The following is a 72089-nucleotide window of genomic DNA, read 5'->3' as shown; positions in this document are numbered from 1 at the left end:
TTCCACAATGCCACGTCTTATAAGCGATGACATCTCGGTCGGCGAATGATTCCAATCCAGGTAGGGAGGCATTCTCACATCGGACGACAGCGAGGGTAAACCATCCACTTCTGGCCTTGGAGCAGAGGATAGGGATGAAGTGAGAGCATGATCCAGCTCCCTCATAGTAATGGCAGCATTGTAGCAAGATTATGAGAAGATAAGGGTATCACCTGAGCCTCCTCCACTCGTTTCCGATGAAGGAAGGCAGGATGATAGTGGGTGGAGCTCGAAATCTCCCCAAAAAATAGCGGCCCAAGGTGTGAGAGACAGCAATAGGGTACATTATGACGTCATCTGCAACGGTCAGGCCGGAAACTGGAGAATGGAACTTGGACCCAGAGAGCCGTTGAAGGTTAGCTCGCATGATGGGAGTGGAACCGTTAAAGGAACTAGTAAATAAAATCCAGCTAGTTTTCTTGCTAGAAGAACGCGACGACACTGTGAACGAAACTGTTTGTAACGAATAAATTTTGACATTGTAGGAATACTATTAAAAACGCGGAGAGCTCGTCTCCGAGCACTAATTGCATCGCGGCATGTCTGTCCACCGAGGGATCGGAATAGGTAAAGTGAAGATGAAGTGCGAGGAATGAAACGTTTTGCGGCGGTAAGAATAACGTTGGTAAGGTAGTCTACCTGGTCGCCACAATTGGGGATATGTTGTGGAAGTCGCGGAGTAAGAGTAAAACCTCCAGTCGGCCTTAGAAAGCTGCCATTTAGGTGTGCACATAGGCGGGGTAGGAGTCAGCAAACGGATAGCGCACATAAAATGGTGGCTTGAGAATGTGTCAGAGGGAATGGACCATTCGAGATGACGAGCAAGCTGGGCAGTGCGGAAGGATAGGTCCAAATGGGAATAGATGTGCGTGGAGTCTGAAAGGAATGTGAGTGCTCCCGTGTTAAGGCAGATGAGGTTAAGTTGACTGAGAAGGTCAGCCAAGAGAACACTTCTCGGACAGGTTTGAGGAGTATCCGTAAGGGGATGGTGTGCATTAAAGTCACTGAGCGGCAGAAAGGGGTGAAAGAGTTGGCCAATGAGCTGGAGGAAGTCTGCCCTGGTGACACCAAATGACGGAAGTATGTAAACGATAAAATGGGAAATGCTTGAAGCTGGGTACTCAGGGAGATGGTTTGACTGTGAACGTCATCCCTGATGAGTAGCATGACTCCCCATGAGATGGTATGCCAAGCACTGGGGGAAGGTCAACATGGAGTGGAAAGAAATGTGCGTGGTCAAAGCAGTCGTGAGGACGCAGTTTTCTTTCCTGAAGGCAGAGAACAAGTGGACGCTGTGATTTCAAGAGCAGCCGTAATTCCTCTTTTTGGATCTAAGGCTGCGAACGCTCCATTGGAAGAGAGCAACAACGAGAAAAGGGGAGGACGGAAATAAAATGAAGGGGTGTGACCTCGGCGCCTTTCGATGCCAGCCTTCGGAGACACATTGTTCTGGGGGCAGAGGCTTGAGGGTCCTGCTTCATTAGATTTATAAAAGCGTTGAAATTCTTCCTCTGTCGGTCTGTGGAGCCCAAGGCTGAGAAATGATTGGCGATGCACACCAGTGACATTAAGGTCAGCCAGGTGAGGGTATCACAGGGCGATAACGTTGAAGATGATCTCCGAGTCGTTGAAGGAGAAGACCGTTTTCCTCTGTTTGATTTCTTGTAGCCTTTGCGGGTGGCAGATGACGATTCAGATGTTTGTTGGCCGAAGTGACGTGAGAAGTCGTCGCGGGAGTATTCCTCCTGTCCTTTCCAGCCAGCCAGTGATGTAGCAGGAGACTTCACCCATGAGGCGAAAGCTTCGTGGCTTGTTGCACAGCTGAGGAAGGAGACGTGGATGCAATCGTGACAGTGGGCGAGTTTTTAACCACGTTGCTGAATTTGAGGTCGCATGTCTATGTGACCATGCCCTTCGTGGAGCGAGATGTAGCACGAACAGTGCTGTAAGTGCTGGATGGTAGAACACAGGGTTTCTGATTAGCCAACAGCTTACGAGTGACAGGGTAAGGCATTTTTTCCTTCACCTGTATCATCGAGATACACGAGAAAGTCTCGGAAGAAGGCTGCATGGTCGCCATTGCAATTGATAGACTGGGGAGAAGGAGGCGGACACTCACCCTCATGAGCATCCCTACCACGGGTTACACACTTGGCTGGGTGTCGACAGGACATTCGAATATGGTTGAAACAATGACAGTGGTAGCAGCACATCGGGTTCGGAATGTATGGTCGGACTGTGATACTTCATAGCCTGCTTTGATCATGGATGGAAGCACTACTCTGTCAAATGTCAGAAAAAGAGTATGTGTGGGCACTAAGGATGCATCTACCTTCCTCATCACACTATGGGCTGCAGTGACACCCTGATAAGAGAGGTACGTTTGAACTTCTGCCTCGGTCAGACCATCGAGCAGCCTAGTGTAAAAAACACCACACGAAGAATTCAGCGTGCGTTGGGCCTCGACCTGAACTGGATAGCTGTAGAGGAGCGCAGCTGCAAACAGTTGTTGTGCTTGAGAATCAGAAGTCGTCTCCAAACCAAAAGCAAAGCGCCATTGCGTAAACGAGAGCAGGATTTCACAGGGCCAGCAACTGCATCAACACCTTTCTGAATAATAAACGGTTTTACCATTGCAAAGGACTGACTGTCTTCAGTACGTGAAAGCATGAGGAACTGTGGTGCAGCTGTGAGGGTCTGTGAATTGTGAACTTCATTCCATTTACGTTTGGGGGACGTTGACTGCGAAGAAGATGACTGGATCATTGCGAGAAAATGTTGGTTCACACCTCAGGTCACACCTCTCGAACACCTGACAGAGAGACAAATCGGCAGGTAATCACCCCTCCCTGGGCGTGGCCAGTACCAGAGTGTATGTGCGAATCTTGCCTGTCGACCTGGGGCTGGGAATTACGCATTACCCTGTCACCTGTCACGCATCACACGCGTGTGTCGGCCTTCAGAAGGACACAGGGAGGAAGAAGAAAATAAGGAACCTCAAACCCCAAGCGGAGGAAGGATGGGAGAAGGTGAACGAAGAGAGAAAAAAGGAACGAAAAACAGTGGAATTGAAAATACAGGACACGTTCCCAAAAAACATACCAGACGTGTTCCCCAAGGGAGTGGAAAAAGACTTGCAGCACGGAAGGGAAAAGATGCTGCAGAGGCTGGGACCAGTGGTAGCCAAGCATGAACCTGGCAAAAAGTGGCGAGATCCCTGGGAGGGGGTGGGGGGGGGGGTGAACTAAGAACGCAGAAGAATCGCAGTCAACCAGATACATAGGAATAAAGATAGCCTCTGCAAATGTTTGCAAAAATTGACATATCTTCCTTGGAGATAAAAACAACAGTCACTGGTTTTAAAACAGATTTATTATCCGTTCTTGCTGCATTAATTTTTTAAAAGTATTGTAAAAATTAACAGTCAAGATGGATGATAAACCTGCTCTGTGAATATAGCTAGACAGATGTCTATTGATGCACATAAACGTGTATTACGTGTATTAAATAATGTATGATAGACGACGGTACTGGAAATTTGAAAAAAAAAGATATTAACTACAAATTTAGCAGAGGTATTGCATTGAAAATCTGAGACTGACACAGGGTGCTGTATCTAGTTTGAGAGGCAATGTATTGGAAATTGGAAGCGAACATGTCCAGTAGTGGACTGAAGTACTATTGATAATGCTGGTGCAATGTTTAGGCGTTTGACTAAAGAACAGTTTCTGTCCTTTTCTACAGTGTTGTCAGATCGCTTCAGGCTCATAGATGGATGGTTCTAAGAAGTAGCAGCGATCGATTACACATCTGTCCAATTATATTTGTGTTCAATATATATTTGGACAGACTATTAATCACAAAATTTCATTCTTTCTTTATTGAAGCAGTGAACTGATTATTATTAAGGTGTCTTTGGACTCTGTAGTTGGTAGCATTTTTGTATTCGTCAGGTTGACTCTCTGCTACCGCTCGCCACTGTTCATGTTCTTTCAAAAGTTTTCAGTTGATCGATGTACCTTGTGTGAACAAAGGCAAAAATGACGTATTCGATAGTACTGGAGAAGAATGTTAAAGCTATTGCTATTCTGTGTTTACAGATATGACCAAGCAGGTGCTTCTGGTAGCCCTTTGTTGGGACAAGCTTATTGCCTACAGAATAGATGCATCACACGAAGATGTTTGCAAGAAAATGACATGCTGTGGAATGACTCGCTTTTGGCTTTTATTGTAATAGTAAAAACTACGCATTGCGCTACAAATAAGAGGAAAGCGCACCACAGTGGATAAATAACCAGCGTTGGTAAGAAATACAAGTTATACCAAAATGTAAAGTGCTCTTGTCATAGCACAAAATGGCAGAGCTAGGGATGTAAAACAAAGAAACTAGTTTCTCGACAACTCTGGTAGCTTCAAAGACATTTAAATCAAAACATCTTGATATTTTCGCGCTTTTTTGCTTGTTGGCATTAGTGCCCATGTCATATAATATAATGCATCACGTCAAATTAACTTCATACATGGTATCATGTCATAATACGTGATATATTCTATCATGTCATGCAGCATAGCGGCTATACATGCACCCTCCTTCTTGGATATCTCCTACTGTAGATACATCCCACTCTCTAGAACAACGTAAATGTGTGTCTACTTGTTTTTACATTCCTCACCACACAAACAACAGGGGATGGGCTTGAGGGAGTTATGGTCCCCCTGGGGGAAAAAAATCAGCCCTCCCACCCAGAAATTAAAAAAAAAATGTGTTAGTGTCCCACCCAGAACAAATCTACAACCAGAAATTTTATCCCTCCAGAAAAACTTTCTTAGCTATTTCATCTATGTTATTCATCCATATGACATTATATATTGTTTACTATGGCTGCCGAATCTTATGGAACTTGGGTGCAACATCAGGGACTTAAGCATATAAACTGCAAGATGCAGGCGTGCCAACACCTTGCAGCTAAGAGAGCTCAGTCCGCTGGGGAAGAAGGGTTAACTCGCATAAAACTGCAGATGTGTCAAGATGTTTTGATTTGAATGTCTTTGAAGCTGCCAGTTAAGTCGAAAAACTAGTTCCTTTCTTACAGTCCCTCCTCTGCCCACACATTCTCGACTTTTTTGTTGCATTAATATGACCGTTTTTCATTCTGGTTTCCACATTTGTCTCTACCACAATTTAGGCATTAGACCGCCATAACTCGGCAACCAACGTACGTGTAGATTTTGGTTGACTCGTGCGACAACTGCTCTCGTATAGGCTTCTTTGTTGTCTTCCGAATCAGGGTGCTTGAGATGGGCATCGTTAGCCTGGCTCCTCTACGGTTACCTGCCTGGTATGGCTGAACTGAGCCTATCGTGGCCTCAGAGCACACCACCACATCAAGGTCACATACCCATGGAAGGTATTTGATTTACTTTTAAATTTTTTTGAATGTTTCGTATTTATTTATTTATATTATTTTGTTATTTTATTTTCTATATTAAAATTTTTGAATGTCTGTGTATTTCTTTTTTTTTTGAAAATTTTTTTTGTTTTATACTTGCAAACATTTTATTCCCATACGCACGTGACTGTATACGCAAACGTATGAAAAAAACGATAAATACTTATTACAGTGCATAAAATAACAGTAAACATAAATACGACACCGAATGAAATATCACATACAGTGTGAATGATGTTTGGAAATAGTTTATATTACGTAGAGAAATTTATGGTATGACCATATTACACAGATAAACTAACATAAAAGCTTATTACATCGCAAGCTGAATGATTCGTACAACAAACGAACTATCGAAAAGCATATGTCTCGTTATTATCTCGTATCTTAAAACTCTTATCATTGTTTATTTAAAGCATGTAATAGCAGTAACTGAAAATTTGGATACCGCCGCTAGAAAAACTTGTGTGAATAATTTTGGCACAAAATTGTAACAACCAACTCGAATTAACTATGATTACGAATGCCTGAAATAAGCAGAAGAACTGCGAAACAATGTATACACATCAAAATACTATCAACTTTTTAATCCTGTGCGGAAATCGATGAATTTTTCTTGTTTTATCAGAAAGTAAAGTTTCTACAAATTGAGATAGTAGTTGTTGAAGAAACCTCAGTAAAACATTTTCGATTGGTTAGAAATAAGATGTCATTTTTCTGACAGTGATTTTTGAAGCAATTTTTGGGTTATTTTCTGCGTGGTCATCGATAAAGCTTTGAATGCTCGGTCAAACAGTATATCATTTTGCACAAGGCTGCGCATAATTGTGGTTTTGTACGTGCATTGTTTTAGACGTTTCAGTGATTAAGCTACTGGTGAATGAAATCTTTAATGTATAAACAACGAAACGATAACCATCTGTAACAACAATTTTTTAAATGATATCCAAATGCAGTGTTTAAAATACATTTCTACAACCCACAGTTTTATGAGCAACGCATGATTTTTGCATGTGGAACTGAAACTATGAAAGATTTTTGGAAACGCTTCTTGTAATTACCACAAGAATATGTTTTTATTCTCATCTGCTTCACTTTAAACCGTATCAAGACTTTCTAGACGCGTAAAACCGGATTTTACGTGCATTTTCTGTGCAACTTTAGACCGCTATATTGTGACAACGGTTAGAGCTTCCACAAAACAACAGGACGACAAATAATTACATGTATTGATGAAATTTTACATCTTCTTACAATATTTAAAGTGATTTGCATAAATCTGAAGCATATGTGATGCGCATAAGAAAAATTTTTTTTACACGTAAAATCCAAACGAAACAAAATTTTTTTCAAACAGTTAAAACTTATCGTATACCAAGGTCGGATATATCGGTGGTCCAAATTTGAAGTATCAGTCTTACTCCAGTCCGGAGTTATTTAAGGGTGACTGCTTTTGTACGTGAAATCCGAAAGAAGGTGAAATTTTCCTCGTAAAATCCGAACGGTTCACATACAAATGCTTCCATTAGTTCAGCACTTATTTCAGGCTAATTAAAATCTTTTGCAAAAGGAGTTTGTCGATTCAGGCAATTTGCCTGGGCGCCAGCTTTGGTTTGTCGTTCAGATCTTGCTTAAATATACATTAATATTGCTACAGTAAGAGAGATGTTCGAATGGCTAAAGAAATGGCCGCTGGTTGCGGCTAAACCAAAAACTATTTACCCCATGTTCTTAGCTCAAAGAGGAATCGAGCACCGAGCACCAAGAACGTCCCTCCCTTCGTCTCCTCCACCCAAACAACGAATCTGTGCTTGGCCTTTCCATACATACGGGTAAACAACTGTAGCTTTGAAAGAAGGAATAGACACGTAAAGTTCAAGGTGAGGAAGCAAATGCTATTATGGGGTATATTAGATGATTTCTCATTTGCTAGTTTAATTATTGTAAAATAAATAAATAAAAGGTATAAGCGCGAGTAGCACTCGAACTCGTGCTCTGACGGTTCAGTACAAAATTATGTATATAGATAGCCTGTCTATAGTTTGAGTTTGAGAGTGTCAGTAAATGTGCATAAATCGCCGTATCTGTTGAGTGCGCTGACTTAGAGGCGAAAAATTTTACAGTGCCAAGGGACCGCCCACCTTAGCATTTGAAACCTGAGGGAAAGCGGTTTTTAGTAACAGACAGACAACAAAGTAATCTTATAAGAGTTGCATTTTGACTTCTTAGATTGATTTTCCTTGGTGTTGAGTTAGATTGACGGTAACGGGATGGTAAAGAATCTCTGAAACCGACTGATATACATACAGGGTGTAAGGTCTTCTTCTTCTTCTTCTTCTTCTTCTGTAGTGGTCAATCTAAGGATTGGTTTGCAACAGCTACAATGGCAGCTTGTCTCCATTCTGTGCGTCTTTCAGCTTTTCTCTTCATTTCTTTATAGGTGTTACATCCCACATCTTTCACTATTTGATCCATGTACCTCAGTCGTGGTCTTCCTCTTGGTCTTACTCCCTCGACATATCCCTGTATGATTGTGTTCAGGAGTCCTTTGTCTTAATAGATGGCCTGTAAATTGTACTCTTCTTTTAACAATGAAACTCCAGAAGCCTCTCTTCTCACCTGCTCTTTCCAGAACCACTTCGTTTGTGACCTTGTCGATCCATTTTATTTTGAGCATGCGTCTATAGCACCACATTTCAAAAGAATTTAGCTTCTGCTGTTCCTCTGTCCCGAGAGTCCATGTTTCACACCCATAGCATGCCACACTCCACACATATGATTTCAAAAATCTTTTCCTGGTTTCAAGGCTGATGCTCTTAGATATTAATATGTTTTTCTTCTTGTTAAAAGCAGTCTTTGCTTGAGCTATTCTACTTCTCACTTCTGCATTGCTCCTTCCATCCCTGGTAATATTACTGCCCAGATAAGTAAATTTATCAACTTGTTCAAGCAGTTCATTGCCTACATGAACTTGGACTTTCACTTGATCTTCTTTGTCGCATGCCATTACTTTTGTTTTTGCTTTATTAATTCTCATATTATATTCTTCACCCATAACTTCATCCATTCTATTCAGTAGGACTACAAGATCTTCTTCACTTTCAGCCAGGACAGGTATATCATCGGCATATCTTATCATATCTATTCGTTGGCCATGAATTACTACACCTGTCTGTGAATTTTCCCTTACTTTTTTCAGCGCCTCTTCAATGTATACGTTAAAGATAACAGGGGATAGTGCACAACCTTTCCGGACACCTTTCCGTATCTGCACCTCTTCTTGTTTTGTCCGTCCACGGATAACTGCTGTCTCGTTTTTGTACAGGTTCCATATCATTTTTCTATCTTTATGGTCTATTCCTACTTTTTTGAGTACCTCGAACATCTTATCCCATTTAACATTATCAAAGGCTTTCTCTACATCTACGAAAGCTATGTATGTTTTCAGGTTCTTATCTAGTCGTTTCTCTATTATTAGAGCAAATATTGCTTCTCTGGTTCCTCTATCTTTCCGGAATCCAAACTGGTCTTCGGAGAGTATAGCTTCGACTTTTTGTCCTATGCGTTTTAGGATAATTGAGGTTAATATTTTAGAGGCGTGAGTAACTAGGCTGAGTGCCCTATAATTTTCACATCTTGTAGCATTTGCCTTCTTTGGAATGGGGACCATAATGTTTTTCTCAAAGTCTGTAGGAATTTTACCCTGCTCGTACATGTTGAAACAAGATTATACAACTCCTGATTCAGTTTTGCTCCTCCAGATTTCAGAAGTTCGGCTGGGATATTGTCTATACCAGGCGATTTGTTGTTTTTCAATTTTTTCAGAGCTAGTTCAAACTCTACCTTTAATATAGGTTCACCTATGTTGTGTGCATCTACTTCTGTTTCTTCTTCCATGATGTTTTCAGACAGGTCTGGTCCGCTGTACAGTTTTCCTATATATTGTTTCCATCTTCTTGCAACTTCATCATCGTCATCCAACATATTGCCATTTTCATCCACCACAACCCCACATTTTTTTCTTCTGTCTCCAAAGCAATGTCTCACACATTTATGGGCCTTGTCGATATTTCCCTTGCTCATGTTGTCCTCAACTGAAATACAGAGATCATCAAGGTATTTTTCTCTTGCTTGTTTTGCCTCTCTGTTTATTCTGTTTTTCAGACTCTTGTATTTCTCTTGGTCTTCCTTCTTCACAGAATTTTTTAATTTCCTTCTTCCTTCCATCATATTTAGTAGGTCATTAGTGATCCATTCCTTCCTTTTCTCTGTCCTTTCTTTTCCTATTACTTCTTCTGCTGCTTCTAAAATACCAGTTTTTATTTTTCCCAGCTGCTTTGGATGTCATTGCAGCCCTGTGTATTTTTCTTGTCTGTTTCTAGTTGATAGTGCTTCAGTGTATTTTCGTTTTTCAGGTTTGTCAAATCCCATTTACATGTACTTCTTCTTTTAATGTTCTTGAATTTTAGTTCAGTTGTCATCATAACGAGTATGTGGTCACTTTCCACATCACAGCCTGGATATGATCTGCTGTCCTTAACTTGGTTTTTAAATCTTTGCTTCACTAATATGAAGTCAATTTGATATCTGTTAATGTCACCAGACATTTTCCAAGTATATCTTCTTCTTGTATGATGGTTAAAGAAGGTGTTTGGAATGCAAAGTTTATTTCTTTGGCAGAGTTCTACAAGTTTATCCCCTCTTTCATTTCTTAATCCTAATCCAAAATTCCCTGCCACATCCTCTTCTTTACCTTCCCCAACAACGGCATTCATATCTCCCATGATGACAAGGTTTTCAGCTCCTTTAATTATGCCAATTACTTCTTCAAGGTGGTCATACATCATGTCGATTTCATCATCCTCGTGCCTCGTAGTTGGCATGTATACTTGGATTATGATTGTGTCTCTTGGTTTAGTTTCCAATCGGACATAAATTATCCTCTCACTATGTTGAACAAATCCTTTTACTCTTAACCCCATCTCTTTATTGAGAATAATTCCCACTCCTGCAATCCCGGGACTGTCTTGTGCTGTTCCAGTGTGGATGATTCTGTAATCCCCTGACCAAAAGTCGCCAGCGTTTGGCCATCTCATTTCTGAGACTCCCAGTGCATCAATATCCATTTGTTTCATTTCCATTTTCAAGTTTTCCAGTTTACCATATTTAAGAAGTGAGTTGACGTTCCATGTTGCTATCCTTCTTACATTAATGCTTTTGGATTTTGGTATCTCTTTAGTTGTCCCCGCCCGGAGATCCGAATGGGGGACTATTTTATCTTCGGAGAATTTAACCAAAGAGCTTTCCATCATAAGCTGTTGATACTTGGGATACCCGCCCGGGTCTTTAATGGAGTGGTTTCCCGTTGCCTTCTCCATTCTATGCCGTTGGCCACCTTGTGGCTCCTCCGCCTTTAGGAGCAGTTTCCCACCCCAAGGGCAAGAGAGTGCCCTTCCTTCTAGTCGCTCATCCGCCCTCCTAGAAGGCCGTTTGCACTTGATAGAAGGTAATCTCCTTATCCCGGGAGATATTCGGCTCAGTAGAAGTATAGGTTGGAAATGGAAGACCCCTAGCCCTCGAAACCTAATAGCGTCGGGGTCGGAAAAGAACAAGAGATGGCCGAGGGTGGCCAGATAGGAAAGATAAAAGTGAGGAGCCTGACATAAGTGGAAGCAATGCCAGTACTCAGCTCGGGACCCCGTGGTCGCCAGCCACGTACTCACTAGGTGTGAGTCCCTGAGGGGAAAATAACACACCTTACATTGAATCCCTGAAACAATTCCGGTTAACTGAAGGAATTTTATTAATATGCTGATATAATACACAAGCCAGCAGTTCATGAATATAAACCACTAACCCTCACACTAGTTTAGCATTAAGAAAAGTCTTAATCGCGTTTTTTTATTTATTTAGTGCCGACCTGTTTCAACCCATCGCAGGGGCCATCTACAGGGCGAACATACCGCTGGCCGACTGCTGGTGGCGTCACGTCTACCAAAGTGTGGCAGGAGACTGGCCGGTCGGCACTAAATAAATAAAAAAACGTGGTGGCGACAGTTTTCTTAATATTAAGATGAATGAATGGGCGGATGGCATTGGTGGCCGGGAGACCCCTCTCGGGACGGTTCGGCCGCCGCTCCACAAGTTCTTTAATGCCACTACGGTGACTTGCGAGTGAATGAGGATGAAATGATGATGAAAGACACACAACACACAGTCATCTCGAGGCATAGAAAATCTCTGACCTCACCGGGAATCGAACCGGGGACCCCGTGCGCGGGAAGCGAGAACGTTACCGCAAGACCACGAGCTGCGGACAATATTAAGTTAGTTTATATCAATCACTGTTACTCTACAACCATGTTGTCCAAGCATCTGCTCACACTAGTAATTGCTCGCAAGTAATTTCCCTGACCTGAGCTACGAGATGGAGTTCTGAGGGAAATGAGAATTTTACGACAGTGTGCTGTCCCGCGTAGCTAAATGAACTCTCGCCACGGGATACATAGCAGACACAATGAGATGGCGCCAAGGCTGTGTAGGCCATCAGCAAAAGCCACCCCTTGTCCCTGCTTTTAACATCAACCCTTTCGAAAGCTTTTCTACAGGAGCACGGAAGGAGATGCCAGATAAAACATCTGGAGAAACCTCACTCAAAACGTTGGTGATTCATTGTACGAAAGAAAAACCTGTTTATCTCAGTATTACGTAGCAGAAGTTAAACTCTGCCCTACAAAAGAAACGACACCTGTGATAAGCTACAAAAACTCTAGTCCTAGTGGGTGAAGTTATAAGAAAGTATGAACGCTCTGATTGGCCAGAAAGAAAACGCATGGCCACCAGCTGTGATATAGGCAAATTGTGGACAGTGTAATTGGCTCTTCTCTGGCAGAAACCGTCGACTGTTTGAGCAAGGCGACTAGCGCCGCACTGAGACGATTGTGAGAGTCATTATGTGAACACTTGTCCACAGGCTCGTCTTAACGCGTAAGGAGTTAAACTGCGAAGTCTCCTGGTACGGAGAATCGCACTGAGCGCTGACAGTTAATGGCCGCGAGCGATTTGAGGGCAATGACGTACACGCTATTCCAGCCAAAGAGTATACCATGCCAATGTACTTAGCTATGGAATAACAAGGAATCTCGGCTTCACCGAAGACGTAGGAAATGTATCCGACTGGTGCTTAACAGTCGAGAGAGATTTAGAATAGTTTCTCAGGTTTGCAGCTCGCGCCAACAGCATAAACTGCTGCCGCCGTGGGCTTGGGCCATGGCAGCAATTGACTCAGAACTGAGCTTGTATCCGCCTCTCCTTTTTTTTCCTTTTTTTTTTTGCATTCAGCCATAACCTATAGTTAAAGATACTCATGATTGTCATGGCTAATTGAACCAGAAACGCGAGATGCCCAACCTCAAGAAAAGGATTCCTCTGCCGTTGTAGAGTTATGAATTGTTTTAATTGTGTACTTCTTTTTTATTGTTCTTTACCGACCCCCAGTCACTTTTGGGTATTTCCAATGTGCATTGTGTCGTAATTGACATCTCTGGCGCCAGGTCTATTTGATTTGTTTGTAGTTTCATCGACCCCCAGACATGGTCATCAACCATCTTACCATTAAAGAACCCTATAACAGTTAGGAATTTCGCTTCATAATGCGAAAACCCAGTATCAATATTTTACCATCCTGTACGTAATTTTGCTAACATTTTTATGTCATGAAGTCATACTTATAGGCAAAATAAACCTTAATAACGAAAATCTAACATTTTAATTTTTTTACTAACATATAGTCATGCCTGAACCCGTACACTAACTGCTGTTAGCGATAATGTTTCCTTTACAGGTAGTGTAGTGGCACCGACATTGCGATCCTTGTCACTGTCCATACTGATGCACTCTTCTGAATTCTGCATGTGTGAGATGGTATCTTCCTGCCTTGCAGGCCGTAGGTTCAGCAACAAATTCCTAAAACACTCACGGAGCAGCCTTGCGCAACTGAGGTGGGAAGATAGATCAGAAGCAGTCACACACATGTTAGAAAGAGTGGATAAAATATGGAAGCACATAAAACGCAATACATGACCTATGTGTACGAAACTAATTGGCATTCAAAACATCCCATAGTCGTCTTGGAATGGATAGGTACACGCCCTGTGTGGCATTCAAGGGAATCGTATACCAGTCTTCGTGCAAAATAGTAGCAAATTCAGGTTGATAGCGATCACGCATCCTTCTCTCCAAAGTAGAAGACTAAGGCTCAAAAATACTGAGATCTGATGACTATGATAGCCAGGGGAGGTGCGACAATTTGTCTTCGTTCTCATAAACCCAAACCACGACGATGCGAACTTTCTGAACAGGGTTCTGTTGTTTTGGAACACATCATCACCGGTGGGGACCAAACATTGTACCATGGGATGGATATGATCAGATGAAGTGGTCACATAATCCTTGGCAGTAATGCGACCTGGTGGGGTAACCATGGGACCTATGGAATATCACAATATGGCTGCTTGAATCATCACCGACCCGCCGCCATCTTTCACCCTTGGGACTCTAACTCAACCAGAAGTTAGAAAGAGATTGAAACAAGACTCATTCGCCCACATGACTTTCTTACGTTGCTCCATAGCGCAGGTTTTATGGCACTGACACCACGTTTAATGTAAATTTCCACCTCAGATGTTTGGTTCAAGAATATCAATTTTCCGGCCGCTTTGGCCGAGCGGTTCTAGGTGCTTCAGTCCGAAACCGCGCTGCTGCTACGGTCGCAGGTTCGAATCCTGCCTCGGGCATGGATGTGTGTGATGTCCTTAGGTCAGTCTACGGGACTGATGGCCTCAGATGTTAAGTCCCACAGTGCTTAGAGCCATTTGAACCAATTCCAACTTATGGAGCTACCTTCGTGAGTGTTTGGTGCTTACAGGATTGGCGAGCGCTACATTCACTTCTGCAGTAACGTTTACAGCTGGCGTCCTCTTCAATGACCATCTCTCACGATCACACAACACAACTTTCGTTCGCGCAGTGCCTTAGCGTATGATGTTTTTCTGGTTTCTCTGTACGCAGTATAATTCCTCCCCCACACGCCAGCTAACTTAATTATGGAAGCGCCTACCATACGAGATCCAACAGCATGACAACGTTAGGCTACGATAAAGTGCTCTCAAAAGTATGCAGAACACTGATCTGACCGCGACTGACACAACCTACTGAGGAAATTGCACAGGTGCCTTTCATAGTCAAATACAACAGTGCAACCTGTAGGCTTGGCTATCATCACCATTTATATTCAAGGATGTATTTCTCGCTTTGATTCAATTTTTTTATTCAACCGCTGTAATTGCTTCCTAGCTCTTGTAGTATTATCTCTGGATGTTCTGTGGTGAAATAATTATAAAAATCACGTTCTTCTCTAGGTTATTGAAGGAAAGTTGAATGAGGCAAGCCAGTATCCATATATGACTTACGTGTCTTGACGGAAGAAACAATAACTAGTCCAGATTAATTGTCTTTTACAGCTAGTTGTGGGTTATTCACCTTTTTCTAATGACAATTACTTGCTGACCCAGCTACTGAAGTTGACGTGGCAGGTATCCTGGAAAGGCAACACGAGAATAAATTGGGAACAAACTATCGACCAAATCAAAGCAATCGAAAGACTAATCTCTGTTTTTGACAAAAATGTATCATCGGCGTGATCTGAAATGTGTAAATCTACGTCATGAATGAGTGGATTACGTAACATTTCCTGTCACATTGTTAGATGCCTCGATGAGCTTAATTTTCTCCCCGTATCAAGATTAATGGGAAATTGCTGTATGAGTATCTTATGTAAGATGAGAAATGTACTGGTACTTTGCCCTTGAAGGTAAGAAGGTAGTATTTCGTTCCCACACAACGCCTGTGCTGCTTTTGCAATCATTTCCGGGATTCAGCTTCGAAAACTGTTTCTACTGTAACGTTCTACGAATTCTGACGGCAGAGTACTACGAGCTTTTAGTGGTAACTCCATAACGTCCCTATATTCTCCAGTGTATCAAAGGTTTTGTGAGAGGTACCTAATGTTCCGCAATCAGTGGGAACAAGGCATCAGCTCCGAAGAACAACTTTTAAAGAAAGTAGTTATGTCCTGATCGTTACCGTATGGTAAATGGTTGAATAAATTTAGACTGCTCAATAATTACGGTCGCCAGCTCAAAAACGAGCAAAAGTTAAATTTCGCTAATGGCTGACATAAGTTTGAAATGACGTAATAACTGCGAGTAAATAAGAATGCAGCAACTGAACGATATGCACTCATGTGAGCTTAGATGTTAAAGACGTGTGTAACATAAAATGTTAGTTTGAACACACGTTATTTATAACTATGAACACCAACAATACGTAATGACCAACATTTTATGGAAACTGTACTGAATACTTAACTCACTGTAATGCTGACTGTTTGGAAATGTGCAAAAACATGGCCGAAACTAATTACTGTTACCTAATGGTTACTTTTCAATTTAAGGGTGTAAATGGTTTCATTTCTAGCAACAAACATTCAGCAGTGTCAATGTTACGAGGATATACGCACATGATATTATTTGTAATAGAACATAAAATTACTTTGGCTGCAATAGTGTCATCATACTTTCATCGCTGACATATAAACCGCTTTGAAATAACTTTTGGTTTGACTCATTGTATGCAGTATTAGTGCAATAATGTATGAAGAACTATAATTACTACTACCACTGATTTCAGTAATTATTTGAATCATATTTAACTGTAAAATTATTATCTTCTTTTAATTATCACCTGTGACTTTATCGGAAAGAGAGGGCCCCACCGATAGTCAATGCCTTCGGACAATTAGCTTCATTCACTAAGTTTAAGATTTGAATAAACAACTTTAGAATGTTAAAAAAAGTTAACTACTACGCTGGCAAACCTTATACACCACTAAAAAATAGCTAGCTTGACCTTATTTTGCGACGAGTTGCTTGGGGTGCGACGTAATGCTTTTTATGGTATCAATTATTAGCAACAGATTCTTCTTGGTTAGCGAGCAGCTTTGACTTTTGGCCTAAAAGTAATCTTCCTTAATTACGAAATCTTATAACCATGTAATGTGCGCTTGTACTCTCTCTTACATATTCTGCCCTGCCACATATTACAAAACAACCATCAGAACAATTTCCATTTGGCATTGGCGCGTCTACATTTCACGTCCATGTTTCACCACAGATGATTCGCTACTGTTTTCTTTGCCTCCATTATTACGAATGCGCACGCTCATATCAACGACGTTATTGTTACATTGAAAGATATTCTTACGGCCCCAGTGTTCATTTTTCTGACATTGCCAGTACGTGTACTACAGAGCTTTGACATAATTATTTCTAACTTGTTCTTCCAGCATCGTATTAAATTTTCATAAAAACTAATTACTGGCAAAACCGGTAAGTATTTATAATTACAAAAATGATTTTAAAATCGTAGCATGAAATGACGGTAAAATACATGAAGCATTGTTTTGTAGTGTTACAACTTTGAGCTGACGGAAAAGGACAAATACGAGGACATGTAGCTTAAAGTCGGGTTTTCGTAGGAGCAGTAATTTTGCGCCGCTCAGCACGTAATGCGCTTGACATAGTTTCCCTTTCTCTCAACAGTGACAAAATGGTGAAGAAGTTTTCCGACTGTGCACAACGTGTGTCATGTCACGCGTGACTGGCCAACTGGTTGTAGACGAATCGTATAAGGTTTAAACAAGCAACTGCCGCAAGTCAGTTACAGTTCGTGTGCAGAATTGCTACAAAGTATGCTACATATATACAAGTGTGTTCCAGTGCCAAGATAAACTGTTAATATTGATGCAGTGTCAGAAATGTGTTGCTGACGTTTTCTGTTATTCGAGTACATCTGCACCAAATAATCCTGTCCTTCATCGTCCATTGTATGTTTAGCTGTCAGCAAACACAAAAGTTTCCTTTTCTTTTCCTGAGCACGGTCCATCAATACTGTACAGTATACTATCAGTTTGGTTGAAAATAACAACAATTTATTTGATAACTGTTTCCAGACAGGATGTGTGGACAGAATAGCCAAAGCGCATGTCGTTTCAGATTTTGAGAAAACACAAATGCGTAAAGTATTTACGTTTTGCGTCCATGCTGACACAGAATGCCGTGTCCCGTTCTCGCGGCCTAAAATTAATGCTCCTAGGAAAACATGGCTTAATCTTCATTTTACAAACCACATCCCGTCAATTTCACTTGCGCCACCAATATGTATGTATATACAAGTTTACAGTTTTGGGCATTTCTACGTCCTGTATCGCCCCCATTAGTGTTGCATGAGCTGCAACGGTCGTGTTGTTTAACTGATGGCGACTCGTTACTCTGATTTACGTGGTTTCGTGACACCTCTTAGCTGCCTCTGCTCGTTGTCGCTAAATATTTTTTTGTGTGGGCCCCAAGGGCTTCCTGTTGGGAATGACGGGTTTTTAACGATTTTCTGGATGACAAGAAAGGAAAGAAAGATTGTTACGGGTCTCACATGACAGCACACAGCCATTACGCCCCCAGAGTTTGTTACTCATTGCAGAGACAGGTGCGGACGATGACTTTAATCCTGTTTCTGTAGCTAGTTCGCAGACAACTTCCACACACCCACTTGATGACCAAGTGAAGTAGCAGTGTCTGTACGTTGTCTCTAGGGAACGTGAGATTACCCAGCCAGGCACTGGCTGTTGTTGAAGCGTGTCGGGAACATTTATTTGCTTACCGTTAACGTAAGCGTCATGTTAGAGCGTATTACTAAAGTCGACATCATTCACAGATTCTTGTTAGATTCTGATACTGCACAGAGAAATAAAATTTTATGCTCCTTTCAAGTTTATAATTTACTCCAGTACTATGTTGTGAACATTTTTTAATATTCAATTACTTCTCAGACACTGCAGTACTACGGTCCGACAGCTACCTTAAAATATATTTTAAAGAGTTGTTTGTGGATCTGAGAATTCACCATGGGAACATAAGCTGTCGGTAGTCTCGGGATACGCAAGAGCTAAGTTCTTAGTGCACTGTTTTTTCTCGCTGTGTATCTATGATATTTTATCTGCAAGACAGTCTTGTAACTGTCGCTTACATGCTGACAACACTCAGTTTACCGAAGCAACAGCTCTGAGAACACTGCTGTAGCCGTACCTGGTGTGAAGTATGACGATGGACACAAATCCTGGATCTTAAGCTACATCATAAGCAGTTCTAGGTCATCATCATATCACGCCACAATGTAATCAGCGAACGTATGTGTGAACCAATTCCTCCTAAAATCTCTGCTATCATCCAAATAGCGCATCACACAAACCTCTCCCTGTCTGGCCTACATTTCATCCAAAATTTTAAAGAAAATTATGCCACCGAAAACAAAACGTAGTTAGCCCAAACCTTAGTCCTGCCTAACTTTCTCAGCACGGTACAAATAGCGACAAGTCCAGACGATTACAGCTTGTCATGAACGCTGGCGGAAGATGTGTCTGTATTTTACAATTGTCTGGTCACGGTCTGGTAGGCGGCGTGCTTGTCACATGCTCTATTTCCTTCATCGGTTCCTTAGTCACTGTTGTGTTCAGTCCCTTTCCTTACATATCAAATAGGTATTGTTCGATTGCTGCAATCCAAGGTATGATACATACAATGTCTTTGTTGTTCATATGGATAGCACTAAATCTCTTTCCATTTTCTTCATTTCAGCAATTAGACTCTGGAACAAACTACCCAGTAACATAAGTCTTATCTACTACCATTCTGTATTCAGGAGGTGATTAAAGATTTATCTGTTATCCTCAACATAGCTTCCCTCTCGGCATACCCTAGGTGTTTTCTTTCAGTCCAACAGCGAATTTGTGCCTCTCGACATTTACTTCTATCTCATCTGCTAACCTTGTCACTTAATTTCCCATTCTTTTATGGCCATTCACCTACTTCTCATATGAATCCTGCCGTACTACCCCTGAACACTTCTGTTACTTATATCACGATTACCATTTGACAAACATGTAATGAGAAAATTACTTAACAAAGTGTAGATAGGCTTACAGCTCTGAAATCCATTGTATTCACTAACAAAACCTGTTATATATATATATATATATATATATATATATATATATATATATATATATGGTGAGTCACCTAAAGTTACCGCTGGATATATTTCGTAAACCACATCAAATACTGACGAACCGATTCCACAGACCGAACGTGAGGAGAGGGGGTAGTGTAATTGTTTAATACAAACCATACAAAAATGCACGGAAATATGTTTTTTAACACAAACCTACGTTTTTTTAAACGGAACCACGTTAGTTTTGTTAGCACATCTGAACATGTAAACAAATACGTAATCAGTGGCGTTTGTTGCATTGTAAAATGTTAATTACATCCGGATATATTGGAACCTAAAGTTGACGCTTGAAACCTCCGACGTTCAGTTTCGTGTTCTAACAAACACTGGCCACAGTCGGCGAGCAGCATCTGCAGGGACATGTTTACGATGACGACCGTGTTTACGAGTGTGGCTGTAGTGCACTGTTGTGGTTTGGTCTAGCTGTCGCAGTGTCCGCATGTAGCGCTGGCTGCTATTGTTATTCTGCATTCGTCTCCGCCCGCAGACCAACTGTAGTACACCGTGTTACCAGACGTCTGTGATACTGTAGTGTTGTAGGAACTGTGACCATGGTGTATTCGAACTCTGAAAAGGTGGAGATGATACTCATCTATGGCGAGTGTCGACGAAATGCAGTTGAAGCCTGCAGGTTGTATGCAGAACGGTACCCGGACAGAGAGCATCCAACGTGCCGCACATTGCAAAACATCTACCGCCAACTGTATGCAACAGGTATGGTCGTAGCACGCAAACAGGTCCGTAACAGGCCCGTCACAGGAGAAGCGGGTGTAGTTGGTGTGTTAGCTGCTGTTGCCATGAACCCACACATGAGTACATGTGACATTGCGAGAGCCGGTGGACTGAGTCAAAGTATTGTCATGCGCATACTGCATCGTCACCGCTTTCACCAGTTTCATGTGCCGCTACATCAGCAATTACATGGTGATGACTTTAATCATCGAGTGCAATTCTGTCAATGGGCATTAACAGAGAATGCTTTGCACTTCTACCTGTTTACCGATGAAGCGGGTTTCACAAACCACGGGGCAGTGAATCTACGGAACATGCATTATTGGTCCGTGGACAATCCTCGCTAGCTCAGACAGGTAGAGCGACAGCGACCGTGGACTGTAAATGTATGGTGCGGAATCATTGGCGACCACCTCATTGGTCCTCACTTCATTGCAGGGGCACAAACAGCTGAAACATACATCGCGTTTCTACAGAATGATCTGCCAACGTTGCTCGAAAATGTCCCACTGGAAACGCGTCGACGTATGTGGTATTAGCATAATGGTGCACCTGCACATTCCGCAATTAACACTAGGCTGACCCTTTACAGGATGTTCGACGGGCGTTTCATAAGACATGGAGGACGCATAAATTGGCCAGCCCGTTCTCCTGATCTTACACCTCTGGACTTCTTTCTGTGGGGTACGTTAAAGGAAAATGTGTACCGTGATGTGCCTACAACCCCAGAGGATATGAAACAACGTATTGTGGCAGCCTGCGGCGACATTACACCAGATATACTGCGGCGTGTACGACATTCATTACGCCAGAGATTGCAGTTGTATGCAGCAAATGATGGCCACCACATTGAACATCTATTGGCCTGACATGTCGGGACACACTCTATTCCACTCCGTAATTGATAACGGAAACCACGCGTGTACGTGTACCTCACCCCTCATGGTAATGTACGTGTGCGTCAGTGAAAAAGACCAATAAAAAGGTGTTAGCATGTGGACGTAATGTGCTGTTCCAGTCTCTTCTGTACCTAAGGTCCATCACCGTTCCCTTTGGATCCCTACGTAATTCGGTGCTCTCCGATACACACGATCGAACAGCGGAGGAGTGGTACTCAAGCGTCAACTTTAGGTTACAATATCTCCGGATGTAATTAACATTTTACAATGCAACAAACGGCACGGATTACGTATTTGTTTATATGTTCAGATGTGCTAACAAAACTAACGGGCTTCCATTTAAAAAAACGTAGGTTTGTGTTAAAAAACATACTTCCGTTCATTTTTGTGTGGTTTGTATTAACCAGTTACACTAGCCCCTCTCCTCACGTTCGGTCTGTGGAATCGATTCGTCAGTATGTGATGTTGTTTACGAAATATATCCAGCGGTAATGTTAGGTGACTCACCCTATATATATATGTTGGAGGGAGAAATATAGCTACAATAATTATAATGAATAATAATATTCTTCTTCTTCTTCTTGTTATTATTATTATTAAACACGTATGGGCCCAATAGGAACACGTGAGGTACAATCCACCAATGTCCATTTTGATGCTTGGCTTTCCTTTGTGTCCAAATTTGTTTCATCCTTTCAGAATGAAGTCGCTTTTTTTCATCAGAGCACGGTGTTCCAGTCCGTTGTCTAATTTCCCTCTGACCAACTTTCAAGCATACATCTTCTGCCTGAATTTTTTTCTATTTGTAACGTCTGCCTGAGCTATACCTGCTGCTTTAAGATCCACATTAATTGCAGCGATCCATTTAACTGGCTCAATTTTGGCATTACTTCTGTTTTCGTAGAATTTTCCTATTTGTTTTGTCAATCTAGTGGGTGCTACTCTTTTAATGTGGCCATAAAATTTAAGTCTTCGTTTTCTCACGTCACCATGTATGTCTGTATATTCTTCTATTTCCTTATTACTTCTCAGCCTACAAGTTTCTCCATCGGTAATTTCGGGGTCTAAAATTTTCCTAACAATATTTCTTTCTTTTGAATTTCTTCAATATCCCTCTTTCCATTTAAAATTAAAGTTTCTGCTCCATAAAGACATTCGGGTTTGATCACAGTGCTGTAATGCCTAAAGTTACTGAATTTAGAAAGTGATTTTTTATCATAAATATTTTGTGTTATCTGAACGCAGTTGCCATTTTTTGACAGTGATCTTCTTTTGCAACTTTCTCCAGACCGCTTTCTTCTATGATTTTCCCCAAGTATTTAAACTGAGAAACCCTTTTTATTTTTCCATATTTTGTGTTAAAAAACTTTGGCGTTGTTGCATGTCATATATCCCATTTTTTCGAGGGATATTTGTAGTCCTACTTTTTCCGCAACTTCTTTAAGAATTTTAATTTGTTTTTGAGCTGCGGTAATATCCCTAGTTAAAATTTTCAGATAATCTGGAAAGGCGAGGCAATCTTTGCCTAACTTGATTGATTGATTGATCTCTATTTTGACTCGACTTTTGCTCTCGCTATTCTGTAATCACCTTTTCCAAAATATGATTAAACAATAATGGAGAGAGTCCATCTTCCTGTCTTACGCTAGTCTTTATATCAAATGGTTCAGAAAGTTCTCCCATGAATTTAACTTTAGAGCTAGTATCAGTTAATGTTTGCTTAATCCGTGTTAGAGTTTTATTATCTAGCCCTTGCTTCCTTAAAATTTGGAAAAGAGGTTCACGTCTTCTCGGATGCTTGATTGTTTTTGAGTCTTTTAAGTTGTTTAATTATTTCGACTTTGTCAGGTTCTTTAGCGTTAGGGTTGGTGTTATTAGTTTACTGTGGTTGGAATTTATTAGCTGACTCTGGACAGTTTAATTGCTTTTCAAAATAATTGGCAAGTACGTTACAATTTTCCTGGTTGTTAAGAGCCAAACAATCATTTTCACTTTTAAAGAAAGACTTTGAGGTTGGTAACCCGTTAGTTTTGTTTTGAATGTTTCTTGTATTGATCTTTTGGAAGTTTTTTAGATTTCTAAAAGTTGGGCATTTTCGTACTTTCTTTTACACTGTCGGATTAATTTCGATATTTCTTTTCTTCCAATTAGAAAGGCATTGTACGTATTTTCAGTTTTGTTACTATTCCAATTTTTGAATGCCTCATACCTAGACTTGAATGCTGTTTCACAGTCCCCTTTCCACCGAGGGAGTTTTTGCTTCTTTCGAAGCAGAATTTAATTTTGTGCTGTTGCGATGAACTCTTCTTTTAGGCTTTGCCAACTGTTGGATTGTTTTTATATCTGCGCCTTTTTATTCTGAGAGAGGAGGCAGTGGCAGTGGGAAAGACACGGAAAAGTAATAAATACTGGAAGACAGCAGACGGTGGCTGTGTTGTAGAACGAGCGAAGCAGGCAGTGGCAGTGTCAGAGAAAGAGAGGAAAACAGTGGCAGTGTAGCATAGTTGACAGTGACTGAGTATCACTTGGAAAAAAGTGAAGGAAATAGTACCAGAGAGTGGGGCGGGAAGGGGGGGGGGGAGGGAAGAGGAATAGAGAAAGGGAAAGTGGAAGTGGGTGTGAGTCAGTGACACTGAGAGACGGAGTCCATGAGAATGACAAAAAGAAAGAGAGGAAGAGAGGGATAATGACAGTGGGAAGAGACAGCAGCAGTGGGAAGGAATGAATGAGGTGATAGCAATAATGGAGAGCAAGGGGGAACGGTGACAGTGAGACTGCAGTAGAGGGCAGAACAAGGGGGCTGTCGCTGTGAGACAGGAGATAGCGAGAGTTAGAGAGACTCGGAGAGATAATGCCTTCATCCGATGTCTGAACTGATGTACCCAGCCAGTTATTGGGCGACATACGGTTTAACTTGTAATCAGTACCACGGCGCAACTTGGGATTTTTAACATTAACAAACACTGAAAAAGGTGAAGGAAGAAGTCACAGATAAAAATCCAAGGAGTAAATAGGGATGGAGGCAAAGAGATCTGCATCTGTCCTCTGGAATTATGTAACTAATCAGCTAGCAAACTTATATAGACCTGAATACACTATTACTAACCATTATGCGTTACAAAAAGACGAAACTGAATAAATTTTCAGTGAACTTGTAGGAGCCACCCTTTTATTTAGGCACGTAAACCACACCTTCAGCTGCCTCTTTCTGATCCCATAAATAGCTCTAAATGAAATGGTTTGTGTCGCCAGTCTCATTACAAAATTTTCACCCCTTGAGACAAGGTTATTTTTTTTTTTTAATAGGGGAGAGGCCTACCTGATAATTTCGAAAACCCAATATCCGTTTGTACGATCGATGAAATGCAAGGATATCAACGCTCAAGATTGCCAACGCTTTTCATACAGGAAGATGATGGTGCACAATTAAGAAGAAACACCAAGACAAAATACCTCAAGACACTTAGACGTGGAAAGATGAACTCCACTGACGGAAAAAAATCGTAACTCCAAAAAATAATTAATGTAGAGGACCGAAATTTCGGGGATATATTTGTCTAGGTCATGTATTTAAGTCACTAACATTACAAGACCACAGGTTAATGAAAACGTGAGATGCGCCATTGCAAATGTGTAATGCTGTTAGATTAATAACCGGTGTAACCGCCAGAATGTTGAATGCAAGCATGCAAACGTGTATGCATTGTGCCGTACAGGTGCTGGAGGATGTCAGTTTGTAGGATGGAGTTCCATGCCTGTTGCACTTTGTCGGTCAATACAGTGGCGGTTGTGGATGACGCTGGAGGTGTGGCCCAATGACGTCCCATATGTGCTCGATTGGAGGCATAGTATGGTGATCGAGCATGCCAAGACAACATATCAACACAGTGTAGAGTATGTTGGGTTACAACAGCTGTATGTGGGCAAGCGTTATTCTGTTGAACCGTCCCCACCCCTCCCTTCATCCCCCCCCCCCCCCCTACTGGAATGCTGTTCATGAATGGCATATCGAATCACCATACTGACGTACAAAGCTGCAGTTGCGTGGAATAGTCACGAGATTGCTCCTGCTATCGTACGAAATCTCACCCAAGACCTTAACACCAGGTGTAGGTCCAATGTGTCTAGCACGCAAACTATTGGTTCCAGGCCCCAGATGGCCTCCTCCTAAGCAACACACGGCCATCGTTAGCGCTGAGGCAGAACTAGCTTTCATTAGCTTGCCCTCCAGTGAGCTCTCGCTTGACGCCACTGACGTCGCAAATGGTGGTGGTTTGGGGTTAGTGGAATGCACGCTACTGGGAGTCTGGCCTGGGAGTGTCCTTGAAGTAACTGATTTGTAACAGTTCTTTGTGTCACTGTGGTGCCAACTGCTGCTCGGATTGCTGCTGCAGATGCAGTACTATGCGCCAAATCATACGCTGAACACGATGGTCCTCCCTCTCGTTTGTGGCAGTTAGCCGTCCGAAGACCAGTCTTCTTCCGAGCGTACATTCCCATGATCACTACTGCTAGCAGTCACGTACAGTGACTACATTCGTGCTAAGTCTCTCTGCAATATCTCAAGAAGGAACATTCAACTTTTCGTAGCCCAGTTACACGACTCGTTCAGACTCAGGGAGGTGTTGATAATGGCGTCTTTCTCGCCTTAAAGGCATTCTTGACTGATAGCAATTCACCACGAAGGCAGCTGACGCTCACGATCGTTGTAGCATATGTTTAAAGCAAACCTGATTTTTCATTCTCATAGCGGCACTACTAACGCCACTTTACGCGACTGGTGCGAAATTTGAATAGATATCACCTTTTAGATGTAGAAACAGGCTTACCAACCCTGGCCTATTTCGCACAACTCCTTCTTAGTCTTACTATTTCTTTCCGTTAGCGTTAATTTACAATTTTTATTGTTTGTGAGAACTGCTGTGTTTTTTCGTCAGTGTATTAAAAAGAAACTTCTACGTAGTTTGAACCGGAAGGATTAACTGACCCTCAGTAACAGCTATGCACATTCCGATCCCCTCCTGATATCTAGTTCTATTGGACCCGGGTCAGGACTCTGTGTAGCCCAGTACATTACAGGGATCTTATTGTCATGTAACGACTCCGCCACAGGCCGTACATTATGAACAGGTGCTCGATCGTGTCGAAATACGCAATCGCCATCCCTGAACTGCTCTTCAACAGTGGGAAGCAAGGAGGTGCTTGAAACATCAATGTAGGCCTATGCTGTGATAGTACCACACAAAACAACAAGGGGTGTAGGCCCCCTCCATGAAAAACACGACCACACCATAACACTACGGCCTCCGAATTTTACTGTTGGCACTACACACGCTGGGAGACGACGTTCACTGGGCATGCGCCATACCCACACCCTGCCATTGGATCGCCACATTGTGTACCGCTATTCGTCACTCCACACAACGTTTTTCCACTGTTCAATCGTCCAATGTTTACGCTCCTTACACCAAACGAGGCGTCGTTTGCAATTTACCGGCGTGATGCGTGGCTTATGAGTAGCCGCTCGACTATGAAATTCAAGTTTTTTCAGCTCCCGCATAACCGTCATAGTACTTGCAGTGGATCCTGATGCAATTTGGAATTCCTATGTGATGGTCTGGATAGATGTCTGCCTATTACACATTACGACCCTCTTCAACTGTCGGCGGTCTCTGTCACTCAACAGACGAGGTGAGCTTTTGTCCTGCACGTGTCCCTTCACGTTTCCACTTCACTTTCACATCGGAAACAGTGGACCTAGGGGTGTTTAGGAGTGTGGAAATCTCTAGTGGAGACGTATGACACGAGTGACACCCGATCATCTGACCACGTTCGAAGTCCCTGAGTTCTGCGGAGCGCCCCATTCTACTCTCTCACGATATCTAATGATTACTGAGGTCGCTGATATGGAGTAGCTGGCAGTAGGTGACAGCACAATGCACATAATATGAAAAAAGTGTGTTTTTGGGGGGTGTCCGGATACTTTTGATCACGTAGTGTATGTTGTCCACGACAAAAGAGAGAAGTATGCTGACATAAGTAAATATTGTTCATCGGTGAGGTGCAGAACACACTAAGCTCCGCCAGTTCTTTCGCAAACAGGAAGGGGCTAGGCAATAAATATCGGGACGGCAGTGATATCTGGAAAACAGAGCGCGGGCGCTCAGACAGGAGCTGCCTTTGTTCGGCATTTATTACTCTGTGATCGCGACGCACCAGTCGAAAGTCTGCTAGCTTTAAAAAAGAAAGTTCCAAGAAAGAAATCGGATCAGACGGCTGCCAAGGGCTGCGGCCGGAAGGAGCTCGCGAGCCCTGCTGACCCGGAAGCTGCGGCGGCCCAGCAGCCTCGCTTAGAGCTCCCCGCTCCGCCACCCCCCCCCCCCCCCCCGCCCCCCTGCCAACCCAGACCCCCTCCACCCACCGCCCATTTGATGGATTCCGAGTTCTTTATTCGGGCGCCGTTCCACCGCCGCTGCCACCTCTGTGTCTGTGCCCCACCATATATTTTGTCCATCATAAAAATCGTGCGTCGCACCGAGAGAGACGGGCTCCGCGGAAGGCGCATCCGTCTGGAGGCGAGGCGCGTGGTGTGCGCGGGTGGACGACCTGGACACGTGCTGGACTTCCTGGAAGGCGGCCGCCTCTTCCCACCCCGGCGTTATCTCGACAAGCCACAAATGACCGCCGCTCTCTGTGTGGGTTTTTTGCCCGTGACGGGATCAGCGGGAGCTCGGCCTGTGCGGTGTGGTACAGCGCCGCCCAGTAGGGGCACGTGGGGGCGCGCAGGCGGGGGCGCGGCGCTCCGCAGACAGATAGACAGCTGCCGCCGCACGCCACTTAACCTCCAGACACATTTTATTATGCAGCTTGACAGCTGACTATCACCTCACCTCTTATTCCCGCTGGAACGCCTCACTTTGACGTGCAAAACACGAGAAATGAAGCACTTCCGACTTCCCACCGCCTATCTTCGCCCTTTTACTGTTTTGTGCTCTCTTACGTCGTGAAAACGTATGTGGACGAGGAACTGGTGACGCCACAGCGTGGAATTTTACATTTCATTACAGTGTGAAGCGTCAAATGAAAAAAAAAAAAGTGACATGTAAGATTTTTGGCTCGTGCAGAGGAACGTGGCCAATGAGATGTGGCATCGGTTTTACGTCATCAGAATATAGGAGACGACGTATTGTACGGAACTCTGTGTTTGGTGCATTTTTTCTTATAGCTCCATTCTATGAATATAAGCTGCTTCGTCGTACTAGTACATCGAAGTTCTCGCGAAACGTGTCATTGTCAGCACGATGTCTTATAATGAAATGGCAGGACACTGAATATCGCTAGATGAAGTCTTCCCATATTTAATACTTTTTTGTTATAACTTGTCTGCTATGGACGTATGTCGTTCCAATGGTACAGCGCAAAGATCTATTAAATGCGAGTCATTTTTTGGTACAGTTTGCCGTGTTTAAATATCAAATGATGATATTTGTAGGTACAGTCTATACACAGCGTGTACCACATAATTGACTCGCACCTGCTATGACGAAGTTGCAGCGTAGTTGATACGGCCGCAAACTACGAAGAGAAAGGTACCAACGTCCTATCTAGCAGCTTCCAGTTTCTTTCTCCACCTTTCTTTTATAAAAGATCCTGAGTCTTTCTTATTAATTTAACAGAAGTATTATCTGCAATATTCGATGTTATTTCAAAAATTGTTCAAATGGTTCTAAGCACTGTGGGACTTGACGTCTGAGGTCATCAGTCCCCTAGACTTAGAACCATTTAAACCTAACTAACCTAAGGCCATCACACACATCCATGCCCGAGGCAGAATTCGAACCTGCGACCGTAGCAGCCGCGCGGCGCTGGACTGAAGCGCCTAGAACCGCGCGACGACAGCGGCCGGCGATGTAATTTAATCTAAATAATGTGTTTGTCTCCCCCTCCATGAACTATGGACCTTGCCGTCGGTGGGGTGGTTTACGTGCCTGAGCGATACAGATACCCATACTGAAATGTTTCCTTTTAGGTGTAAATAAATTTAAGCCTCAAAAATTAAAATAATTTATGTAAAACTACGTAAGAAACGCTGTATTTTTGTATTAATTCTGCGTATTGTCTTTAAGTTGTCTTATAATGTAAAATTGTTATTAATTTTCTTTAACTATGACAGAGCATACAGATGTTGAAACTAGCAAAAGAGAGCAATTGTATTTTTTAATTGACAAATAGTGCATCAGACGCAGCCCAAGGGGCGACAACAATCAAACTTTATGCGGTCAGCCACACCGGAAAGCCGGTCGCGGTGGTCTAGCGGTTCTAGGCGCTCAGTCCGGAGCCGCGCGGCTGCTACGGTCGCAGGTTCGAATCCTGCGTCGGGCATGGATATGTGTGATATCCTTAGGTTAGTTAGGTTTAAGTAGTTCTTAGTTCTAGGAAACTGATGACCATAGATGTTAAGTCCCATAGTGCTCAGAGCCATTTGAACCACACCGGAAAGAAGCGCATCGATGTCTCTCGAACATTTTTCCATGAATGAGGCTTCCTGAACGGTAATAGACTGAGGACAGATGACAGTAAAGTTGTATTCAGTTGTCTGCTTGTATATAAACACGAACAGTGTCTGACTCGTTCTCTCGAAGTCTCTCCTCTCTGCGCTCTCCTGAGGCCCGCTCTCTATTGATGTGTCCGCTCTTGTTGCCCTGTAACAGGCAGTTGAACTTGAACTATATTTTCAAGGTGTGTAAAGTATTCATCTACGTAAAAGAATCGCCAGTATATGAATAATTATTATTGTTTATCAATGTTTCAATAATGTCAACTTTGCCTGCCAACCTTTCTGTGTTTCATCTAGGAGAACTGCAACACTACCGACATATCGTCTGCTGCCCGCTGCCGAACATCATTGATGTCTGAACTTGTAGCAGCCACTCGTGCGTATCTGAGATGTGCTAAGCCGATCTGTAAATGCAGTTTCTGGGCAGCACTTCTGTGCATAAAGCGTAATATTAATGATCGGCATACCGCCAACAAACGATGTGCGCTCTTAGTCCACTCCAGCGGTGCCAAAGCAAGTTAAACAAAATCTGAATTATTAATTTTCTCTCTCTTAGTGGTAAATTTATCTGAGTCGTGTGGTAATTTAAAAAAAATGGTTCAAATGGCTCTGAGCACTATGGGACTTAACATCTGTGGTCATCAGTCCCCTAGAACTTATAACTACTTAAACCTAACTAACCTAAGGACATCACACACATCCATGCCCGAGGCAGGATTCGAACCTGCAACCGTAGCAGTCCCGCGGTTCCGGACTGAGCGCCTAGAGGTAATTTAAACTTATCATCATTTTTTTACTTGGCTTCTTCTTTTAATTAACTGCACTCCAGTTTATTTCCTCTTAACATTTATTTTTCAGTTGCCACTAAAGAGCTCCATACAAAATAGAGAGAAAAATTTCCTTTTTCGAAGAAAATAATAATCGTTTCCTAATGTCCTCTCTGAAACTCTCTCAACCTCTAGTTCTTTCAGTTTATCCAGGTCCCATCTCCTTAACTTCCTACCTTTCTGCAGTTTCGTAAGTTTTAACCTACAGTTCACAACCAATAAATTGTGGTCATAGCCCACATCTGTCCCTGGAAAAGTACTACAATTTAAAACATGGCTCCTAAATCTCTGTCTTACCATTGTATAATCAATCTGACACATTACGATGTCTCCAGGCCTCTTCCATGTATACAACATTTTTTTCATGATTCTTAAACCGGATGTTAGGGATGATTAAGTTATGCTCTGTGCAAAATTCTACCAGATGGCTTCCTCTTTCATTCCTTGCCCCTCAGTCCATGTTCATCTACTACTTTTCCTTCTCTCCCTTTTCCTTCTATTGGATTCCAATGACTACTAAATTTTCATCTCCCTTACCTATACGAATAATTTCTCTTATCGCATCATACATTTCTTCACACTCTTCATCATCTGCGAGCTAGTTGGCATATAAACTTGTACTACTGTGGTAGGCGTGGGCTTAGTGTCTATCTTGGCTACAATAATGCGTTCACTGTTCCTAGTAGCTTGTCGTCGTCCTACTTTTTATTCATTATTAAACCTACTCCTGCATTACCCCTATTTGTATTCACCTGACCAGAAGTCATTTTCCTCCTACCACCAAACTTTACTAATTCCCACTATATCAAACTCTAACTTATCCATTTCCCTTTTTCAATTTTCTAACCTACCTGCGCGATTAAGCGATCTGACATTCCACGCTCCGATCCATAGAACGCCAGTTTTGTTTTTCCTGATAACGACGTCCTCCAAAGTAGTCCCCGCCCGCAAATACGAATGGTGGACTATTTTACCTACGGAATATTTTACTCAAGAGAACGCCATCATTTATACACTACAGGCCATTAAAATTGCTACACCAAGAAGAAATGCATACGATAAACGGGTATTCATTGGAGAAATATATTATACTAGAAGTGACATGTGATTACATTTTCACGCAATTTGGGTGCACAGATCCTGAGAAATCAGTACCCAGAACAACCACCTCTGGCCGTAATAACGGCCTTGATACGCAAGGGCACTGAGTCAAACAGAGCTTGGATGGCGTATACAGGTACAGCTGCCCATGCAGCTTCAACACGATACCACAGTTCATCAAGAGTAGTGACTGGCGTATTGTGACGAGCCAGTTGCTCGGCCACCATTGACCACATGTTTTCAATTGGTTAGAGATCTGGAGAATGTGCTGGCCAGGGCAGCAGCTGAATATTTTCTGTATCCAGAAAGGCCCGTACACGACCTGCAACATGCAGTCGTGCATTATCCTGCTGAAATGTAGGGTTTCGCAGGGATCGAATGAAGGATAGAGCCACGGCTCGTAACACATATGAAATGTAACGTCCACTGTTCAAAGTGCCGTCAATGCGAACAAGAGGTGACCGAGGCGTGTAACCAGTCGCACCCTATACCATCACGCCGGGTAATACGCCAGTATGGTGATGACGAATATACGCTTCCAATGTGCGTTCACCGCGATGTCGCCAAACACGGATGCGACCATCATTATCGGCGTCCGAAGTGGCCGTGCGGTTCTGGCGCTGCAGTCTGGAACCGCGAGACCGCTACGGTCACAGGTTCGAATCCTGCCTCGGGCATGGATGTGTGTGATGTCCTTAGGTTAGTTAGGTTTAAGTAGTTCTAAGTTCTAGGGGACTAATGACCTCAGAAGTAGAGTCCCATAGTCCTCAGAGCCCTTTGAACCATTTTGAACCATCATGATGCTGTAAATAGAACCTGGATTTATCCGAAAACATTGCGTTTTGCAATTCGTGCACCCAGGTTCGTCGGAGTACACCATCGCAGGCGCTCCTGTCTGTGATGCAGCGTCAAGGGTTACCGCAGCCATGGTCTCCGAGCTGATAGTCCATGATGCTGCAAACGTCGTCGAACTGTTCGTGCAGATGGTTGTTGTCTTACAAACGTCCCCGTGTGTTGACTCTGGGATCGAGATGTGGCTGCACGATCCGTTACAGCCATGCGGATAAGATGCCTGTCATCTCGACTGCTAGTGATACGAGGCCGTCGGGGTCCAGTTCGGCGTACCATATTACCCTCCTGAACCCACCGATTCCATATTCTGCTAACAGTCATTGGATCTCGACCAACGCGAGCAGCAATGTCGCGATACGACAAACCGCAATCGCGATAGGCTACAATCCGACCTTTACCAAAGTCGGAAACGTCATGGTACGCATTTCTCCTCTTTACACGAGGCATCACAACAAAGTTTCACCAGGCAACGCCGGTCAACTGCTGTTTGTGTATGAGAAATCGGTTGAAAACTTTTCTCATGTCAGCACGTTGTAGGTGTCGCCACCGGCGCCAACCTTGTGTGAATGCTCTGAAAAGCTAATCATTTGCATATCACAGCATCTTCTTCCTGTCGGTTAAATTTCGCGTCTGTAGCATGTCATCTTCGTGGTGTAGCAATTTTAATGGCCCGTAGTGTAACTGTACAGAAAGCAAACGGTAGAGTAAGCGTCAAGGGATATGAAAGGGAAGCCATGATTGAGAAAGGAGTGTGACAGGATTGTATCTTATCCCCAATGTTATTCAGTCTGTACATTGAAGAAGCAGTAAAGGAAATCAAAGGAAAATTTGGATTAGGAATTAAAATCCGTGGTGAAGAAATAAAAATGTTGAGGTTTGCAGATGACATTGTAATTCTGTCAGAGACCGCAAAGGACCTGGAAGAGCAGTTGCACGGAATGGACAGTGTTTTGAAAAGAGGATATATGTAGCAGTAGTTACTCAGAGGTGAAGATGTTCGCACAGGACAGAGCAGCACGGAGCGCTGCATCAAACCAGTCTTCGGATTGAAACCCACAACAAGAACAATGTCTTTACTGCAATTCTGGTTGTTGCATAGGAAAAATGACTATAATGTTTTCCCAGTGGGCAGAAATCGTAACGTGATTGTCAGTATATATTAGAAAGTAAACAAAAGTTATACAGAGGAAGCTTTTGTTATCATGAAACTTTGTGTAAAATATATACACCTATCCCTTGGTTTTATCGACTGCCTCATGTTTGCATCTTGCCAGTAAATATTTTTTTCACTGATGGTGAACAACTTCGAAACGATCTCTTCAATTCTAATAAAATGACGAAACCATTTCCAGTCTTGAAGCATGTTACTTCACATTGGTGGTAGTCAATGCAACGTTGTTTGTATGTTTATTACGCGCGAGTAAACTGGCACTAGACAATATACTTTACTATATTTAATTTAATTTCAGTTAACGTAACTTCTACCAGTACGTAGTTCAGATCGCTGTAGAACATTATGTTGTGTTTCTCCACCAGCAGTTTGCTGTTCATGCGATCGAGGAGTCCAGAATTCCAGAATATTCTTCGCGAGTGAATCTCCTCTTCTTGGACGATCGCTAACGGAGTGAACGCAACTATTTTATGCTCGGCCGTTTTCGTAAGAAAACCATGTGATTGGCGTCCCAGATGTAGCTGAGATCTGCCACTGGAGAGCGCTGTGGTTGCGAATCACAATGAGGAGAACATTCTGAGAGATGGAGTGGGTCGTTTCAGAGCTTGTTGTAGTAACGACAGACACGTGTGCTTCGCAATGAGATACACATGCCATTTGAGAATGGATTTAAGGAAAGCAGGGTTGTTGTCAAAACTGTGACACCTTTGTGTCAAAACACTCAAGCGATAATTCTGACCGACTGGCTACCTGTTGTAATTCGACTACTGCTACTGGATATGGAATTGGGAAAAACCGTTTTTTGTGACACTAAAAGCTTACCATTTTTATTTTGTTACGATCTGAATTCATAATACTAATATAAGAATCTGTGACATTCCAAAATTGGGTCAGGGGTGTGGATACCATTAATGCCAGGATGGATGTCTCAGGATGGCGTGTTCAGGTCGACGAATCGCATATTACCAGCTCCCCGGCGGTCGTGGAACCAAAAAGATCTCAATTATCAACAACATTCTATATTCGATAAGGCGTCTGCACAGAGTGATACAGACAACAAGCGGTTGTTAGGAGGACACTGGTCGTAGACGTAGGACTGGGGAAAATGACTGATCATGATTTGTTACCGAGTACTTTTTAAAACAAACTGTTGACCAACAATAATTTGTTTTCCTCAACAGCAACAAGGTACAAGGCTCAACTTAAAAAACACATTATAGATTAAACTTGAACTTTCATCCTTAAGAAAATGCATTAAAAGTGAAATACCAGAAACTATACAGTTTGCATGTTCTTTGAACCTTTTTCAAAAAATTAAAATTAATCAAGATGTTAAACATTAATCATTTACTCTGAAAGTCATGCCGATGCACACCTTAATCTGAAAATTATAATGGAGCAATAGAGCGACCCCACGACAGTTCAGGGCATAAACCCGCAAGCGACACAACAGGCCTCAGATGTAACCTATACAGTAAGGCTCTATTAACCAGTGAACAGATTAAATAAAACCGAAGCCATTGCCCTGGCTCTAAAGGAAAATTCAGTAACTGATATTAAGTTAAGATTAAAGCCCCACTGAATGCCAGCTCAGCTCGCGATGCTAGGTAAAGTTAACAGGTTCGAGCGAGGTATACGTTTAAAGCCGGAATTTTTGCTACCGGCCAAAGCTTAATAAGTATAATAAATGCAGAAGCAGTCTTCAAACTAGTATCCAAAACCCAAGGTATACAGGCTTAGCTTAGTGATTAAATCAGAGGTTCTCAGGAGCGTCAGGTGTACTCGTGGAGTTGTTTTCAGCACAATTTTACATGTGATTTAACAGAGGCAAATATCATTTGAACGTCATATAAAATATTCCACTTATTTCTCCTAAAGATTGGTGTAGTATCTAAGGAGGAAAAAAAAACTTACTGGCGACAAAAATCAAGTCAGTGTCACTAAATACACTCCTGGAAATTGAAATAAGAACACCGTGAATTCATTGTCCCAGGAAGGGGAAACTTTATTGACACATTCCTGGGGTCAGATACATCACATGATCACACTGACAGAACCACAGGCACATAGACACAGGCAACAGAGCATGCACAATGTCGGCACTACTACAGTGTATATCCACCTTTCGCAGCAATGCAGGCTGCTATTCTCCCATGGAGACGATCGTAGAGATGCTGGATGTAGTCCTGTGGAACGGCTTGCCATGCCATTTCCACCTGGCGCCTCAGTTGGACCAGCGTTCGTGCTGGACGTGCAGACCGCGTGAGACGACGCTTCATCCAGTCCCAAACATGCTCAATGGGGGACAGATCCGGAGATCTTGCTGGCCAGGGTAGTTGACTTACACCTTCTAGAGCACGTTGGGTGGCACGGGATACATGCAGACGTGCATTGTCCTGTTGGAACAGCAAGTTCCCTTGCCGGTCTAGGAATGGTAGAACGATGGGTTCGATGACGGTTTGGATGTACCGTGCACTATTCAGTGTCCTCTCGACGATCACCAGTGGTGTACGGCCAGTGTAGGAGATCGCTCCCCACACCATGATGCCGGGTGTTGGCCCTGTGTGCCTCGGTCGTATGCAGTCCTGATTGTGGCGCTCACCTGCACACGCATACGACCATCATTGGCACCAAGGCAGAAGCGACTCTCATCGCTGAAGACGACACGTCTCCATTCGTCCCTCCATTCACGCCTGTCGCGACACCACAGGAGGCGGGCTGCACGATGTTGGGGCGTGAGCGGAAGACGGCGGAAGACGGCCTAACGGTGTGCGGGACCGTAGCCCAGCTTCATGGAGACTGTTGCGAATGGTCCTCGCCGATACCCCAGGAGCAACAGTGTCCCTAATTTGCTGGGAAGTGGCGGTGCGGTCCCCTACGGCACTGCGTAGGATCCTACGGTCTTGGCGTGCATCCGTGCGTCGCTGCGGTCCGGTCCCAGGTCGACGGGCACGTGCACCTTCCGCCGACCACTGGCGACAACATCGATGTACTGTGGAGACCTCACGCCCCACGTGTTGAGCAATTCGGCGGTACGTCCACCCGGCCTCCCGCATGCCCACTATACGCCCTCGCTCAAAGTCCGTCAACTGCACATACGGTTCACGTCCGCGCTGTCGCGGCATGCTACCAGTGTTAAAGACTGCGATGGAGCTCCGTATGCCACGGCAAACTGGCTGACACTGACGGCGGCGGTGCACAAATGCTGCGCAGCTAGCGCCATTCGACGGCCAACACCGCGGTTCCTGGTGTGTCCGCTGTGCCGTGCGTGTGATCATTGCTTGTACAGCCCTCTCGCAGTGTCCGGAGCAAGTAAGGTGGGTCTGACACACCGGTGTCAATGTGTTTTTTTTTCCATTTCCAGGAGTGTAGATCTTTTTCTGAAGACCAAAATAGTGATATAATGTGACTTTGAATCTGACACACGCGTCTGGGCCTTAAAATTAAATCGCCAAGACAACAGTCTACACTTTACTTAAAATTGGGTGTGCAAAAATTAAAAAAAAATTACTGCAGACATAAACCAATTTCCACATAGAAGTGGGTTGAGCACGTGCCACAAACCCTTTCAAAATCACATTAAATGGGAAACGGGGGAGCGCAGCACAACTGAAACAACTGAAATACCAAGCGGAAGACCAGCGCCCAGATGCTTCAAACACAACCAACAGCAGGCAATGGCTGCGAGGGGCAGCCGTGCGGTCTTAGGCGTCTTGCCACGGTCCGCGCGGCTCGCCTCGTCGGAGGTTCGAGTTCTCCCTCGGGCGTGGGTGTGCGGTGTCGTCCTTAGCGTAAGTTAGTTTAAGTTAAGTAGTGTGTAAGCTTAGGGACCGATGACCTCAGTAGTTTGGTCCCATAAAACCTTACCACAAATTTCCAAATTTCCCAGCAGGCAATAGAGACAAGTGCTATTTTGTCAAAAACTGATATTTTGAGCCCGTGGCTGTGTACAAAATATAGGTTGACTCTTACACAGAAGATTACAGCAACCAGCCACATTTTACAATGCTATTAATTTATTTAAACAGCGCCGTTTCCGCTTTCGAACCGACGGGTTCACCTTCAGACGGCTAGTTCTCGTTTTAGTTAGATTTCACCTTTGTTTTCCCACCTGACGAAATTTCCTTGGGGTGGTGGAGTCTATGTCGTCTTCTATCTTCCTACAGCCACTCAACTTTGACACCTTTCCGTACACCACGGCATCATCAGCAAACAACCGCAGGTTGGTGCCCACCCTATCTTCCCACTAGGACTGCACCATAAACCTCAGATCTACAGGTGCCAGCAAGGAGGGCACGTTGTGAGGCACTGCCCCAACGCCACAAAATGCATAAAGTGTCGAGGCAAGCACCGTTTGCGACCATAGGAAGGAAGGAAAGCAGACATGCAATCGATGTGACGGGCCCTATGTTGCCAAATGGCAAATCTCCCAGACTTTCTCAAGCCGTAGCCAGATGAACTGTTGCCCCGACCCCGAGGATGCACTGGGAAAGAAGTCGACGATTGGCAAAGTAGAGGCTGGAGCAGAGACAGGGGAACCAGTGGTAGTTCCCCCTGTCCGAACATGAGCGTAATTTTGCACAAATGGTGAGAGAGACCAGCAGCTGTGCAAAGGCGGGGGGAGCAACCTGTGCTATAGAAGACGCAGTAGCGAGGAAGGACAACATAGGCACTAGCGAGGCATCTGCGGCCTTGAAAGCCGACTTGGCGAGAGAGAGGGTCGCATTCCGAGCTGCCTTAGTTGGTGAGATGGAGGAGGTCTGCAGTAACTACGTGCGATTCTATCGCACGACCTCTGAGCTGCCACAGAAGAGAAACCGGCAGTGCCACTGCCCTAGAAGACCAACCTTCGCCGGCCGCTGTGTTCGAGAGGTTCTAGACGCTTCAGTTTTGAACCGCTCGGCTGCCACGGTCGCAGGTTCGAATCTTGCTTCGGGCATGGATGTCTGTGATGTCCTTAGGTTAGTTAAGTTTAAGTAGTTCTAAGTCTAGGGGACTGATAACCTCAGATGATAAATCCCATAGTGCTTAGAGCCATTTTTGAACACCAACCTTCGCCTTCACCAACTGGCCAATGAGGTGAATGGAGAAGACGCCGGACACCCCATGGTAGGTGGGACACTGTGCACAACATCCAGTGGAGGCAGCACTCCGAGGTAGAAGGCATCTGAGAGAAAATCCTGTGAGACTTGGCACAGTCCCACATGGCTCCTGCGCTCACCTTGCAGAAGATGGCAGAAGATGTAGAGCAAGCAGCAGTAGTGGGCGAACCACCAGTTATTTCAGCTGACAGAGAAACTGTGCCAGCGGAACCCACCTGCCAGCAAAAGCCTGTCTGTTAGGGGGAGGGATGGCGGGAGGGGGCGGTCAACATCAGAGAAGAAGCTGCAGCCATTCTTGGCCTTACCGTTGCACACAATCACCACTTACAAAGTACAGCAGATGTGGTCCCACAGCAGCGCATTGCAGTTAGCTCACGACACTGGTATCGAGCTGCACGATACCCACTACTAACATAACGTCTCCTTGCATGATGTGTCGCAGCAAGTCCGCCGCTGTTCTTAGTATCCACTCACACTCTCGCAGAGGTTTTTTCCCATTACCTTGCCGTGATACAGTTTGCCTCTGCCCTTAACGCGCTGTTTCTTCATAAGTTTCCGTCCACTACCTCGTGATGGGCCTGTATTAGTGGGTAATAATACCCAAACCTACGTTTCTAGCATTTGTAGACTTGGAGAAAGCTTTTGACAATGTTGACTGGAATACTCTCTTTCAAATTCTGAAGGTGGCAGGGGTAAGATACAGGGAGCGAAAGGCTATTAACAATATGAACAGAAACCAGATGGCAGTTATAATAGTCGAGGGACATGAAAGGGAAGCAATGGTTGGGAAGGGAATTAGACAGAGTTGTAGCCTCTCCCCGATGTTATTCAATCTTTATATTGAGCAAGCAATAAAGGAAACAAAAGAATAGTTCGGAGTAGATATTAAAATCCATGGAGAAGAAATAAAAACTTTGAGATTCTCCGATGACATTGTAATTCTGTCAGAGACAGCAAAGGACTTGGAAGAGCAGTTGAACGGAATGGACAGTGTGTTGAAAGGAGGATATAAGATGAACATCAACAAAAGCAAACGAGGATAATGAAATGTGGTCAAATTAAATAGGGTGATGCTGAGGGAATTGGATTAGGAAATGAGACGCTTAAAGTAGTAAAGGAATTTTGCTAATTGGGGAGCAAAATAACTGACAATGGTCGAATTAGAGAGCATATAAAATGTGGACTGGCAATGGCAAGGAAAGCGTTTCTGAAGATGAGAAATTTGTTACCATCGAGTATAGATTTAAGTGTCAGGAAGTCGTGTCTGAAAGTATTTGTATGGAGTGTAGTCATGTATGGAAATGAAACATGGCCGATAAATAGTTTGGAAATGTGGTGCTACAGGAGAATGCTGAAGATTAGATGGGTAGATCACATAACTAATGAGGAGGTATTGAATTGAATTGGGCAGAAGAGGAATTTGTGGCACAACTTGACTAGAAGAAGGGATCGGTTGGTAGGACGTGTTCTGAGACATCAAGGGATCACCAATTTAGGATTGGAGGGCAGCATGGATGGTAAAAATCGTAGAGGGAGACCAAGAGATGAATACACTAAGCAGATTGAGAAGGATATAGGTTGCAGTAGGTAGTGTGAGATGAAGAAGCTTGCCCAGGATAGGGTAGTATGGAGAGCTGCATCAAACCAGTCTCTGGACTGAAGACCACAACAACAAACAATACCCACACGTAGGGACAACATCAGAGACCCTCATACTCTGATAATCTCGATCCAAATAACTGACAAATGAAGCAGTGACAGTAGAACTTAAAAAAGAAAATGGCTGTCTCCTTGTTTACTCACTCCATTCCATTACAGCGCCTCCAGGCACTCCTGCAGAGACGTCGGTTCCGAAGTAATTTAGAACAGAGTGCAGCCAGTTGTACGGACCAGAGCCTGTTGGGAAGTCTGCGAGCGTCACTTGTCGGCCGGGGCTGTCGCCACGCTGAGCAGCCTTGCGCTGCGCCGCGGACGTCAAACGGCGATGGCGCGATTACTGAGCTCTCAGCGGGCCGGCGGCCGGCGGCCGGCCATTAGCAAAGAGCGGCGCGGCGAGGCACGGCGCGGCACTCTGCGTGCGCGGCGCTCTGAAAGCCTCGCATTTTATGTGCCCACGGCTGCGTAAACACTGCAGATTAGCCTTAATTAACGGCAAATATTTGCAACCTCCATTACCAGACAACAGCTGTTCAGATATGCATAAAGACTCTGACAAATTTTCTTCTGATGGTTTCTCTGTCCGTTTGCTTTATTTTTCATCTGCATTAGCGTATTTTCGGAAGATGTATGTGTGGCATAACACGTACGTCGATCGATTAATGAATTCGTAACTTACTTAACAATATGTGAATTATTACAGAAATTACACTCTGATTGTATTCTCGTGTTCGGGCACGTCCTTGTTGGGAGCAAAGCAGCTATTCGGTTCAAATGGCTCTGAGCACTATGGGACTTAACATCTGAGGTCATGAGTTCCGTAGACTTAGAACTACTTAAACCTAACTAACCTAAGGACATCACACACATTCAAGCCCGATGCAGGATTCGAACTTGCGACCGTAGTGGCAGCACGGCTCCGGACTGAAGCGCCTAGAACCGCTCGGCCACAGCCAGCTATTCGGAAAGAAGAATGAGGTCATGAGTTTGACGTTCCATCAACACCGACGGTATTAGAGGCTGAGAACACTTGTGGTTTACATGTACAAACGACTGTAAAGCGCAGTAGCAAGAGAAAGTGTACCACCTGATGCCACTACCGTAAGCTTCGTTTTCCCGATTCTGTATGTCATATGCCGTATGTAAAGCATAGACACTAGTGCTATTGTACCTACGGTGATGGCTTTGCCATTGTGGTGCTCGTCACGAATAACATCAAACGATCCAAATATATATTACAAGATGTTAACGGAGCACCTGTAGCCAACCTGGAGGTTGTTACTCCCTCTGAGATAAAATATTCCCTGAAAGGTAAAGACAAAACCGTTTCCATTTCCAATCAGTCACGAAACTAAATTACTAAAAAAAGCCTCTGTTATCAATAATTTGTTGGGAAAGATTAGTTTCGATTTTGGAGAAATGTACGAGTAGCTGAATAAGTACTGAGATCCTACCACTTGTCTTTAAGATACACAGAGACGGAAGTAAGGAAAACCTGCGTGTGGCGTAATTGTAGATTTTGGGACTGGCATGCACTCGAACTCTAAAGGTAGCAGGGATAAAGTATAAGGGGTGAAAGATTTTCAAAAGCTTGAACAGAAACAGGACTGCAATTATAAGAGTTGAAGGACAAGAAAGGGAAGCAGTGGTTTATAAGGGAACTGCATAAGATTGCAGCCTATCCCAGATATTATTCGATCTGTATATTTAACATGCAGTAAAGGAAATCAAGGCGACATTAGGTAGAAGAACTGAGTTTTGAACTTCGTTGACGGAATTGCAATTCTTCTAGTGACAAGGACTTGCTAGATTAATTGGACAGAATGAATAGTGTCTTGTAAAGAGGTTATAAATGAATATTAATGAAAATGAAACAAGAGTAACAGAACGCAGTCTAATAAAATCAGGCGATGCCGAGAGGGCTACATTAGAAGGTCAAGCACTAAATGCATTTGGTCAGTGCAGGGGTGAATGACGAGAAACAGGCGAGTGCTGAGACAGAGAACAAAATAATGAGAAGCAGACGTAATATGTTCTTCACTCTGGTTTACTTAACTTCAGTTCAGCAAGTCACTGTATTCCAACAGTTCCTTATTACAAGTAAGCTGTCGTAGATAACAGCTCTGAGAGGTGAGGCTAACTAGTAGGCTTCCAATACATTGAGTGGACTCCGGCATCCGACTCTCCTAGTGTCAGAGAGGCGTCTTCTTACGTCGGCACAGTGGTGGCACTACTCGCACGTGCAGTAGCTAGGGTGTCTTTGAGATGGATGCAGATTGGCAGGGCAATCAAATGAGTTACTGCCAACCTCCAGATGGTGACTGCTTGGTGTGGTGTCGACAGTGTACAATACCACATTCCTGCCCGGTACCTCCGGAGGTGATCGCGGGGTAGGGATCGAAGGAGATCTTGTCACAGGTGCCACTGTGGAGGCAGGAGTCAGAACTTGTGCCGATGACAAGCTCCTGTCCCCACCCCGACATTCGTCTCCCGAATGGCTGGGAACATCAACTGAGAAACCACCCATTGCTGGCTTCAGTGCCAGCGGCGGCAACAGTGCTGTTTCGACGTTCATTGGCTCTCCATCCGGCACAGGCGGCGTGAGAGCCGAGGGAGGCAAAGGTGGCCGAGCCTGTGGGCTCCCCCTTTTCAACGAACCTGCAAATGAGAAATCTGCGTCAAGATCACGCAGCCCACACAGAAACGAAGATGATTCCAATGGCGGTTCAGTAATCCAGCAGGAGCCTGTAGAACATACAAAAAGCGCCCCAAGACTTTGATGATAACTCTTTGTTCCCAACGGCTGTGTCCGCCAAACACTCTGGAAAAGACATTAAACTTAGAGCGGTGTGGAGAATGGGCCGACTGTTGTGGAGGGTGCAGCTGGTGACTTCTAGTTGTGCGCCTGGGAATGGGATGATGAAAGGAAGAGCACTAACGCCTACCCCCACGTATGAGAAGCACGTAACTTTTTCGTCGGTTTCTTGAATATTCGGATGAAGCGTTCTGCTTCGCCACTACATTGAGGGTGTAATAGTGCTGTCGTCACAGGCTTAATGCCGTTGGTACCACAACTGGTGGTGGAGTGTTTGTGTCTGTCAGTAGTGGTTTATCTTGTAGTGAAGTCGAAGTAGATACTCCATGCGAATTGGTATGGGTGGAGGTTATACTTAACAGCCGAACTAGTTAATAATTGGCTCCTTCTACCGACCCCCAGACTCCGATGATATAGTTGCTTAACAGTTCAGAGAAAATTTGAGTCTCGTAACAAATAAATATCCCACTCATACGGTTATAGTTGGTGGGGACTTCAACCTTCCCTCGATATGTTGGCAAAAATACTTGTTCAAAACCGGTGGTAGGCAGAAAACATCTTCCGAGATTGTCCTATATGCTTTCTCCGAAAATAGTTTCGTGCAGTTAGTCCACGAACCCACGCGAATTGTAAATGGTTGCGAAAACACACTTGACCTCTTACCCGCAAACAATCCAGAGCTAATAGAGAGCATCATGACTGATACAGGGATTAGTGATCACAAGGTCGTTGTAGCTAGGCTCAATACCGTTTCTTCCAAATCCACCAGAAACAAACGCAAAATAATTTTATTTCAAAAAGCGGATAAAGTGTCACTAGAAGCCTTCCTAAGAGACAATCTCCATTCCTTCCGAATTGACTGTGCAAATGTAGACGAGATGTGGCTCAAATTCAAAGATATAGTAGCAACAGCAATTGAGAGATCATACCTCATAAATTGGTAAGAGATAGAACTGATCCCCCATGGTACACAAAACAGGTCCGAGCGCTGTTGCACAGGCAACGGAAAAAGCATACGAAGTTCAGAAGAACGCGAAATCCCGAAGATTGGCTAAAATTTACAGACGCGCGAAATTTGGCATGGACTTCAATGCGAGATGCCTATAATAGGTTCCACAACGAAACATTGTCTCGAAATTTGGTAGAAAATCCGAAGAAATTCTGGTCGTATGTAAAGTACACAAGCAGCAAGACGCAGTCAATACCTTCGCTGCGCAGTGCCGATGGTAGTGTTACCGACGACGGTGCCGCTAAAGCGGAGTTATTGAACGCAGTTTTCCGAAATTCCTTCACCAGGGAAGACGAATGGAATATTCCACAATTTGAAACACGAACAGCTGCTAGCATGAGTTTCTTAGAAGTAGATACCTTAGGGGTTGCGAAGCAACTCAAATCGCTTGATACGGGCAAGTCTTCAGGTCCAGATTGTATACCGATTAAGTTCCTTTCAGATTACGCTGATACAATTGCTCCCTACTTAGCAATCATATACAACCGCTCGCTCACCGATAGAACTGTACCTACAGATTGGAAAATTGCGCAGGTGTTTAAGAAGGGTAGTAGAAGTAATCCATCAAACTACAGACTTATATCATTGATGTCGGTTTGCAGTAGGGTTTTGGAGCATATACTGTATTCAAACATTATGAATCACCTCGAAGGGAACGATCTATTGATACGTAATCAGCTTTCTTTCAGAAAATATCGTTCTTGTGCAACGCAGCTAGCTCTTTATTCGCACGAAGTAATGGCCGCTATCGACAGGTGATCTCAAGTTGATTCCGTATTTCTAGATTTCCGGAAAGTTTTTGACACCGTTCCTCACAAGCGACTTCTAATCAAGCTGCGGGCCTATGGGGTATCGTCTCAGTTGTGCGACTGGATTCATGATTTCCTGTCAGGAAGGTCGCAGTTCGTAGTAATGGACGGCAAATCATCGAGTAAAACTGAAGTGATATCAGGTATTCCCCAGGGAAGCGTCCTGGGACCTCTGCTGTTCCTGATCCATATAAATGACCTGGGTGACAGGTTGTTCGCAGATGATGCTGTAATTTACCGTCTAGTAAGGTCATCCGAAGACCAGTATCAGTCGCAAAGCGATTTAGAAAAGATAGCTGTATGGTGTGGCAGGTGGCAGTTGACTCTAAATAACATGAGTTCCAAAAGAAATCCATTGGGATTCGATTACTCGATAAATAGTACAATTCTCAAGGCTGTCAATTCAACTAAGTACCTGGGTGTTAAAATTACGAACAACTTCAGTTGGAAAGACCACATAGATAATATTGTGGGGAAGGCGAGCCAAAGGTTGCGCTTCATTGGCAGGACACTTAGAAGATGCAAGTCCACTAAAGAGACAGCTTACACTACACTCGTTCGTCCTCTGTTAGAATATTGCTGCGCGGTGTGGGATCCTTACCAGGTGGGATTGACGGAGGACATCGAAAGGGTGCAAAAAAGGGCAGCTCGTTTTGTATTATCACGTAATAGGGGAGAGAGTGTGGCAGATATGATACGCGAGTTGGGATGGAAGTCATTAAAGCAAAGACGTTTTTCGTCGCGGCGAGATCTATTTACGAAATTTCAGTCACCAACTTTCTCTTCCGAATGCGAAATTATTTTGTTGAGCCCAACCTACATAGGTAGGTATTATCATCAAAATAAAATAAGAGAAATCAGAGCTCGAACAGAAAGGTTTAGGTGTTCGTTTTTCCCGCGCGCTGTTCGGGAGTGGAATGGTTGAGAGATAGTGTGATTGTGGTTCGATGAACCCTCTGCCAAGCACTTAAATGTGAATTGCAGAGTAATCATGTAGATATAGATGTAGATGTAGATACTGTTGAAATTCTGCTGATGTGAACAGAGGTCTATTGTCTGAAACCAACATTTCTGGTGGACTTTCGAGCAGCGTGGTGTTCCGTACATGCCAGACATTGTGAATTCAGTTATTCTGTTTGGCTGTCCGTGCCGCCCCATGTGCAATGGTGCCGGGTAAACTGCTTAATGGGAACAATACCCCAATGTCCTTTCCTTCTGAAGCAAACACGGCACAACCACATGTAACTGGTCATTGTCTGAATGTAATAGGATAACACCCTGCTGGACACATAAGTTGCGCCGAAGAGCAAAATAATGACGTACTACTGGATCCTAACCTGCTTAATTGAATGTGGCCAACCGGCGCAGAAGTACTGCAACAGAATCTTCAGGTTTGAGCCCGAAGCCGTTGCCTGAACATTCCGTCGTTGCTTGCTGGGAAAATCCATCGCGCGTTTCATTGTCCTGTAAGTAGGCTGTTTACGTTTTTATGTTGGTAACGCCACGTAGCGCTCTGTATGAAAATCACTGACTGTGCTGTGTGCAGTCTGTGGCTGGTTGGCATTGTTGGATGGGCAGTTGGATGTCAACAGAGCGTAGCGTGGCGCAGTTGGAGGTGAGCCGCCAGCAGTGGTGGATATGGGGAGAGAGATGGCGGAGTTTTGAGAGCGGATGATCTGGACGTGTGTCCATCAGAGACAGTAAATTTGTAAGACTGGATGTCATGAACTGATATATATAACGACTTTTGAACACTATTAAGGTAAATACATTGATTGTTCCCTATCAAAATCTTTCATTTGCTAAGTATGCCTATCACTAGTTAGTGCCTTCAGTAGTTAGAATCATTTATTTAGCTGGCAGTATTGGCGCTCGCTGTATTGCAGTAGTCCGAGTAACGAAGATTTTTGTGAGGTAAGTGATTCATGAAAGGAATAGGTTATTGTTAGTCAGGGCCATTCTTTTGTAGGAATTATTGAAAGTCAGATTGCGGCCGGCTGGGGTGGCTGAGCGGTTCTAGGCGCTACAGTCTGGAACCGCGCGACCGCTACGGTCGCAGGTTCGAATCCTGCCTTGAGCGTGGATGTGTGTGTTGTCCTTAGGTTAGTTAGGTTTAAGTAGTTCTAAGTTCTAGGGGACAGATGACTTCCGAAGTTAAGTCCCATAGTGCTCAGAGCCATTTTTTTTCAGATTGCGTTGCACTAAAAATATTGTGTGTTAGCTTAGTGTTGATCAGAATAAGTAAAGTGAGAAATGTGTGAGTACGTTCAGTTCTGCTCAGCTGTTTGAAAATCAAATAACGTAAGAGGTTTATCAGCACAGTCATTCATAAATTTTTCTAAGGGGAGGTATCATATGTCGACCCTTAGCCGAGGATACCTCACTGAAATCTTCTGATTTTTTCTTGTAGTTTGTGTAATTAGTGTAGCTATTGTTTATTGCTAGAGCGTAATTGTAGAGAGAATTTCGTTTGTAGTTGTAGTTTTTCATTGTTGTACAGTAAAACAGATGTGGCATTCATGTAGGTTTGCACCAAGTATTTCGCAGCTGCGCTTGCAGTTAACTAGATATTATTTTCAATGCTATGTTAATGTGTTTTATTATTTTTGCTCTTCAGATTGTGCTTTTCTTGTTATCGTGTGAAATACGTGATAATTATGGCGTGTGAAAAACGTAACACTAGGCTCCAAAGTAAACTGAGAAATGATAGTCACGACGAGCGTAGCTTATCAGCACCACCGTGTGATGAATTAACAGACATTCAAAGTAGTAATTTGGTAATTGTGCATAGGGAAATGGAGCGGGTGGCAAATAATGGTGTAGACAGTGGAACAGCTAGTGAAGAGGGTAGTATTGTCGATCGGTCGGTCGGAAACAGCTCACCACAGGACACAATTTTGCAAATACCGTAGATTCAGGTTTTGCGTCATTACCCGTTTCTCAATCAAGTCAAGACACATTTTCTGCTTTTCAAAATGCTAATGTTGCCGGTGCAACTGCACTGCCGAAAAGCACAGAGGAACATGTTTCAGACACTAGTGCATTGTTATTACAATTAATGCAACAAATGGACAACAGCTTCAAAAGTTAGAAACAAAGGAACAAAATCAGAGACAAATACAGCAACAAATGGAACAAAATCAGAAACAAATTAAAGAAACATTTCAACAAACACGTGAAGATTTAACTACTGAGTTACATAACATCGAATCGAAATGTCAAAAAGTCTGTAATGACGTAAAAACACAAATTTGTGAGCCTGTTCCACCTATATTTTCGCGGCATGAAGATGCATTACAGAATCACGAGTAGCGATAAAAGAACTGCAAACTATTGTTCATGAAAATCACGAGACCTTGCGGGCTAAAATTGACTCAGTTGCATCTACCTATTCGGTTACGCAACTTGCAAAAACTCGAGAAAACTTAAAGGACACAGTAGATACTCTGAAAATTGGTTCAGACAGACACATGGAGGAAATTAGTTCATTATCAGAGAAAGTAGTCGAACTTTCGGATCAGCTAAATAATTTATCTACGAAGGTAGATGATAATCTGAATGACACAAGACCGGTAGCCTTCACTGACACAGAAGAGCACGAACAAATTAGGAAATTCAAGCAAAATCAGAATCAAATTAATACGCAACACAAAAGGGAAATCCGGGTAGTACAAGATCAGTTGGCACAAGTAATACAGGAATTACATATTTCAGAGGAGACTCACGCTCCAACAAGGGAAGAGGGAGTTAGAAATACGGAAAAGCCACAAAATAACAACACAGGGCATTTCGGAAATTATGAAAGAAATTGGCAATGTGCACCGAATTTTGAGATGGAACCGCCGACACGACGTAACAATGACCGATATGCGACTCGCCGACACGATGGCTTTGACTATAAGCTGTTTATTACTACACGTAAATTCAAAACATTTAAGAATTCCGGCATCGACATTCATCCACAAGCATGGCTTCATCAATTCTCTCATTGTTTTCCTCCCACCTGGTCACTAGAGCACAGATTAGAATTTCTGTGTGGCTACTTAGAGAATGAACCAGCTGTAAGAATGCGATCGGTCATTCACGATTTCACAGTGAAGGAGAAGTTTGTCATGCCTTCCTCTCAGCATATTGGTCTCACACTACACAAGACCGAGTAAAACAAAGCATCATAATGATGAAACATTTCGAACAATCTCAATTTTCCAGTCTTGTGAAATATTTTGAAGACATGTTGCATAAGAAGCAGTATCTGTCAAACCCATACAGTCCCCCAGAACTCATCCGCATTTGCTTAATCAAATTGCCCAAACATTTAAGACATATTATTTTGGCAGGACGTTGCAAAGATGACATTGAAGCTTTTCAGGTACTCTTACAAGAATTGGAAGTTGACACTGATAATTGCAGGACGCGAAAACAGGAACACAACAATTACAGGTCACATCCTTCACAATTCCGCGATGAAAGAAATAATAACTGGACACGACAAGGCTATTCTTACAACGCAAATCGTGACCAAAACATACACCACCCGTATGACAACCGCTGGCAGAGTAGTAATAATTACAGGGAAATATCACCTCTCTGCGGTAATGACTATCACAGAGGCTATCAGAGAAACAGACAATATGGGAACCAAAACAATTATTATCAAGTGAGACAGAATAACTTCAGACGCAACAGTTCAGCGCGCAGTTAAGATTTCGGGAGAAATTCTCCACCACGTGACGCACAAGAAAAAATTACAGAAATTACCGACATGACGACAGACGATATAAACATAACGACAAACCTGAATTTCATCAGAACTGGCGAGGTTCAAACAGGGCAGGGCCCTCTCGACAAGGTGAATTTGTAGACTTTAGGTCTCCTAATCCTAATAACGACGCGCGCCAACAAAGAGACAGTCAATGACTCGCACCGCAGGCAGCCACGTGCGCCGGCTGCCTCAGAGAAAGATAACATAGACAATAACTCAGAGAAAAATTTTAGCATTCCTTGCCGACATATACCACATGATAATTGCGTTGAAGTTGAAACTCTGCGTACTAGGAAGAGTAAAGGATTGCACCACATTTCACATGTAAAACCGTTTATTGAGAGATAATCTAATTATTAACTTAGTCTTTGGTATAAAATTTTGCACTCACGTTACTAATATGCTTTGTCACACTTAGAAACTGTTAACATGCAACAATGTTTGAAGTTAACTATCCACTCAAGAACCAAGAGAACTTATTTAAACAGTAATTACAAATGCATTGTTATAGTGAACAGATGACACAGTGTTAATTTGTGTGTACATTCTTGCTTGTTAGTTGCACGATTCTGCAACGACTATAAGGCTTACATACTTAGAACATATACTGGTAATGCTAATGAGATTTTAATGCAACATTTTGGTTTACTTGAAAATACATTATGGATTTAAAGTGCTTTCTGAGAGATACCAAATGACACAGTGATTAGTTTATTTGACAGCTACACGATTATATCACAACGCTACTAATGAGACACTATATTATTGCTTTTGCGGTGTATCTGTTTTATATTTGCACAGTTTTTCTGAATTCTTCTGGAAAGTAAAACATGTTTTAGTAGTAACTTTTGTGGTATTGCTACAATGAGACAGCCTTTTTCGTAGCACAATAATACGTTACAGTATAGTACTTTCTTGATCACAGTAATGTACGTAATAACTACGATATCTATACGCATAGCATTTCACTTTTGTTTGTTACAAGGTTAGTACATTGACTTCTACAGAACTTTGCTTACGGACGACGATAATTACGATACTTGGCACATTTTTTACCCTTAAGTAATGACAGAGATTATCTTACAACAAGACGCACAGTTTAGCGCTACAGTAAACGTATTTGAGTGATTAATTTTGTACTTAAAACAGTTATTTTTAAAGATTTTTGAATTACAAAGATACAAAGGTTTTCCGTGATACATTTCATTCCATTGCTGTAATCTGTAACACCTGAGGGTATAATTACAATAATCCTCGGGGGGGGGGGGGGGGGGGTACACGCCCACTTTGTGTACTAAGTGTCTAGCGATCGCTAGGAGCCCTAGGTAACACGGTATTTGCTTATACAACTTTACACATCGGTACCATATTTCTCTAACACACAAATTACACAGCTATCTGATCATTTAACTGAGAGAGACAAACATTTTTTTTTACTATGTCAGTGACAGATGTTTACGTAATTACACAGTTGGATAACTTCACACTTATGAAATTGTATTTTGTCTGAAATTTGTGAACTGTTCATATTTTTTCGGAACCACTGTGATACTATGAGAGCTTTGAATGATGTATTTGGTATGGAATCATGATTTTTAAAGTATGTTTGAGGTAGATGACACTATTGAAATGAGCAGAGAAATATTTTTAGGTTTCTAAATTATTGCAGAAAGCTATGACGTTTTTGAGATTTGACTGAGGTGTTATGATGTTATTATTATGACGACAATGTGTATTATGCTGTTGAGGTTTGTTTATGATCAATAAACTGATGCGATATGTGGAATTTGATTATGCTACATATTTATTATGATGAAATATTGAAGAAGTGTTGACGAATATGTATATGTGTAATAAGGTAATGAATAATGAGTAGTGGTTAGGGACTCTGATTTGAGAAAAAGGATGTTGGAAACCAAGTATCGTACTTTAAGAGTTATGAAATGTGTGTACATGTGTGAATGTATCACAATGCTGGCGAAAACTTTTTGGACTCTGTTAAATTTATAGAATTTTGTTTCTACACATTTGCAACGCAAATTCTCGACCTGTGAAATTTTTTATGAGACTGTCAATGCAGCACAAACTGCTGTCGTAAATATTTCGGTAAGAAGGCTAAGTGACCTTGACGTAATGCGTTATGGGAGCCCAGCTGTGCCAGTTGCCTGGAGAAAAAGCCATTAGGCGAAAAAAAAGGCCATTAACCTCCCTACTGACATTTCTTTGTAGAAAGCATTTCAAATAAGACACGCTCATACTTGGAACATATGATTACAGTATTGAGCTCATACTTTCTGATATTTACTGAAATGCTTATGAATTGATGGGAAATATTCTTACATCTGCAAACCTGATTATGACAAGTGTCTTTCTACGAGAGTTGAGAGAATTTCTACTGACTTATGAAATGCCACATGGCTATTGAATGATGTTTTTATGCTTTGCTTTGTACATAGTTGCTTATTTCATTTGATATCTGGTTTCCAGCTGTGTTGCAGCATTGGTTTTATAAAATAAAATTAAATGCATTTGCTAATGTGAACACTTTCTGTCAACAGATCTATTAAATAATAATTTTATGATCCACATTCTTCGAAAAAGGAACACTTGGAAAGTGAGGAACAATAAGAAGGGACTAATAACAGTATCTGCATACATAATTTTCTTTTGAAGTACTTGGTAATTTTTTTGTAGAATAAGTTGCTGTGGTGCACCACTTTATGGACATTTACATTAAGATGTGAATAGACATTTCCCTTATCTGCAATGTTGTCTTTATTTTTTCTGCTTGAGCTATGTCATATTTAGGTATAAGTTATTGCATTTGCTGCTGCTGTTTGCCAGGCATAGTGCTACTGAATTTCACTTTGTATTACCCCGTTAAGCCAGTTTTACTACTGATTTTTTTTCTTGTTGGTATTCATTGCCGTCTGGTTTCGGTACAAGTCGCAAATAGTCTTTGGTTCCCTGCATTTTATCCCTGCTACCTTCAGAACATAAAAAAAAGTATTCACGTCAATATTATCAGAAGTTTTCTTAAATTCTACAAAAGCTTTAAACATAAGTTTCCCTTCCCTAAGCCTAGTTCTAAAAGGAGTAGTAAGGCCAGTACTGCCTCGCGTGGTCCTATATTTCTCTGGAATCCAAACTGATCTTCCCTGAGGTCAGCTTCCACCACTTTCTCCATTCTTCTCGTTAGTGTTTTGCAACCACGCCTTATTAAACTGATAGCTCTGTATTATTCATGTCTGACAGACCTGCTTTCTTTGGAACTGGGATCATTATATTCTTCTTGAAATCTGATGGTATTTCGCCTGTTTCATACATTTTGCGCACCAGATCGAAGAATTTTGTCCGGCTGGCTCTCCCAAGGCTATCAGTAATTCTGACAGAATGTCGTCTACTCCTAGGGCCTTGTTTCGACTTAGGACTTTCAGTGCTCTGTCAAATTCTTCTCGCAGCATTGCATCTCCCATCTCATATTCATCTACGTTCTCTTCCATTTCTATAATGTTGCCTTCAGATTTATCTCTCTTTTATGGATCCCTTCTTGGCTTAGTACTGATTTTCCATCTGTGCCCTTGATGTTCATACGAGTAGTTCTCTTTTCTCCAAAGGCCTTTTCAATTTTGCTGAAGGGGGTATCTGTCTTCTCCCTACAGAAATATGCTTTTGAATCCTTACATTTCTTCTCATAGCAGTCCGCCTTAGCCATTTTGCACTTCCTTTCAGACTCCTATATTAAACGTTTGTATTTTCTTTCGCTTGGTTCATTTGCTGTTTTGTGTATTTTCTTCTTTTATCAACTAAATTCAGTATCTCCTGTGATATCTTTGGATTTCTACTAGGCCATGTCTTTTTACCTACGTGATCCTGTGCTGCCTTCACTATTTCATCACTCAAATCCACTCATCCGTCTTCTGCTGTATTCCTTTCCCTTGTTCTAGGCAATCATTGTCTAATAATCCCTCAGAAACTCCCAACAAACTCTCGTTATTTCAATTTATCGAGGTCCCATCTCGTCATTTTCCTACTTTTTTGTAATTTCTTCAGTTTTACTCTACAGTTCACAACAATAAATTGCGGTCCGAGCCCACATTTGCCCATCGAAATGTCTTACAACTTAAGGTCTGGTTCCGAAATCTCCGTCTTACCATTATATAATCAATCTGAAACCTTCCACTGTCTCTAAGTCTCTCCCACGTATACAACTTCCTTTTGTGAATGTAAAACCTAGTGTCAGAGATGATTAAATTATACTCTGTGAAAATTCTGCTAGCCAGCTTCTCCCTTCATTCCTTTCGCCAGTTCTTTGCAGTCCATATTTTTCTTCTCTAACTTTTCCTACTACCAAATTCTAGTTCCCCATCACAATTAAATTTTTATCTCCTTTAACTGTTATAAGAGGTCCATGATTAACGAATTTGTTGCTAGCACACTCGAGCAGGTGTAATTTCGATGGATTGCTCACGCGCTGCCTGCGATATGTAAGCTATAATCGAATCTCAGACCAGAGAGGAGTGTTGTATGCAGTAAGAGCAGTGTCTGTAGCAGTAGTAGTAGTAGTAGCGAGCAGTCTGGTGTATTGAGTTGGCTGGGCCAGTCGTGGTGAGCGATGGCGGAGCCTGAGCGATGTAGTATAAGGTAAAAGCAGCCTCGCACATATGTACTATTGTTATGTCAAGTCCCATGTGTATGTTTTAAGAAAAATCTCTTAATAATAATATTTCATATAAAAATTAACTTTTGACAGTCATTCATCTCAATTTAAAGAATTTACTAATTTCTCCAATCCATGATCATCCCGATTATTGTAAAGAAAAATCAGTTGTTTCTTTTTACACATGACAAATCTATCGGCCAGCATTGTACTGGGCTCTGCCAGAAAAATTTCTTATAGGAGCAGATATATATGCGTTATCCAGCGACGTTATTGAGGTAAGAATTTCAATTTATTCAGAATGACGCAGCACTGCTGACGTCCAAATTTACCAGTTTGAATTCACAGTCAATTACTGAAAGGTTATAAGTGAGCCACAATTTTATTGAGAGATTAGTCACATTGTATTATTTGCAGGTCACGGAATTTATTAATTGGGAGGTTACGCTAAATGTCAATGTTATAGTTATATTTTTTACTATTGGGAGGTTATTATAAATATTATTTATCTGTGGGGAGGTTACACTTGGCGACCCTGCCAGGATCGTATTTTCTTTGCAAATTTCTGAGAAGTAGTCAGTTATATATCTGCTCTCATTTACTTAATGTTAAATTTAGTTTGCATCTGGCACAACGCATTTACTAATTTGTCATTCTTTCTTTCACAGATCATCGGCAATTTATTGCTCTTTGTTGTTATTGTATTCAATTTTGCTTTGTCTTTTTTTGATTTTATGCCTACTTTGACTTGTGAAAATGCCGCGAAAAACTGCTAACAGTACACCGTGATGTGCAGTGAGTGAAAAAGAGGACTACAATAATTTGACAAATAATGATAACGACTCTCAGTTTCATATTGAAATTCCGCCAATTACAGATTATCAGTGCGTACCGACCACTAGTAATGATTTTAATCCTAATGATGAGCAAACAAATTCAATTATGTCCACACTTAATTTAGCGACAATTGATTACACGGCATGTTCCATAACAATGAACGCTGCCCAGTTTGACACACCTGATTTGCAAAATTTACACAGTGAACAGTTAAATTTTTCTAGCGAAAATGAACAATGTAGTCAAAATACGTCAGATTTATTTGATTCCGATGTAGTGACCAACAATGCACATCCGATTAGCAAACCTTTTCGTGAATCAGACAATGACCAAATGCTCAAACAAAACGTGACACATGTATTTATTTATTTTGCGTATCGCAAGTAAAAATCACGTATATAGAGAAATAAGCTGCTACAATCGGTCCGAGCTGTCTAATCAAGTTGCCCTCAGAAGGACACTCAGCATTCCGTTTTCTGTGAGTCATCGTGATTTGATTATGACCAGGAGATCGTTTACCGATTGTCTGGTCGCCAGTATGGTGCTAGTTCATTTAGCGTTACCCAGGATGCACGTGTAGTTTTCAACTACGGACGCGAACACATGTAGATACACCATCACACAGTACAGAGAATAGAGTCGCTAATTTTGGCATGGATCAAGTTGTGGCATTATTGATACAATTAAATGAAAAACAAGACAACAGTTAAAAACAACTCAATGAAAATCTCAAACAGTTGAATGACAAACATGACAACCTTAATGAATCGAACAAACTACTTAATGTAAATCTCAAACAGTCGAATAAAAAACAGGACAACAATTTCAAACAACTTAATGAAAAACAAGACACCAGTTACAAACACCTTAGTGAAGAGATTACAGCCATTGCCATGCAATGTCATGATACTAAAGAACAATTAGGTGAGGAAATTAAGGCTTGTGCTAGGAACAGTAGTGAAGAAATTAGATCTGTTGCACAAGAATTAAGTAATACACATGCAGCAACAACGAAATTACTTAGAGATGAAATTAGTGCAGTTGCTAAACAATGTTCAGAGAACACAACACAGTGACGCGACGAGTTTAAATTAATGTCAGCAGAATTTTCACGTACATTGGATGCGAAAGTAGACAAGAAGTTTGACCAACAGAACAGCCAAATTGACGAACGTTTTAATCACCACCTACAAAACAGTGAAACGCGTTAGCGTACATTCATACATGAACAGAATAAAGTAAAGAAACAAGTCATGGACACAATTACTGCACAGAGACAGGAAGATAAAAGAAAGTTGTTTATCGAAAGCAAAAACATACGTAGACAACAACATTGCTACAGTATCAGACGAAATCAAACAATTGAACACCGAACTGCATGATGAAATCTCCGATCTTAAAACAAAAACAGACACACACACAGTAGATTTTCAGACAATGACGAGCAGACTTCAAAAGTTGGAATGAATACAAGATCTTGATGCCATTAAAACAGACGTTAAGAAATTGAACAAAACCACACGTAAAATGCAAAAACAAATTAATGCTTGTGACACTAAAAATGATAATCAGGTAAAATCACTGAATGAAAAATATGATGAATTGGCCAGTCATATTGATGTTATCGAAAACAACAATAACACCAAATCAGACGATACGTCACCAGTTTCGTTTAATCAAAAACCCGAATTCCAAAATTTACAGCAGACAATCAGTGAGATAGGTTCATCCAATAATACATTATGTAGAAAATTGTCATCTTTACAGCACGAAGTGGTGTAGATGAAAAATATTTTAGCCTTTAACACATCACAGCATATGCCACTTTCCGAATATTTGTCAGACTCACACAGCCAGTATAATTAGGTAATTTACAGAGAGTACGTGACTTAGATTCCGAACAGTCACAGACAAACAGATTAACATACAATCCTGAACCTGTTCAGACATTCAAACACGAAAATTTTGATTACAAACACTTTCTATCCGTGAGAAAATTTAAAGTATTTAAAAATGACAGAACACAGATTCACCCCTTGGACTGGATACAACAATTTAGCTTTGCTTTTCCACCAACTTGGCCCGTAACACACAAACTTGAATTTATTTGCAGTTTTTTGGAAGGCGAACCGGCAACTCGTATGAGACCGATCGCGAGACAGTGCTACTCCGTAGAAGAATTTCAGAATGCTTTTCTGTCAGTGTTTGGTCGAAGACGATACAGCGCAGAATCAAAGATCAATTAATTACCTTATCGAATTATGAGCACTCAAATTTTCCCAGTGTCATGCAATTTTTGAACACATTGTACAACAAAAGCAATACTTACGTGAGCCATACAGCGAATCCGCACTTGTCGAGTTATTTCTAAATTACCACGATCGTTAAGAGTATCACTTTTAACAGGACAGCAGAAAGAAAATATTTCGGCATTTAGAGATCTGCTACAGCTTTTGGAAGTTCAGCAATCAGACTATTATTTCATAAACAAAAATTTTTCACATCATAACCAAGGCCAAAGAGCATACAATAATTACGACCAGCCAAGCTATTTTAATAGCATAGGTGATGGACGCTCCAGGAATGATAACCACCAGAACTTGAATAACAGACAAAATTTTAATTATCAGTATCGTCAAAATTATCAGCAACAGGAAACACATTTTGGTAACAATAGAGCTTTTTCCCCACAACAACAACAAAACCAGCTGGTTAGCATACCTAATCAACAATGTAATGTGGAAGGTCAACCAAGCTTTAATGTTTCGCTGCCTACACGTATAGCGTCGGCTCCACCAAATAGTAACGCACCGCAACAAGGAAATCAGCATGTACAGAAAACACATCATTTCAATTCCTATCGCAACGCACCGTATAGCAATGACTATCATGACAGACGTTAAAGTAATGAGCACAGATTTCAGCCTACATTTCATAATAGTAGGTCTCACTAGCAGCAGAATCACCAGCAACAACAGATCATCGTGAATGAACCAGACAGTCGATATCATCCCGAACCTAATACGTCAGGAAGAAATAACAGAACTGTACAAATAGTCGAAATGCTACAGCACCCTCCCGCAAATAATAACACGTCAGAAAGAATTTGACTAGATACAGTACAGGTTGCACCTTCCAGCAACGTAAGCAATACTTTTGACACACAGAATCTTGTTCACGAAAATGTTATTACTTTTGACGATATCCGACACACACTTTTGCATGAAAAACCAGTTATTCAAAAAACCATTTCTCACCCTGTCATTGAAGTAAAGATTGGATCATCCACATTTTCAGCAGTAATAGATTCTGGATCACCTATGTCAGTTATAAACAAAGAAACATTCAATGAATGTAACAAAGAGAATACTTATGCCACGTTACCATTAGGCAAACTTAAAGTAAAAGGAGCAGTATCTGGTAAAGGAGCAGATGTAAAATTACAGATACACTTATCATTTTGTATTGCAGGTCATACGATCCACTCAAATTATTGGATTGTTCCCTTATTGACAACAGACGTTATTTTAGGAACGAATTTTTTGGTACAACGCGACGCAATTTTTGACTTTAAAATTCCTATTTAATATTAAAGGATGAAAAAGTACAATTGGCATTAGAATTTCAGCATTCTTTATGTGCAGAAGAACAAACAATTCATCAAACAGAGGTCATTTCGACATTGCGTAATATAGACTGTCATCTCAGATTGTTTACAGATACGTAAGCACAGCCGGCCGCGGTGGTCTCGCGGTTCTAGGCGCGCAGTCCGGAACCGTGCGACCGCTACGGTCGCAGGTTCGAATCCTGCCTCGGGCATGGATGTGTGTGATGTCCTTAGGTTAGTTAGGTTTAAGTAGTTCTAAGTTCTAGGGGACTGATGACCACAGCAGTTGAGTCCCATAGTGCTCAGAGCCATTTGAACCATTTGAACGTACGTACACAACTACAATACACTAGACGAAGCCGACTATAACGTTATGCAAATGATTTCTGATAAAGTTAAACAGAGCAGTGCAAATGCAGATGACGAACGTACTCAACTACGCAATGTTCTTTTACAGCAAGCTCCAGTTTTTTACAACATCCCTGGTACTACGTCCGGTTTTATGTATGAATTTCAAGTTAAACAGCACCACACATTTGAAGCAAAACATTATCCGATTCCATATATTCACAGCGAATAAGTCAAGGAGGAATTGGAAGCTATGCTTGACCAAGGAATTATTGAACCGGCAGTTAGTCCGTACATAAACCCGCTCCATATTATTAAGAAAAAGGATGGATCACCTCGCCTCCTACTTGATTCACGTCATGTCAACGACATTATTATTAATGAAACAGATCGCCCACAGACACTAGAAGAACTTTTACAGAAATTTCATGGTACTGCTATTTATTCCACATTAAATTTGAAATCGGGATTAATGGCAAATTCAGCTCCATCCGAACTGCAGAAAGTACACAGCATTTCTCTGTTTTGGTGACTGTTATCAATTTTGCAAATTACCGTGTGGTTTAACAATTGCTTCAGCAGCATTTATTCGTTGTTTGAATACTATACTTCCAACAGAACTTAAAGACAGAATCACAACGTATGTAGACGACATCCTTATTGCATAAGCTAACTGGCCTGAACACAATTTGATTCTTGAACAACTGTTGCAAACTTTTCGTGCACAAGGACTCGCAGTTAATCTTAGCAAATCACCCTTTGGCAAAACTTCCATAAAATTTCTTGGACATGTAATTTCAGCAGAAGGCATTGCACCTGACACGGAAAAACTTCAAGCTTTACGTGACATTACTGTTCCAACGACGAAGAAACAACTACGCAGCTTCTGGGGATTAATTAACTTTTTCCGTAAATTTATTCATTACTCTGCTTTAGACACCCCTAGGTTATGCCAATTGACGGGTAAAAACGCTATTTGGTCCTGGGATAGCCAAGCACAGCCTGAATTTGTTAATCTGAAACATGCATTGTTGAATGCACCTCTTTTATCACACCCAGATCCTACTAGAAATTTTTCCATTGCCACCGACAGCTCTAGCACAGCTTTAGGCGTACACATTTTTCAAGAAATTGAAGAAGACTGTACTACAATAATTAAAAACATTGCCTTTGCAAGTCGCATTTTGTCACCTGCTGAACGTAATTATTCTGTCACAGAACTTGAAACATTATGTGTTGTATGGGCATTTACCAGATTTAGGCATTGTCTTTATGGAAGACATACTACCATGTACACAGATCATAGAGCTATACAGGTTTTACTTTCCGCTAAATTTACATATGACAGGTTAAGCAGATGGAAACTTTATTTACAGGAATTTAATTTTACAATTTTTCACATGCCCGGTACACAAAATATTGTAGCAGACGCACTATCCTGATCTCTCAGCAACAATCACCAAGACATCGCAACCAACTTCTGCCAAGCAAATTCTAGCGTCATCTATATTCAACAAGTTGCGCTTGAAAATATCATTTCGTCATCATTACGAGACATAGCACAAGAGCAGAGCAAAGACAAAGTATGGAAAGAAATTAAACACCTTTGGCAAGATAGGAATGACGTTGCCATTAGAAACCATTACACTGTACGCAAGAACATTCTGTTTCGCCGTTCTCACCTTGACAGCAACAACTGGTTGTTATGTATTCCTGACGAGCTTGTTAACAAATTAATTTGGTATATTCATTTAAGTTACGCACATTATGGAGCCAGAAAATGTTTTCTTATACTGAGACAGAACTGTTATCTTGCCAACATGGAGAAACGTATTCGACGAGTTTTAGCGTCATGTAAAATCTGCCAGAAAGCTAAATCAGACACGACTTCACATATTCCTCCGTTGCATCCCATTGTACCCGTTAAATTGAGACATATGGCCGCTGTAGATATTTTTGGACCGATTCCCAGAATTAATATAGGTTTTTGCTACATCTTTGTCGCTGTTGAACTCACTTCGAAACCTGTTACCTTCACTCCGTTTCGAATGCATTTGTAAAACCCTTTCTGTTTCATATAGGGCATGTACTGAAAGTAATTTCTGACAATGGACCACAGTTTCGATCTGCGATATGGACACGTATGTTACGAGTTAGAAAAAATTCTCCGATCTATATATATCTAAGTATCACGCTTCTTCGAACCCTTGTCAACGACTAATGAAAGAAATTGGTAAACTATGTAGAATATACTGCCATAAAAGACATATTGTTTAGGATACACACATACTCTCATTCCAGGATGTAATTAACTCCATACCAAATGAATCTACTATGATATCTCCAACTATTATATTGAAAAATATTGAAACACCCAACAAAATTAAAGAATTAGTATCTTTTCCTACATCTCGTCGACTACGCCACCACGAAATAATTGACATTGCGCTGAGCAACATCAAACATACCGCAGAGCGCCGGAGAAGACAGCAAAAACAGGTTTGTACACGCCATGACTTTCACATTGGACAGAAGCTATTAGTACGCACACACTATTTATCCAGCAGAGGAAAGAGTAGATGCAGTACATTTGAGCTTCTATACGCAGGTCCATATAGAATTTGCAGCATTCCTCACCCCAATGTATTACATGTCGAGACTTTGAGAACCAGAAAAGGCAAAGGGAATCACCATCTCTCCAATATTAAACCCTTTATTGAATGAACATACTTTATGATTTATCATACTGTAATGCCATTTCCTGATATTTGTATGACCACTTATGCAATTATGTGTATGTGACTACTTACTGATAATGATCGTATTTTTTTCTTGGCAAGTGCCCGGCAAGGTAAGGTTAGCAGGTCGCTTTTCTTGTCGTTATATATCAGACCGTGCACATTTTCCATTTTTTTGTGTATGTATGAATGTTATCCTGTCGAAAGTAGAATTTTTGTCTGCGTGCACTATGAAATCTTTAAGAAATAACGAACACCAGATGACTTTAACATCTTTGCCTTATGATATCTCAATATCTTTACTATTCTACATTTTTTGCTACTACATTATGATACTGTGTGTACAGTTTTTGTACTTGAAAATTGTCTATGGTTTTGACCTAATACGTTTTCTGTCATGCTATGCTGTATGCTTAGTCATATCACTAGAAACAAGTTTTCATTTAATGAGTATATGACTTAAATGCGAGATATGAATCCATATTCGTCATTTTCAGGAAGCAATAACGTGTAAAAGAAATAAATTATACAACCACAGTGGTTTACTATGAAATAAAAATTACACCATCGGAATGAACGAAAGAAAATGCAATACGTTGTCACGAAGAGTAACTGGATCAGAATTAACAAGCATTAACAAGAATATGCTATACACACTGTATGATAGCAGTCTTAACTAATTATTTTTCTTTCAGAATACGAGGCGATTTAATGCAGGCTGTCAGACAGAACTACACATGTTAATTTTAGAGATGAAATAGGCTAGAAGTAAGAAACTCTATACTACATGAAGTAATGAATGATAATAAATAGTTGTATGAAGTAAATGGTAATATGAATATGAATAATGAAGTGTCTATTTTTTGCAGATGATGATAAATGACGATGAATAGTTATATGAAGTATATGGTAATATGAATAATGAAGTTTTTCTTTGCAGATGATGATAATGATGAAGTTTATATATTTTCTATTAGATGCTATGTAGTTATTTAAATATTGCAGTTCCTTTTGACAGTATGTCTTATGCCGCATAGTATAACGACTGAATGTTTTGGGAAAGACAGCTAGAGTACATACATATTAAGTACACGTTTCGTTACCTGTTAATTCGAAGTTTACTACTTTTCAGCGTAATATGAATACATTTCTTCTTTGAGCTCAATAATCCACTTCGTATTTTTTCTGGGAGAAGCTTTTCATGATACTAATATGCTATAAGCACTTAATTATTAAATCTATTCTAGTACTTGCATTTTTTACCCAGTGTGTCTATCATTTATGAATGTGATCACATGTACTGTATTTGTTTCATAACCTTGCTACAGCTGATTCATGACGAATGACGTTATTAATCCTTTTTTCCAGCAATCAGTCAAAACCAAATATTTTCATGCCCCAGCAATTGACTATCGATCACAATGCAATGCATTGCTAGCACAAAAAAATTATTACCAGTCCCAACTATTACCAGTATCCAACTAAATAATGCTACCAGTTTAAGATATATTTCTAGTACTAAATATAATGCAAATTTCTCTTATGTATTGAATCCATTATAACTACATACTATTGGGCTACAGACCTTGAGTAATAGTTACAATGTGTTATATTTTAAATATGTCTTATGTCACTTGCATGATATCACATATGAACACTAACAATTTGTTGCTCCACACAATAACTCTTGTTTTGAATGATGACTTCTGAGTAATACTGAATGGTGTTTTGTAATAGTGCACAAATGCTATGCCAATAATTACTGTAATGAGATGACTTATACATAAATGCTATGCCAATAATTACTATAATGAGATGACTTATGAATAATGTTCTGTAATACTCCATACATACTACTTAAATGCTATGTAAATAGCCAATGAATGGCAATAATTACCCAGATTGGTTGATACACTAGAGTAATTCTGAGTGATGACTAGCTTAAGACTTAATGCCCTTCACCTTCTGACCTAAATACCAGCAATTACTGCAATATCCGTATGTCCTGTCCAGCCTCATGATCATGGAGAACTATATTTGGCTTTGCACTAATTCTATGTTGATATAAGAGTGAGGATTCTACAAGAATGTGGTGTGAACATATCAAGCTGTCCACCACCTTGAACGATGGAGATGTTATTATGGTCCTACTGTTTGGTGTACCTAATGTACTACCAAAATGATAACATACAATACTAATACAACACTTCAGTCTCCTGGCTACACTGATAAATACTTCAGGGAAGAGAACTTCAGATTGTCTCACTTGGTGTTGTGCTTCTATAGAAAGATGTGGACTTTCAGTGCAGCTACATGCAACCCACTGTGCTACAACCATGATGCTATCCTTCCCATTCCTTTCCTAGTTCTCGAAAAATGTTAAAGACTTCTACAATGCGTGTGCACTTAATTTCATTTGTTAATATGATCAGTTCTTCTAAATATGCTTAAGACTTTTACAGTGCGTGTGCACTTTATTTCATTTCTCAATATATTTAAATTCTTGTAAAATGGTAAAGACTTACACAGTGCGTGTGTACTTTATTTCATTTTTCAATATGTTTACATTATTTATAAAATGGTGAAGTCTTATACAGTGTGTGTGCACGTTATTTCATTTCTCAATATATTTAAATTCTTGTAAAATGGTAAAGACTTATTCAGTGCATGTGCACTTTATTTCATTTCTCAATATGTTTAAATTCTTGTAAAATGGTAAAGACTTATACAGTGTGTGTGCACTTTATGTCATTTGTTAATATATTTTGTACTCATTGCGTATACACTTTGTCATTTCTTAATATAGTCTGTACTCAGTGCGCATGCACTCTATTTCATTTCTTGATGTATTCTGTACTTATATTATTTATCAGTAATGTTATATATATATATATATATATATATATATATATATATATATATATATATATATATATATATACTCTCTGACTGTACACTTAGTAAACTAAATAGATTATAGAAAAATTTGTTGCTCTTGGCAAGTCCAATTGACTCACCATTGCTGCCAAATTTTTGCCCCCCCAGTGGAGGGTTATGTAAGAGGTCCATGATTAAGGAATCTGTTGCTAGCACACTCGAGCAGATGTAATTTCGATGGATTGCTCACGGGCTGCCTGCGATATGTAAGCTATAAGAGAATCTCAGACCAGAGAGCAGTGTTGTATGCGGTAAGAGCAGTGTATATAGCAGTTGTAGTATGCAGTTGCGAGCAGTCTGGTGTATCGAGTTGGCTGGGCCAGTCGTGGGGAGCGATGGTGGAGCCTGAATGATGTAGTATAAGGTAAAAGCAGCCTCGCACGTATGTACTATTGTTATATCAAGTCCCATGTAAATGTTTTTAGAAAATCTCTTAATAATGATCTTTCTTAAAAAATTAACTTTTGACAATCATTCATCTCAATTTGAAGAACTTAGTAATTTCTCCAATCCATGGTCATCCCGATTATTGTAAAGAAAAATCAGTTGTTTCCTTTTATACATGACAAATCTATTGGCCAGCATTGCGATGGGCTGCGCCAGAAAAAATTCTTATAGGAACAAATATGTATGCGTAATCCGGCGACTTCATTGAGGTAAGATTTTTCAATTTATTCAGTATGATCTTTCAGGGCCATGACGCAGCACTGCTGACGTCCAAATTTAGTTTAGAGTCACAGTCATTCAATTATTGAAAGGTTATATATGAGTCACATTTTTATTAGGAGGTTAGTCACATTGCATTATTGGTAGGTTACGTAATTTACCTGTTGGGAGATTACGCTGAATGTGAACGATATATAATTAATTATTTTTTGTGGGGAGGTTACACTGTCTGAATAATTTCTTCTATTCTGAATAATTTCTTCTGTCTCATCATACGTTCCATCAATCTCTTCATCATCTGCGCTGGTAGTCATCATATAAACTTGCACCAGTGCGGTGGATTTAGGCTTAGTGTCTATGTTGGCTATGATAATGCGTTCACTATTCTGTTTGTAGTACCTTACCCGCATATCCATTTACTTATTCATTATTAAAACTTCTCCTATCTCATTTTGCATTTATAGCCCTGTATTCAGCTGACCAGAAGTCCTGTTCCTCCTGCCACCGAGCTCCACTATTTTCCAAACATATTCCCGACCTGCCCGATTAAGGGGTCTAACATCGCAAGCTCCGACCCGTAGAACGCCAGTTTTGTTTCTTCTGATGACGGCGTTCTCTTGAGTAGTCTACGCCAGGAGATGCGAATGGGGGAAATGGTTGACATATTTCACCCCAGTGGTTGACATCATCATTCGACCACACAGTAGAGTTGCATATCCTGCAGTTTCCCTTGTTTCCAGCAGTGTGCAGTACCAACACAGAAAGGCCGTTTTGGTTAACATTTAGGTTTATCTTGCTATGGCAGATCAGTCAGTTATCCAGACTTTTGACCTTGCAATTAGTGGAAAATCTGCTGCAGTTCTTCAGGAACCACACGTTTGTCTTGCCTCTCACCAGATGTCCTCCATTGTGATGGCACTTTCGGTACAGCTACCTGTATCGCTGAGACATACAAGCCACCCCATCAATGGCAAGGTCCATTATGGTTCATCGGGGTGTTCTATATGGCACGGATCCCATACTGATGAGCAATATTCAAATGTTGGTCGAACGAGGGTTTTGTAAGCTTCGTCATTTCTTGACGAACTACAGATTCTGAGGTTTCTTCCAATGGATCTAAACCTGGCATCTATCTTTACTGCGATGGGTTTTATGTAGTGGTTCCACTGTAAGTTTCCTCGTATGCGCAGTCCTAGATATTTTATTGAAGTAACAGCTTCCAGTGATTGTTCTGCTTTTGCGTATCATAAAATAATACGTCTTTCTGTCTTAGATGCGCAATACGTTACATTTTTGTATGTTATGGGTCCCGTACCTTCGTAGTTTGTTCTTTAGGCGGCAATGCGGAACTGTATCGAACGCTTTACGAAAGCCAAGAAATACGGTTATCTACCTGGGCGCTGGTATCTGCCGTCTTCTGAGATTACCTCTCCAGGACGAAACTGTACCGCAGAGACGTGCTTTAGGAACAGCATAGGGGAGATATGATTCTTCGCATTTCTTTAGTGTAACTTTACTTATTTCTTTGATTCGTTTGTGTACTGACAGAGTTTTTGCTGTTTGCACTTGGAAGTCTTGCTGCGAGACCGCCTTATGTTGCCAGATACATCTAACACATAGGTTTGCGTAAGAATTTGCAAAAACTATTATTATGTGAAAGCTAAGGCGAAAGATATTCTGAAGTTAGATCCGGATTCGGGGTGATATAATCCTGCAGATAGAGTGTGAATTGCTCTTGTAACTGAAACATAATATTCTTTTTTGTTGACCAGTGTTATCCAGCTCATAATATCGGAAGATTCCTGTGGCTGCTAACAGAATGTGCTGTTGTGTACATGAAGGTTTCAAAACCAGATGACAGAAGCGAATTGCGGGAAAAACTAGGAAGGATCATTATTTTGACAAGAACTGTCCGTTTGAACGTAAATAACTGCAACATACTGCGCATTGGTAAGAGATCCAATACTGCCATTGGGGATAAATGACTGAAAACAGTAACAGTCTTAAACTGTATAGGAGTAACCATCTGGAGCAATATCAAGAGGATTGACCACATAAAACTAATAGTAGAAAAAGCAGGTGCCAGGCTGAGATTAACTGGAATAATCTTGAGGAGATGTAATTCTCCTACGAAAGGAGTGTGATGCAAAACACGTGTAAGACAGCCTCTTGGACATATCTCACTAGTCTTGGATCCTTAGAAGTTTGGATTCATAGGAGAGAGAGAGAGAGAGAGAGAGAGAGAGAGAGAGAGAGAGAGAGAGAGAGCGAGGGGGGGGGGGCGAGAAAGAAAGAACGACGCGTTTCGCCTCCGGATCGTGTAGTAAGTGCAAGACAGCTATGAAAAAGTTCAAAAAAGTGCAATGGCAGGTACTGTAAAACAAGCATTGGGTATTACGGCGCAATTTACTGTTGAAATTGCAAGAAGAAGCTGCTCTCACGTTCGCCTCTTGAGATGACCAAATGACCAAAACGAGAAAAACAGAAAAATTAGAGTTCATAAGCAGGTTAATCGAAAGTCTATTGTCACATTTATCTGAATCTAAATGAACTTGAATGCTGAAATAATATTTATGAAATGGATGTCCTATCGTTATTTTAGTCAACTGTTGATAGATGATTAATACACTCCTGGAAATGGAAAAAAGAACACATTGACACCGGTGTGTCAGACCCACCATACTTGCTCCGGACACTGCGAGAGGGCTGTACAAGCAATGATCACACGCACGGCACAGCGGACACACCAGGAACCGCGGTGTTGGCCGTCGAATGGCGCTAGCTGCGCAGCATTTGTGCACCGCCGCCGTCAGTGTCAGCCAGTTTGCCGTGGCATACGGAGCTCCATCGCAGTCTTTAACACTGGTAGCATGCCGCGACAGCGTGGACGTGAACCGTATGTGCAGTTGACGGACTTTGAGCGAGGGCGTATAGTGGGCATGCGGGAGGCCGGGTGGACGTACCGCCGAATTGCTCAACACGTGGGGCGTGAGGTCTCCACAGTACATCGATGTTGTCGCCAGTGGTCGGCGGAAGGTGCACGTGCCCGTCGACCTGGGACCGGACCGCAGCGACGCAAGGATGCACGCCAAGACCGTAGGATCCTACGCAGTGCCGTAGGGGACCGCACCGCCACTTCCCAGCAAATTAGGGACACTGTTGCTCCTGGGGTATCGGCGAGGACCATTCGCAACCGTCTCCATGAAGCTGGGCTACGGTCCCGCACGCCGTTAGGCCGTCTTCCGCTCACGCCCCAACATCGGGCAGCCCGCCTCCAGTGGTGTCGCGACAGGCGTGAATGGAGGGACGAATGGAGACGTGTCGTCTTCAGCGATGAGAGTCGCTTTTGCCTTGGTGCCAATGATGGTCGTATGCGTGTTTGGCGCCGTGCAGGTGAGCGCCACAATCAGGACTGCATACGACCGAGGCACACAGGGCCAACACCCGGCATCATGGTGTGGGGAGCGATCTCCTACACTGGCCGTACACCACTGGTGATCGTCGAGGGGACACTGAATAGTGCACGGTACATCCAAACCGTCATCGAACCCATCGTTCTACCATTCCTAGACCGGCAAGGGAACTTGCTGTTCCAACAGGACAATGCACGTCCGCATGTATCCCGTGCCACCCAACGTGCTCTAGAAGGTGTAAGTCAACTACCCTGGCCAGCAAGATCTCCGGATCTGTCCCCCATTGAGCATGTTTGGGACTGGATGAAGCGTCGTCTCACGCGGTCTGCACGTCCAGCACGAACGCTGGTCCAACTGAGGCGCCAGGTGGAAATGGCATGGCAAGCCGTTCCACAGGACTACATCCAGCATCTTTACGATCGTTTCCATGGGAGAATAGCAGCCTGCATTGCTGCGAAAGGTAGATATACACTGTACTAGTGCCGACATTGTGCATGCTCTGTTGCCTGTGTCTATGTGCCTGTGGTTCTGTCAGTGTGATCATGTGATGTATCTGACCCCAGGAATGTGTCAATAAAGTTTCCCCTTCCTGGGACAATGAATTCACGGTGTTCTTATTTCAATTTCCAGGAGTGTATATCAACACGAGATCGAAGTTTTATAAAAGTTATGGAACAAGTTTCTTGGTTATAACATAGGACATAAAGATACATGTTAAGCGAAGTGACAAAAATAAAACATGATCTGATGACAACACAAATATGCAACAAACAGTTAACATTCTCCTGGGAGGTGGCTGGTTGGCAAAGATTAAGATTTGTCTGGTTGAACTACACTCCTGGAAATTGAAATAAAACACCGTGAATTCATTGTCCCAGGAAGGGGAAACTTTATTGACACATTCCTGGGGTCAGATACATCACATGATCACACTGACAGAACCACAGGCACATAGACACAGGCAACAGAGCATGCACAATGTCGGCACTAGTACAGTGTATATCCACCTTTCGCAGCAATGCAGGCTGCTATTCTCCCATGGAGACGATCGTAGAGATGCTGGATGTAGTCCTGTGGAACGGCTTGCCATGCCATTTCCACCTGGCGCTTCAGTGGACCAGCGTTCGTGCTGGACGTGCAGACCGCGTGAGATGACGCTTCATCCAGTCCCAAACATGCTCAATGGGGGACAGATCCGGAGATCTTGCTGGCCAGGGTAGTTGACTTACACCTTCTAGAGCACGTTGGGTGGCACGGGATACATGCGGACGTGCATTGTCCTGTTGGAACAGCAAGTTCCCTTGCCGGTCTAGGAATGGTAGAACGATGGGTTCGATGACGGTTTGGATGTACCGTGCACTATTCAGTGTCCCCTCGACGATCACCAGTGGTATACGGCCAGTGTAGGAGATCGCTCCCCACACCATGATGCCGGGTGTTGGGCCTGTGTGCCTCGGTCGTATGCAGTCCTGATTGTGGCGCTCACCTGCACGGCGCCAAACACGCATACGACCATCATTGGCACCAAGGCACAAGCGACTCTCATCGCTGAAGACGACACGTCTCCATTCGTCCCTCCATTCACGCCTGTCGCGACACCACTGGAGGCGGGCTGCACGATGTTGGGGCGTGAGCGGAAGACGGCCTAACGGTGTGCGGGACCGTAGCCCAGCTTCATGGAGACGGTTGCGAATGGTCCTCGCCGATACCCCAGGAGCAACAGTGTCCCTAATTTGTTGGGAAGTGGCGGTGCGGTCCCCTACGGCACTGCGTAGGATCCTACGGTCTTGGCGTGCATCCGTGCTTCGCTGTGGTCCGGTCCCAGGTCGACGGGCACGTGCACCTTCCGCCGACCACTGGCGACAACAACGATGTACTGTGGAGACCTCACGCCCCACGTGTCGAGCAATTCGGCGGTACGTCCACCCGGCCTCCCGCATGCCCACTATACGCCCTCGCTCAAAGTCCGTCAACTGCACATACGGTTCACGTCCACGCTGTCGCGGCATGCTACCAGTGTTAAAGACTGCGATGGAGTTCCATATGCCACGGCAAACTGGCTGACACTGACGGCGGCGGTGCACAAATGCTGCGCAGCTAGCGCCATTCGACGGCCGACACCGCGGTTCCTGGTGTGTCCGCTGTGCCGTGCGTGTGATCATTGCTTGTACAGCCCTCTCGCAGTGTCCGGAGCAAGTTTGGTGGGTCTGTCACACCGGTGTCAATGTGTTCTTTTTTCGATTTCCAGGAGTGTATTTATTCTGGCTCAACATATGTACAACGGAATCTGAAATTATCTAACACTCAATAGACGTTGACAGATTTATTCTACACATAGTTATGCTACGTTGATGCAGCTGAGAAAAAGTGGTGAGATTGTGATCCTGTTTGCCCTAACAAGCCAGATCAGCAGTACAGAACCCGTTTTCTCGATGTGTGGTGCTGTCTGAGGTGACAGTCGTGGTTCCAAAGTAAGCAGAGCAGTAATGTGCGGTGCCTTTATTTCCATATCGCATGCACGATATACACAAAGGCGAGGTTGACGATCTGTTAGATGCATTGCAATTACTGTCTAATGGAGCCCTGAAATCTCGGAAGATTCCAGCGCCTAGTAGGTAGGTCCAGCTAGGCTGTTTTTTCGCCTCCTTGACCAAATGCTTTGTCTGCACACCTGTGCAAGAAATTCGTGGGTCCAGCGTTATGTCCCCAGTAAATGCTTCAAGATGTTCCTTTCCCTAATAGCTGCATGTGGCTATCAAGCCCCAAACGTCCACTGCAAGATTCACTGTTAAATGACCAAACTTTCTGCTGGTTCTCAACTACGGAAAAATATTATAAGGACAGCCAACATAAAAATTCCACATGATTTAACAATGTACATACTCCCATAAATACCTGCTTATGCTTGTAACTTTCTGTAA

Source organism: Schistocerca americana, chromosome 2, assembly GCF_021461395.2.
Source record: "Schistocerca americana isolate TAMUIC-IGC-003095 chromosome 2, iqSchAmer2.1, whole genome shotgun sequence".
Taxonomy (NCBI): Eukaryota; Metazoa; Arthropoda; class Insecta; order Orthoptera; family Acrididae; genus Schistocerca; species Schistocerca americana.
The sequence above is the reverse complement of the archived record's forward strand: the minus strand, read 5'-3'. Positions refer to the sequence as shown.